Genomic DNA, 72089 nt, shown 5'->3' on the forward strand with positions numbered 1-72089 from the left:
ACTGGGGAGAGACAGCATAATTGCTGGGAAAGTGTTTGGGAAAGCTGGAACACCCAAGGAGCCATCTGCCCTCCCATGTCTAACTAAACCCCTTCATCAGAAGTTTAGAAGCGTTGCACAAAAGTTTGTCTTACACCTTATCCAACAAAGAGCAAAGCACGTTCACAGCAGACATACCCCTACAAAACTGATGGTGCAGTTACATTTCCCCAAATAAAAAATCAGGGCAGAGGAAGTTACCTCAAATGGAAATAGAGGGTAGATCTTCAGAATATGCTAGATGAAATTTTAAATCCCAACCAAATATATACCCATCATTAAATTAATGTTTAGCACATTTACCAGGGCTGTCCCCTAAAGTTCCCACAACTTAGAAACCCCCTTTAAATCCACTATTTTAAAACGACGTTGCCGATGACCCATGGGTACTTTGAGGGTGCAGCATAAAACTGTACACTGACACCCATACCATAAACCTTCACCCATACCATAAACTTTCATACTGCTGTAACGACATGACCTGAACTATTAATGAATACCAGGATGCCTCAGCAAGGGCATCACTGGTCCCTTCAATTACTGTTGTTTTATTTTTTAACCATTTCATTTGTTTTCCTGAGTAGGAGAAATATCTTAGTATTATTTCCATATGCTTTAGGAGATAGAGCATTGCTTTTGCTATTTATTTCTTTATTGAGGGATGTGCTCCCAAGTGGTGATCAGAAGACCCTTAGGGCCCTACCAGCAATGGGATCGTAACCATCTGGTCAGTGATTCAAAGCAAGGGCCTAAGGATGTGATGACGCTTAGGACCCAATAGTGCCAGGAATTTCCAGGGACCACCACAGAGGTGGGGGGTGGGGTGACTCCAGGGCTAAACCTAGCAATGCTTCAGCTACCATTTGGTGCCAGGGATCAAACCCGGGTTCTCTAGAACCAAGGTTATAAGCCAGGGTTATAATCAGGTACCCTGACAGCTGTGCTGTCACCCAGGCAGTGTTTTGCCCTAAAAAAGGCAGGCTAGAAAAACACTCTTTTGGTGCCTTGCAAACATTTTAAATAAATCACACTGCTTGCCTGGTTTATTAACTGAGCAAGGGCTTATTATGGATATAATGATATTCTTTTTTGGAATTGACTAATTAATTAATACCATTTGTTACACCACAGTTGAAAGAAAGGGATTTTGAAATTCATGTTTCCAAATATGTTCAGTGACGGGGAGATACTATATTTAAAACTAAGCACAAACTTTCAAGTGTTTAAGAAATTGGAATGCTTAGTTCTGAATCTAATCAGTCCCTAACTACAATAACATTGTCATTGAAAGTAGAATTTCTTTATACTGCCTTTGTTTTAAATATTATAATACCCAACTTATTTAGTTCTCAATTTTCAAACAAAACAAAATTAAGACTCAAAAAAGACATTTTTTTTAACTTTCTCAGGATTACATTTTTACTAGAACGTGGTCCTGGATTTAACTTCTATAGCTCAGCTCCAGAAGAGTGTTTACTCTCAGCCTCCATGAGTTATGCTACCCCTTCAATGCAGACATCAGGACTATCTCAGTTTATACAGAGACTAATACCCTCTCCTACTTATCAGATTGGAAGAAAAAAACAGATCAATATCATTAATATTTCATTGACTATGCATACAAATATTTCCACATTAAAAAAATGACGCAATCTCACTGCTTAACTCATGAGAATAAAACATCTAGATACAAAATAATTGATGCAAGGCTGGAAAGATAGTACAGCAAGTAGGGCTCTTGCCTTGCATGAGGCCAACCAGGGTTCAATCCGATATGGTTCCCCAAGGACACAAGGAGTGATCCCAGAGTAACCCCTGAGCACTACCTGGTGTGGCCTAAAACTGAAACAAAATGATCAACACACTCCTCTACCACATCAGCTTGTAGTATTTTTTTAATTGTGTAACCACTCTTCTCCTGGTAACTGTTAATAGATATCCAATGGCAAAGAGAAGTGTTATTTTTGTCACATTGCCTGCTATTTAACAGGGTCTGAGATGGTGTTAGGTCTGAGATGATATTAAATCCCTAATTGCTCACTGATTCTGTTCAGACTCTGAGAACATGGCATGTTCTGTGGTCCTTAGAGTTACATGTAAGGTTCTCAGAATTTCCTTTATGCCTATATAAGTTGTTTTTAAACATTACTAGATAATACATTTCATGTCTTTAATTTTAGTTAATATTCCTTACACATTTTTTATAACTCTAATAGCATACATTTTTGTCACAGAAGAGAGAAAAAACTTGTAAGAAACAGGATTGAAAGGCTGGAGCGATAGTACAGCAGGTAGGGTGTTTGCCTTGCACGTGACTGACCCGGGTTCCATTCCCAGTATCCCATATGGTCCCCCGAGCACCGCCAGGAATAATACCTGAGTGCAAATCCAGGAATAACCTCTGTGCATAGCCGGATATGACCCAAAATGTCAAAAAAAAAAACCAGCATTGAAAAGAGTCCCTATCAAAAAAGTCCCTTTTTGATAACATTTAAGGAAGAGATGAAGACCTAAGAAGCAACTAGATCAATCCCATAGGCCTTAATCCTTTATAGACTTGTGTAAAGGGAAAGAATTACAGAATCAAGAAACAAAAAAATAACAATTAAACATTTACCATAGGATAGAGAATTTTGACTGCCTCAGTGGATCACAAAATTTATATTCCCTCATTCTCAAAACAACTATCCTAAATGATTCTATTTTGCATATGAAAAAGCTGATGTTCCAAAAAGTAAAGTCACTTGTAAGTGTACCAGTTATCTGCCAGTTTTTAATTAGTTCCATCTCACCCTGTCCCTGCTCTAGTCTAGGTGACAGAAAATTATGTAACTCAGACACCCTAACTGGTTTCAAGGCAAGAAGAGGCCAGCTGTCTGCAACCATTTTACAACTGCAAACCACCACATGACCTGCATGCTGATCCACAGATCAGTAGTTATACCCAAGACAGACGGCCAGTTATTTTCAACCTATCTACACTGGACCAGCCTTGGACCAAGAACTGATGAATGGTTGAAGAATGCTTGCATAATACAATAGAAAGAACCAGTAAAGAGTGAAAGAAGTTATGGAAAAGTCAGAATTTCTCCCTGAGAGCTAGGTTTGCTTCAGGAAGTTTATTGGATAATAGCTGTTTCTGATTTTTTTTTTTTGCTTTTTGGTTCACATCTGGCGATGTTCAGGGGTTACTCCTGGCTCTGCACTCAGGAATTACTCCTGATGGTGCTCAGGGGACCATATGGGATGTTAGGAATTGAACCCTAGTCGGCCAAGGGCAAGGCAAACGCTCTATCCTCTTACTATCGCTTCAGCCCTGTCTCTGATTATTGAGCTGACTTTCCTTTGTTCAGATTTTCCCGCCACCCCTCCCCATCCCAAGATGGGATGGCAATGTCTAGGCTGCCCCTGCTGTCATGGTTCTTCTCCAACCTTCTGGATACTAGGGGATTTTTTTAAACTCTCATAATAACACCAGTCTAATGAGGCAAGGATACAGCATTGGTGGCATGTGAATATTGCTATTTCTTACCAACATTATAAAACGTATCTTATAATGGTAGGCTGGAGCAATAACACAGCGGGTAGGGTGTTTGCCTTGCAAGAGGCCAACATGGCCGAGCCGGATTCGATTCCTCCACCCTCTCGGAGAGCCCGGCAAGCTACTGAGAGTATCTCGCCCGCACGGCAGAGCCTGGCAAGCTACCCGTGACGCATTCGATGTGCCAAACACAGTAACAAGTGTCACAATGAAGACGTTACTGGGCCCGCTCGAGCTAATCAATGAACAACGGGATGACAGTGGACAGTGACATAGTATAATGGCATGCCAAATCCTGAACTGGCTGGAGTGCTAGCTTGGTGGGAAATTATGACTTTTTATTTTCTGATAATACACAAAAGTATAAAATGCTAATGGGAAAACTTACAAATCTTTAACATTAGTTATTCTCATTCTTTACTAGAGAGTGAACTCTGCAGTAGAAGTTCATTTCTTTTTGCAAACTCAAAAGAAATAGAACTTTGGAAGTTCTCTTTAACTCTTCATTACTGAGTTTTGTTTTTTCATTTCTCTTAATAAGGATATGTAGAGGGCTGGAGAGATAGTACAGTAAGTAGGTCACTTGCCTTGTATGCACTGACCTGGGTTCAATTCCCACCACCACATACTGTTTCTCAAGTTCAACCAGTAGCAAGCCCTGAACACCACTGGATTTTTTTAACCCAAAAATCAGAAAAAAAATTTAATAAGTATACTGAGATTTTATGTCCTTCTAGTAAACAAATTTTTCACAAATAACATGGGTAAGAGATGTTATTAAATTTCAATGAGATAATAATAACTTTAAAAACATAGGTGGATATTTTATTAATAGGTAATGAAAAATAAAGATGATATCAATGTCACAGTTACATGAGTTATTTGTATTAATTTTTCTTATTCTGATATGCCAAGAGAATGAATTTAGTGAGTATATGTGGTAAAGTTCTTTCATGGGATACAGTGATTAATAAGTCACTGTCACTGTCTTCCTGTTGTTCATTGATTTGCTCTATTATAATAAGAGGTTATGGCAGATGGAAGATAAAAGTAAATCCTAATTTTCCCAAGCATTTAACATTATTTTCAAGATTTGCTACATTATAAATACCCAAGTCTATTTGCTGATGTTTATAAATAATTTCACTTGTTATTTATTCACTTTAATTCAACTAAAATACAACTAATTTTTAGATGTGAAAAATAGGAGTTCAGTATTAGAAGTTAGTAAGTCTTTAGAATTTCAAATTCTAAGTAACGCATATTATGTCGATTTCAGTATAAATATATCAAACTCTTCTTATTGAAGGTTTGCTATAGATTGAGATTTTGTATATGTCATGTATATATATGGTAGCTTAGGATACGCCATTTTAATTGCTACTTTAAAAACTAATGATAATGGCAAAAAGTGTTAACCATTTCTCAGATAGCTACTGTAGGCTGTATTTTATTCTGAAAACCAAACATTTGTAATTTTTTAAGACTCTTAGGAGACCAGTAGACAATTCTGATTAAAAAATAATCTGGAGAAAACTGAAGAAAGCTTCCTCTTTTTCTGTCAGATATTCACACATTAGGTATCTATAAGAATATGAATGCAGAGCTTTTAACTTTTTATTCTTTTAAATAACATAATATGCTATTTCAAGTGTAACATTCCCTTCAACTTAGATATTATTTCTGTCTACGAGTAAATTCTTATATCTATATTAATAGAGAGTTATAAGGATTATCTTAGGGTTTAGGCCATCCTTAAGTATCTCAAGTTAAAATGGAAATGACAGAAATATTTGACTGCACTGAGCATCATGCTTCTTATGCCCAAGGCCAATGAAAGCTCCCGTGCAATGCTCCATGACTTCAACCAATCTGTCACTGTCTAGGTGAGATTATAATAATTAAACTTAATAATATGTAAAAACCCTAAAGCAAACCAGGAGGTATTCCCACCTCACTAAAATGTCTTGAAGAGATGAGATCCAGTTAAACAAGGAAATATTTTCATTGGCATTTCTTTCAACTGCATGTACCACTCTCTCGTGAACATTCAAGAATACATAAGATAAAGCCTATGACCTTCTGAGGTTGGAGGAAGGCCAATTCCCCTCCCTGCTGGAAGACCAGCAAAGCAAACCCCTTCCCACACCTGACATTCTCTGGTGCCTGAATGACTCAGCTTCCCAACTGAGCCTCATCAAGCTGCCAAGCCACTAAATCATCAGAGCTCCACAGCTCCGGGAGCTCATGGCTACATACACAACCACACAACACCTCCAAATTTCACAGTTCTGACATCCCAATCAGAGTACAGCAATTTTTTATTTGTTTGTTTTGGGATCACACCCAGTAATATTCAGGGATTACTCATGACTCTGCACTCAGGGATCATTTCTGACGGTGATGGGAAGCCATACAGTACATTACAAATTGAACCCAGGTTGACTGAAAGCAAGGCACGTAACCTACTCAGTGTACTATAGCTCCAGCCCTCGAGCACAGCAAATTTGATGGGAAAGTAGTATAGAAGCCCACCAGGCTCATTTCACAAAAACAATAACACAGAAGGTTCAATGAGCACCAACCAGCTAAACATATCCTCAATGACTTTAGTTACAGACACCATTATATGATATAACAATAAACACAAATTGACTTTTATTGATCATTTTATTTGCCATTTTGTTGTAACAAACAATATGAAGTAAATTTGTTGTGCTTGGGAAGGCGCATGGGGAGGTTGGGGCGAGGGAGTGGGGCGGGGAAGAGGGTAGGAAACTAGGAACACTGGTGGAGGCAAGGTCACACTGGTGGTAGAATAGGTGTTGTAACATTGAATGCTGGAATCAATTGTTTTATGAACAGCTTTGTAAATCACAGTGTTTAACTAATCTTTTTAATTTAAAAAATATCAATAGAGTAAATGGAAAATAAACTGACTAGATTTTTTTAAAAAAGAAAAAGTAAAGCCAATGATATTTGAAAAACTCCTTGACTTGTTACCCTAATTCAGAATCAAGAATCTCCAGTTGAAGGGATTGGTGTTAGAACAATATATGCCTGAAAAATCAGTCATAAATATATTTTTAACTTTGTAATTTACAGGGGCTGGAGCAATAGCACAGCAGTAGTGCGCAGCCAGCCCAGCTGAGCTGGGTTCAATTCCTCAGCCCCTCTTGGAGAGCCTGGCAAGCTACCAAGAGTATTTCGCCCACATGGCAAAGCCTGGCAAGCTACTCGTGATGTATTTGATATGCCAAACACACTAACAACAAGTTTCACGATGCAGACGTTACTGGGCCCACTCGAGCAAACTGGTGAACAACAGGAGGACAGTGACAGTAATTAACAGAGATTCAAAGCAGAAAATTTAAATTAAAAACAGAATCTCTGGTGCCTATCTTTTTGGGATAATATTGTCAATCAATAAATTTACTTACAAAAAGTAAGTAAATCAGGGCCAATTTCTTCTGGGAGCCTCAGCCGCCACACCCACATTCTACCACCACAGTCACCCAAGCTGCCATACGAACCTTGCTTCAAAGAATCATCAACCAAAAGCAAAAATTTCTTATACAGAGCCGAAGAGAAGGACAACATGGAGGGCGGGATCCACAGATCCCGAAGGGAAAAAAAAAAAACAGGTTCCAAAAAGAGCCAAGATCATCGGGAAGCCCCAGATGGGATAGGTACCGCATCCCGCCTCCCCCAGATGGAACCCCGGTGACCAGAAGCCTCTACAACCACAGCTCGAGTATGCGGGAACTAGGACTTTTCCTCAAAACCGCGCGGCCGCTCATGCGGCCGCGCGACATCTCTCTATACACAAAGTGATCCGTGGGAAGTAAACCACCCAACGTTTCTCTCTGAAAATCATAGTTAAGTTTGGAGCACGGCCACAGCCCCAGAAACACAAGGACTTAATGCATAACCCAGCAGCTTGGAGCAGAAAAGTGAACGGGCTATGCGTTAATCCAGGCCATCATGACTGTCCGGAGGGGAAAGGGTGTTGCCCCATTCGCCCTCTCCTCTCTGGAAAGAAAGATGGCGGCCACATGGGAACCTTGTGGACAGCAGGTATGAGCCGGAGGTGTGGGGGCGACTAAAACCTCATGGGAAAGGGGGCGTTCCAGTCCGTCCTTCACACCCTACCAAGGTTACCAGTAGCCCCCCGCGAGCGGCTCTCCAGCACGGCCACGGCCCCAGAAGCACAAGGACTTAATGCAGAACCTGACAGCTTGGAGCCGAAAAGTGAACGGACTATGCGTTAATCCAGTCCATCAGGTCTGTCCGGAGGGGAAAGGGTGTTGCCCCAGTCGCCTTCTCCTCTCTGGAAAGAAAGATGGCGGCCGCATGGGAGCCTTGTGGACAGCAGGTATGAGCCGGGGGACTGGGGGCGACTAAAACCTCATGGGAAGGGGGGCGTTTCGGTCCGCCCTTCACGCCCTACCGAGGTCACCAGTTGCCCCCCACGAGCGGCTCTCCAGCACGGCCACAGCCCCAGAAGCACAAGGACTTAATGCAGAACCCGGCAGCTTGGAGCAGAAAAGTGAACGGACTATGCGTTAATCCAGGCCATCAGGTCTGTCCGGAGGGGAAAGGGTGTTGGTCCCTTCTGCCCTCCTCCCTCTGGAAAGAAAGATGGCGGCCACATGAGAGCCTTGTGGACAGCAGGTATGAGCCAGGGGTGTGGGGGCGACTAAAACCTCATGGGAAGGGGGGCGTTCCGGTCCATCCTTCACGCCCTACCGAGGTTACCAGTTGCCCCCCGCGAGCGGCTCTCCAGCACGGCCACGGCCCCAGAAGCACAAGGACTTAATGCAGAACCCGGCAGCTTGGAGCAGAAAAGTGAACGGACTATGTGTTAATCCAGGCCATCAGGTCTGTCCGGAGGGGAAAGGGTGTTGCCCCAGTCGCCTTCTCCTCTCTGGAAAGAAAGATGGCGGCCGCATGGGAGCCTTGTGGACAGCAGGTATGAGCCGGGGGACTGGGGGCGACTAAAACCTCATGGGAAGGGGGGCGTTTCGGTCCGCCCTTCACGCCCTACCGAGGTCACCAGTTGCCCCCCACGAGCGGCTCTCCAGCACGGCCACAGCCCCAGAAGCACAAGGACTTAATGCAGAACCCGGCAGCTTGGAGCAGAAAAGTGAACGGACTATGCGTTAATCCAGGCCATCAGGTCTGTCCGGAGGGGAAAGGGTGTTGGTCCCTTCTGCCCTCCTCCCTCTGGAAAGAAAGATGGCGGCCACATGAGAGCCTTGTGGACAGCAGGTATGAGCCAGGGGTGTGGGGGCGACTAAAACCTCATGGGAAGGGGGGCGTTCCGGTCCATCCTTCACGCCCTACCGAGGTTACCAGTTGCCCCCCGCGAGCGGCTCTCCAGCACGGCCACGGCCCCAGAAGCACAAGGACTTAATGCAGAACCCGGCAGCTTGGAGCAGAAAAGTGAACGGACTATGTGTTAATCCAGGCCATCAGGTCTGTCCGGAGGGGAAAGGGTGTTGCCCCAGTCGCCTTCTCCTCTCTGGAAAGAAAGATGGCGGCTGCATGGGAGCCTTGTGGACAGCAGATATGAGCCGGGGGACTGGGGGCGACTAAAACCTCATGGGAAGGGGGGCGTTTCGGTCCGCCCTTCACGCCCTACCGAGGCCACCAGTTGCCCCCCACTAGCAGCTCTCCAGCACGGCTACGACTCCAGAGCACAGAAACCAATTTCTTAACTATCTGACTTTCAGTAGAAATACTTCCAGGGTCAATAAGTAAAATAGCAGAAATCCAAAACCAACATATAATTCTTGAACCCAGCTGTAGAAAGCAAATCACTTCACAATGCTTTGTCAGCATGTCTGATTTGGGGGGGGGGGGGGGTAAACTCTAAATAATAGTGGTGAATCTTTTATTGAAACAATGAATCTAATCAAAGCAGATAGAGTGTTAACTAGAATTCATCTGCCCCACAGGGACTGGGAGGGGTGGGGGTGGGGTTTTATTGGGGTTCTTCATGGTAAAAAATAAGTTTTGGTAAAGGGAAATGTGCTTGATATTTGCATGACTGAGACCTAAACCTGAAAGCTTTGTAACCTTTCCCATGGTGATTCAATAAATAAATAAATTAATTAAAAAAAATTTCTTATACACACCAGTTCCTGCCTGAGAACTCTGGGGCATTCTCGGGAGGGGGTAAGTCAAGGCCCCTGTCTCCAAAGCCCTGGCAACCACACTCACATTCTGTCACCATATCTACAGCTTACACTCCATCACTTAACAACTGAGCGCCACAGAAATGCCAAACTACTGAAAATTTCAGGTAAACCAGGGTTTTTTTTTTAATTTCTTTTCTTTCTTTTTCTTTTTTTTTCTTTTGGCTGAAAACTCGGAGCCTTCTCAACCCTCCCCATATTTCTGGAATCCCCAGAAACACACCCAGGTTCCACCATAGCTGCTATAAAAGTTCATTGCCCAGTTAAAGATTCTGGATTTTCTGGCGCAACACCTCCAAATGTCTCTCTGTAATACTAACATTCCAATAGAGGCACAGCAGATTGGATGGGAATATAATGTAGAAGCAACTAAGCTCAATTAACAAAAGCATAGAAGGTTCAATTACCAGAAATTTTCAACTAACAACAGTTTAGTAAACCTTCAGGTAAACGCTTAATGTCCCCAAGGTGAGATATAACAATTTTTACAAATTTTCTTTTACTGACGTATTTTTTTATAATTTCATTAGTCATTTAGTGGTAATAAGCAGTATAAGATAAATTATCTTGAGCCTTCTAAAGAGGTAAGCTTGAGGGGTGGTTGGGAACACAGGGACAATGGTAGAGGGAAGGTGACTGGTGATGGGTTTGGGGTTGGAATATTGAATGCCCGTAACAAATGCATAGTGAACAGTTTTGTAAACCAAGGTGTTTAAATGAAATGAAGGGGGAAAAGGAAAGAATTATAGCCAATTTTTTTAGAAACAATAAACGAGGATAATTCAAATGTTGGTTTGGACAAAGCTATCTATCTCTACAGCGCAACTTCTAGGCGGTTAAAATAACTGCAAAGCATTCCTCCCAGTTTCCTTTTCTTTATTTATTTTTGAATACTTCATTTCCTTTTCTTTATTTCTTTTCACATACTTCAATTTGAGACTCCTCTCTTCCCTTCCACTGCCACAAAGGTCCAAAATTATGTACATGTATTCTTATGCATGATAACCAAGATGGCTAATCATTGGATCAATGGACCACCAAACCTAATATTTTCCCCCACTTACAGGCTTAGATAAAGGGGGAAATGTAGGGCCCTCTCTATAAAATATCTTATTTATCAAATTACTCACTTTGTTCAAAATGTGATGAAAGACAAGTAGTGGACCACAAAAGTTACTCTGCATATGCTTCCTCAACATGAACCTCATGACAAGAGAAATTTGCTAAAATTATATCCTTTCTTACAGTAGAGAGTGATCTTTTGCCAGAGATGGCAAATGTAATCTCGACTGTTTCATTCTCTGGAAGAAAAAAATGCACATAAAACAAAATAGAACCATGGTACAATGCTACTAGAAAAGTAGAGATCTTTAGAAACAGGCAGGCAGACACAAGCCATACCCCACAGGCACCTATCTGGTCACCTATTAAGGCAATGGTAGGGATTGGGTTTATGTGCTATAAACAATCAGGATAAAACGGCCAAAGTTAACCATCAAAATTCTGTTTCTACCTACTTGAGTGATAGCACAGCAAGTAGGACATTTGCCTTCCACAAGGCCAACTCAGGCGACCTGAGTTCGATTTCTCCAGCCCTCTCGGAAAGCCCAGCAAGCTACCAAGAGTATCTCGCCTGCACTGCAAAGCCTAGCAAGCTACTCCTGATGTATTCAATATGCCAAACACAGTAACAACAAGTCTCACAATGGAGACGTTACTGGGCCAGCTCAAGCAAATCGATGAACAACGGGAGGACAGTGACAGTGACCAACTTGAAAGCAATATTCAAGAAAGAATCATTTTAGGACTACTATGCCATGGAAACCAGAATCTTGTTGAAATCATTAACTTTCTTTATTCCAAACTTGTCTCCTTTAGAATTGAGTCTAAACACCTCTAGTATGGTCACCCAAGAAACAAATAAGAATTAACTATACCCTCCAAAAGACTAATGCTGGGGAAGAGCCCTACCATAGATAGTATTCATCTCTAAGATAATGTCCACATCTTTCACTGTAGTCATAGCCCTCAGAGCCACTTAAACACCTTAAGCTCATACATTTCTCTATAATTTACAAAGAAGCTTCATATATAATATCACTTTGGGGAAGAGGAGTGCCACACTCAGCAGTGCTCAGGGTTTACTTCTGGCTCTGAACTCAGGAATCACCCCTGGCAGTAGCTGGGTGACCATATGAGATGCCAGGAATCAAATCCAGGTGAACCACATGCGAAGAAAGTACTATACTATTGCTCTAGCCCACATTATCTTTTTAAGCCTCACAATATATGGGACAGATGTTGTGACTTCTCTTTCCAATTTGTAGAGAAATAAAAACTCACAGAAGTGATTCGCCTACAGGACGAGAAATCCATGTATCACTCTGATATATTTTTAAAGAATGTGTATATTTATAAATTAAAATAAATTTAATTTTTAAATCATAAATATAATGAACTTTCCTTATAGAATTTAGGCATTATAAAATATACACCCATATTCCTGCTGTATTAAATGTCTCATTAGATTCCAACTTTTTCCTATACACAAATTTAATGTGGCTATCATCACTTAGTGGGGCTGGAGAGATAGCACAGCAAGTAAGGCGTTTTCCTTGCATGCAGCCAACATGGCCAACCCGAGTTCGATTCCTCCACCCCTCTCAGAGAGCCCAGCAAGCTACCGAGAGTACCTTGCCCGCATGGCAAAGTCTGGCAAGCTACCCGTGACATATTGGATATGCCCAACACAGTAACAAGTCTCACAATGGAGACATTACTGGGCCCGCTCGAGAAAATCGATGAACAACGGGAGGACAGTGATCATCACTTAGTTACCCACTTTTCAGTAACAAATTATTATAAATATCTTCCACTTCATTATTCTTACAGATTCCACAGCTCCCAAACAATCATACTGGGTCTGGAAAAATAGTTCAAATGGTAGAGCACCTGCTGAGCATGTGCACGGCCTGATAGTGGTCCCTGTACTACATGTCCTCTGAAGTGTGGTCCTGTGGCCATAGCGTCACATTACAGTCCGTTCACCAAACCATCAGGATTGCTCTGCTGGGTGTGGGCTCTGTATACCTCCTATTTAGATTATAAACATATTTCCACAATTAATGATCTTTACAATGCATAACATTACATTTGGGTCTTTCTTAAAAACCAAAGTTACCACTACATAATCAACAGCTGATTATTGAGAATATCACAGAGAACATATCAGATCTAAGAGTAAGTGAGTTGGTGTTTGATTCATCCACTTAAGTCTGAGTCAGCATAGGAAATCTGTGGTGATGCTGTTTTCGGTTTAAAAGTTGGCATTAATAAAAATAGACATCAAAGGCAAAGGGCAAGCTGTAGGTGAGACAGATTTTAAAAAAAAATTCCAACTTGAAAATTAGCCAAGAAACCAAAGGATCATCATGTAGGAATCTTAACAGAACTGTCTGTAGCACTGTCCTTCCATTGTTCATGGATTTGAACAATGGAAGGACAGTGCTACAGACAGGCCCACTCAAGTGGGCCCAGTAACGCCTCCATTGTGCAATTTCTTGTTAGTGTGTTTGGCATATCAACTATGTCATGGGTAGCTTGCCAGGCTTTGCTATCCACTCCAGCCCAGCGGGTAGCAGATTTGCCTTGCAAGCTGCTGACCCGCCCCACTCGGCCAACCCAGGTTGATTCCTCCTCCCCTCTCGAAGAACCCGGCAAGCTACCTTATCAGAACTAAAGAGGAAAAAGTGAAAGTAAAGAACTGATAATGAAGTTTGGTGGGCAGTGTTGTCTAATTGGTAGTCAAATGATACAGTCACCCCTTGAGTGTCCTTGTGCTTGTTTCCTCGTTGGATTAAACAAACAAAAAAAATTTTAATTTATTTATTATCAGGAAAATAGCTAAAAATTTACATATTTTCTTTAATTTCATCATCATGACCACCTTTTGAGGAAGAAAACATAAAATCCCTCCTAATGGATAAGGAACTGAGACTGAGGAGTCAGGTAAATTATTCATTGTCACAGAATTAGTGACAAGCAAAGAAGATTCGAATTAATTCTCTCTGTGCTCTCAACAACACAATACAATACCTTCCTTATAAGCCATCTAGATAATTTAATTCTGTCGCTATTAAGTCTGCTTTATAAAAATCTGCCAATATTGAAGAACCTCCAATAAAAAACCTTTTATGTCACTTAAAAAAAAAAAACAAGGGCTGAAGCAATAGCACAGCGGGTAGCATGTTTGCCTTGCACTGGGCCAACCTGGATTCGATTCCCAGCATCCCATATGGTCCCCTGAGCACCACCAGGGGTAATTCCTGAGTGCAGAGTCAGGAGTAACCCCTGTGCAATGCCTGGTGTGACCCAAAAAGCAAAATAAATAAATAAATAATAAAAACTGTGACACCATCTACTAAATGCAAAAACAACCTATTCTAGTTCAAATAGATCTAGATTAACCTGATCATTCATTGAACACCTGTTTTTTTTTTTTGCAGGGGGAGGGGAGCAGATTCCCCACTTTATTTAAACACCATGGTTTACAAAGTTGATCATAATGATTTGTTATAGGCATTCAAGATTTCAACACCAATCCCACCACCACTGTTATTTTCCCTCCACTATTATCTCCATTTTTCCAACCACCTTTCAAGCCTGCCCCCACAGCAGGCCCATAATAATATATTTTATATTGCTTGTTACCATAAAATAGCTAACAAAATAATCAAAAAAATTTGTATAGAAGATTTTTGAAAATTGTTGTATCTAACCATGAGAACATTAACTCCTTTTCTGAGAGTTTACTAAGTTGTTGTTGCAAGTTGAACCTTCTGTGTTAATGTTTTTGTTATTTGAGATTAGTTGACTTCTGTATTACATTCCCTCCAATCTGATGAGCTGCTACTGGGATGTCTGTGTTATAGGGTTTGAAAATAGATGTTTTACAGCCATGAATATGGCTACACACTACAGAAAATTCATAATATTTAATTGAACAGTCTGAGAAGGCCTGAAATTTTCAGCCACAAAGATCTGTGTACCTGAAGTTTTCAGTGATTAGCTTCTCTGTGAGGCCCATTCCTGAGGTGATGGGACCCAACTGGATGCATGGCAATGACTTTGGGGTGCTGGAGTAGCTACCAGGGCTTAGGAAGGGCAGAAGTTGATCCACTTCAGTCTGAGAGTACCCCAGAGGTCTCAGCTAGAAACAGATGTCCAATAAATTTGGGGGAATAGTTAATCTCTTTTGAAATTTTATTTATGAGTCTCTGGAATAACAACTATTTGTTACCATAAATATTTTATGAAGCAGTAATAAACCCATAGATTCTGATGTGGATAATTTGCTTTCAGAAAAGTAAATTCGGGTCTAATTAATTAATTAATTAATTATTGGATCACCCTGAGATACACAGTTATGAAGTTGCTCATGTTGGGTTTCAGTCATACAATGTTCCAACATGTGTCCCTCCACCAGTGTATATTTCCCACCACCAATGTCCACAGTTTCCCTACCACTACCATTCCCATTCCCTATCCCACATCCCCCACTATTAGGGTTTACTTTAAAGGAAATTTGAAAATGTTGAAGTGAGAGAAATGAGTAGTTTCATATAGAGTAGTGTTAGTGAAGTTCTTGCTAATGAACAGGTAAGATATCTATGACACATACCTATGAAAGATACGCAGATATATAGAAAGGAACCCATTCTAGCCAGAAAGAACAACAAATGCAAATCCTGACTGGCATATCTGTGGAATGACAGTGAGGTCAGGGTGATGGGAACAGAATGAGCAAGAAGGGAGGAACAAGAGTCAGAAAGAGGAGTGGGATGGGGAGGACAGAGCCATAGCGATAATGCAGCAGGTAGGGCATTTGCCTTGCACTCAGCAGACCTGGGTTCCATCCCTGGCATTCCATAGGGTCCCCTGAGCACCACCAGGCATAACTCCTGAGCATTTCTGGGTGTGACCCAAAAACCCAAAAATAAAAAGAAAGAAGGAGGAAGGACTTGACTAAGGACACACTTATAGGTCACACATATAGTAAGTGCAAGGTTTTAAAAAGCTTTAAGCAAAGGTGTGAGAAAGATATATGTATTTATAAAGATCAACTTCTTGACTGTATTGAAAATAGGGACATGAAAATTTAAGGATAAATGGGTCCTTTAGGAAGCTATTGCAATACTCTAAGAAAGCAATTTTAGTGACTAGGCTCAAAACAGTACACTGACAATAGTGAGAAGTACTAGGTCACTAGTGGTATTTTGAAAGTGAAGTCCATGAGATTTAAGAGTAGGAGAAAGAGAAATCAACGATTACTATAAAGAGTGTGGCCTAAGGGAAAAAAGAATGAAATTTCTCTCTCCTGATGTAGGAAGAGCTAGTGAAGATTTCAAAACAGGTCACGATCAGAGAAGAAGAAGAGAGGAGGGTCATTGGCTTTGCAATGATAAGATGACTGGGATGACTGGCTGTGAGACATTAAATAAAATACAAATTGTATCTTAAGAGAAACCAATGGCCATAAACCCTGTGATCTAATTTTAGGGTGAAATATATATCCCTGTAGTCTTTCAGCATTGTAAAAAAAAAGATGAGAGTGTTTTAAAAACAGAAAAACAGGCATTGGAGAGATAGACAGCTGGTAGGGCATTTGCTTTGCAAGTGGTCGGCCTGCATTGGAGTGATTACTGAGTGCAGAGCCACGAGTAATGCCTGAGTATTGCCAGGTGTGAACCAGCAAACAAAATAATAATAAAAAAAATTTAAAGGAGAAAACATACTCTCAGGGGGCCAGATAAATAGTACAGGAGGTAGGGTACTTGCCTAGCACACAATTGACCTGCGTTTGACCTCCAGCTCTCAAAGAATCCCCAAGCCCTGCCAGGAATGATTCCAGAGCACAGAACCAGGAGTAAGCTCTTAGCACTATGGCTATGGCCTCATAAAACAAACAACAACAAAAACTACCATCAAACTAAAATCAATGCTGATGATAAGCTTCATATGCATTAGAATTAAAATCTCAACTATGAAGAGTGTAAGAAATGCACAAATGGGGAATTTGTCCCCATGTGGATAGAAGGATGGGGACAAGGAAGAAAACAAGCTGATCACATAGATGGAAAATGAGTGTTGGCTTAAACAGTTATATGACCCCAGAGATGATGGTATGTCAGGACACTTTCAATATACACGACTATTTAAATATTCCAAAGCAATTTTTCATTTGATGATTCACAATCAAGTTATACCTGGCCAGAAAGATCTGCTTTAGTTCATAGGAATTATGAGAAGTGACTAAATTTCTCTAAGAGGAAATGGCTAGCTTTAATTCCATGGCCTTTTAGACTTCAACTTCTCATCCACTGCATATGTTTTGGCAGAAGGAAACTCTTCCTGCAGCAGAGAGCCTACTGAAGTGACTGCAAGGACCTTCCCAGAGAACAGCAGTGTGTAGCTATTGGGCTAATAGAGCAAATTCTTGGTGTGCAAGATCTGTTTTAGTTAACAATTTCAGTGAACTGAAAACTGGCAGTTAAATTCATTCATTTTGCTTATTTCAAAAACAAGTATCTGTTGAGCAGGAGAAAATTTTATTTTAATGCATTTTTTTATTTAAATGAAAAACTCTATGTTGGTCTTAAGAGAAGACAGATGAGTTTAATAACACTTGGAGCTTGCCTGATTTATAAGCATATTTCCAAGGCAATAGGTGGAAATAAGTTTATAGAACTTATAAAAGCTCATCAAACTGTCCCATATATAAAATATCAATATCCGGCTCCATAATAAATATTATGCTTCAAACCCAAGACTCCTGCAGAGGGGGAAAAGAAAGATAAATTGAAAAGTACGTGTTAAGAAACATTCCCACTGTAATGGAAAAAGACAACTTGGTGGGGCTGGGATTTTGAACCACACCCAGCAATATTCAAAAGTTACTCCTGGCTCTGCACTCAGGAACCAATCCTGCAAGTGCTTGGGAAACCATATGGGATGCCAGGGATTGAACCCAGGTTGGCCTCATGCAAGGCAGGCATCCTACCCACTGTACTGTGTCTTCAACACCATTTTTGGGGAAGGTAGGGGACATACCTGGCGATGCTCAAGAATTACACCTTCCTCTTCACTCAGAAATCACTCCTGATGGCACTCAGGGAACCATATGGCATGCTGAGGTTAGAATCTAAGTCAGTTGCCTGCAGAGCAAGCACCTAAACTATTGTATTATCTGTCCAGCCTCAGAAAAAAAAACTAATTTTGCTCACTTTTACAATCTACTAAAATCTGGCCACCAATAATAACAGAAATTGTAACAATGCTCTTTCTGTGAAGGTAGAGCTATAAAGTATAGGAATAAAACACTGAAGCCTTAGAAACTGCTTTTATCTTAGTTGTAAACAATTACCTCAAGTTTTTAATTCACTTTACCCACTGAATAGCAGAACCTTGTATGCAAGAAATCTTTAATTAAAGTAACTTCTTGATTTGAAATTCTATAATATTATATAATCATGCAGGTTTTTCTTATAATGACAGATTATCATTAGGCAAAAAATTTCACAATACTAACAAAATGTGTATCTCAATCACTATCAGACACACATATCAGACCTCATCTTAAGTATAATGTGACAAAACCTACTCTTTATATTACCCTTGTGCCAAATCCTACTGTTGCATCTTTAGTATTCTCCCATTTCATTCCATAGAAGTTCAATTCTCGTGTATAAAAACATTGGAGTCAGGGCTGGAGTGATAGCACAGCAGGTAGGACGTTTGCTTTGCACATGGCCAACCCAGGTTTGATTCCCAGCAATCCATATGGTCCCTTGAGCACTGCCAGGAGTATTTCCTGAGTGCAGAGCCAGGAAAAACCCCTGTGCATTTGTAACCCAAAAAGCAAAACATATAATTAAATTTAAAAAAAATAAAAACATTGGAGTCATCCTTAACTCCATTTATTCTCTAGCATCCAATTTTCTAGCAAATTGTGTCAGCCCTACCTCAAAATATCTGCAGAATTCTACATCACACCACCAATCCCAGCAAAATCACCTAAGAAACTGCCTTCTTGAGCATTTCTCACCTGCCTAGATCTATACCCTCTTCACTTGCACCCTACAGTTATGAGGAAACAGTAAAATTGATTCTTAAAACACAAGCCACATGGGCAGGAAGATAGCTCAACTGACTGAAGAACACATGCAAGGATGCAAGGACCCAAGTTCAGTCACCAGCATCGCATATTGTCTCGCCAGCACCACCTGGCATATCCCTGGTGGCCCCAACAATACCGGGTCTGAGCTGGACCAGATGCCACACCTGAGCATGAAACCTCTGGCTGCACAATCAGGTTGAGTATCACCAAGAGTTGCCCCCAGGTTTGCCTGAGCTCTGCTTGGAGATAAAAAACAAAATCAAAGCCCACAAAAGCCACATCCTGTCAGTGTTGTGCTAGAAACCCTCTGTGGGGTTTCCCATCTCCTGCTTAGTAAAATCCAAAGTTCCATACAGACCTCCAAGGCTCTCTCAACTAACCACAACTCTGCATTTTGTATACTTTGTTCTAACTACACTCTCCTTGTTTTTCTTTTTTGAGTGGGGGGGGGGGGGGTTGGAAGGAGGGCCACATTTGGTGGTTCTCAGGGCTCACTCCTGGCTCTGTGCTCAGGCACCAGTCCTGGTGAACTTGAGGATCACACGTGGTGCTGGAAATCAAACCTGAACCAGCCACATGCAGGCAAGCACCCTAACAGCTATATTATCACTTTGACCCCTGCCTTGCACTCTTGTTCCAACATGCAGTACATGCTACCTCTCAGGAGCCTCAGACTCTTCGATTCTTCTCTGCCTTTTCCCCTCACTGGTCTCTGCCACCTTAACAGAGAACCCCACTGGGACTGGAGAGATAGCACAGCCGGTAGGGCGTGTACACACTGCTGACCCAGCTTTAATTCCCAGCATCCCATATGGTTCCTCAAGCACTGCCCGGAGTAATTCCTGAGTGCAGAGTCAGGAGTAACCCCTGTGCATCGCCGGGTGTGACCCAAAAAAGAAAAAAAAAAAACAACTAACCAGCTCAAAACCCCATTCCCCCATCGAACTCTACTCCAGTGCCATACTTCATTTTCATTATAACCAACATCACATAGTATAGACTTAAGAGAAATGATCTGCCTTAATACTAACAAGACAGATCTGATATAAAAACGATATCCTGGGGCGGGGCATGGGGGCCAGAGAGATAATATAGCAGGTACAGTGCTTGCCTTGCATGAGGTTGGCCTAGGTTTGATCCCAGCACTGCATACTGTCCCCTGAGCCCCTCCAGGATGCCTGAGCACACAGCCAGAAATAAGCCTTGGGCACCACTGTGTGTGCACATAACAATAATAATAACAACAACAACAATGGTAATGGCATCCCTGAGACCAAATTCCAAGATCTGGCGCATAAGGTACTTGGAAATTATTTGTTGAATAAATGTTATAAACTCCCAGGATGTCTTTCTAACAAGTGTACTCTATAGTGACCTCTAAACTGGCAGCCATTTCCAGAATCAAGTTATTTCAACTCAGGAGATGAGGCCTAACACCCTCTGGGCACTTTGCTTTCATCTTTCCCATGAGCCTCCCCTGCACCAAAGTCACTGATGGCACTGGGCAAGAAAGTTCTCCCTGGGGTAGATTCAGGGTTGGGGGTGGGGGAAGGGAAAAATTTTGTTTGTTTGTTTAATTTCTGGGCCATACCTAGTGGTATTCTAGCTTCCTTCTGGCTCTGAGCCCAGGGATTATACCTGGTAGGATTCAGGGTTCCTATTGGGTGCCTGCAATCTAGCCTAGGCCAGACATACAAGGCAAGAGCCCTTCCTGCTGTACTATCACTCGGACCCCACCAGAGACATTTCTGTAACCTGTTTTCCAACCGGCACCACCTCATGGTTGGGGGAAGAAAAAAAAATATCAGGCAGGTAAGAGTTGGAAGGGTTCCCCCAGCTCCACTTATGTCTGTCTTTCCCTGAAGGAGGCTTAAGTGGAGGAGCTGTGCCCCATGACCCCAACATTGCAAAGGGAGGGGTGAGCTGGCCTTACCTCAACAGGCCTCCTAATGGTGTGTGCCCCCAAGATGCTAAACACACCCCTGTGCCTGATGGTCTAGGTTAGTGGTGGAGTTCTGTGAGTTTTGCACCCACTGTCCCTTCTTCCGTGGAAGGATGGGGCCCTCTTCGTGCCCCCCACTTCTATAGAGAAAACAGATACTCTTCACTGCCACCCCTTTCTGTGACCAGGTGTGGAAGGGAGCCACAAATCTGAACTGGCTGTGTTCTTGATGAGGGTCTCTCAAGCTTAACGTGCTTGGGGACCCCTGGGTCCCCTAGGGAGAATGCAGACTCTGCCTCGGTAGACCCAGGTGGGACCAGAACCGCATTTCTGACAAGCCCGTAAGAGGCACCTGCAGCTGGTCAGCCGCCACTCAACGCTGCAGATGCTGCGGGGCCTGCTGGCTCCTGGGCGCGGCTTTCTCCCTCTCCCGCAGCGTGGTCCTCCTTCCCAAGCACCCGCAGCCGCGCTGACGCCTCCATCTGGGACTCCAGAGCTGTTGGAAGCCCAGGCCGGGCCTCAGCAAACTGGCCCAGGACAGACACTGCCTCTGTCCCGCCGACACCCTGCTTCCGGCAGCCGCCCCGCCTACGCTGAGACTCTTCTCGGCCGGCGGAGAAGGACCCTCAGCGTGCAGAGGTGGGGCAGTAGAGCTGCGGCCCCCAAGCCCGGTCCTGTCACCCCCACCCTGCAAAAAGATCGAGCCAAAGAAGTGGGCTCCCGGGTGAAATACGGTCTCCCACTGGGCTCCGAAGTATTTGACGCCTGGAAACTAGAAGTGTGCGCATGTGGGTGGGGCGGTCTTTGCAGCTAAGCTTTGCAGCGTCAGGGGCGTTGGGCAGTTGGGGGGCACTTCGCGCCCTTCGTGGGGTAATTCCCACTGGCCAGCAGCCTCCAACGCTGCGCCTTTGCCGACCCCTGGGAAGCGCTTTGGATGCTCGGCCGCCACTCTCTGTGCCACTCTCTGCTCGCTGGATGGAAGGAAAGAAAAAAAAACGGGCCGCGGGAAAGGGGCTCCCCGAGAGTCACGTGCGTGGGAGAGCGGCGCAGCTGAAGGGGGCGGACACCTTGGGACCTCAAAGAATATAAATGAATAAATAAATAAACAAACAAATGTAAACGCCCCGCCTGGCCCCGTAAGCGCATTTTGATTTTAGGAAGAGTTTCCTCCGGGTTAGGAGGTTTGTTGTTTCAATTATTTTTTAAAAAGTATTGGAATGACATCTCCCTCCAGTGTCATTGTTAGTGTTGTTTTAGTTTTGGGGGCCACACCCTCAGGTTTTCTCCCAGCTCGGTGCTTAGCAAGGTGTGGGGAGGGGCTTCTCTCCTGGTGGTGAACCCGGGGAGTCCACCCCACTGAGACACACACACACACACACACACACACACACACACACACACCAATTGTGTCATCTTGAAACATCAAATGCTCTCGGTTCTGTCTGGGGACCCTCAGGACCCCAAGGTTGGATGTCATGAGTCCCCGGAAAGGAAGCAAGGGAGACCCTTACTAGCGGGGGTCGATGATGGTGCGGGGTGCGCGTCTTCTGGGAGGGGCCTGGGACCCTCTGCAGCGGGTGACAGCGAGTCCTTTTAGTCCCTTGACTCCAAGTGTCCCGGAATTAGAGCAAAGTGTAACTTCACCGGCTGATGGGCAGTCCACACTGTTTCGGGACTCCTGCTCCGCTAGCAGCCAGCGAGCAGCCTTTCCCGCGGCTCTTCGGAACCTGAAGCTGGGTTAAGGCGTCTCAGTAACTACCCCCCAACCCGGTCCAAACCCCGAAAGCATTCGGAGGGAGACGCGGATATGCAGAGCTGCGCGTCTTGGAAGGGCAGGGGGCTGGGGGAGGGGGAGAGGGCTTTGCTCTGCACCGGGGGCTGTGAGGTGTGGGAATCTGGGTATCTGGACCCGCAGAGGGACTGAGGGAACGAGCCGGGTCTCTGGGGCCTTGATCCTACTCGGGTGTTTCCAAAGCGGGGTCTCTGGGGCGCTGACTCACTCTAGGGCTCATACTCAAGGTTTCCCGCAGAGTCGCTGCTGGGCGGAACAGCTGCAGCGCTCACTGCGGCACCGCTCAGGCCGCTGGGTCCTCTGAGCCGCCACGCCCCAGCCCCCCCTACCGCGGGTGTCCCCAGCATCTTATCTCACCTCCGCATTGCATGTGTCTTTCACACGTCTCACACCCTGATTGTGTGACTTGCGGCTCTCAGCTGAGATTCTCAGACTGTCCCTCACACAGACTCTCCAGGAGGGGAGCAAGAGGAAGCTGGGGCTATGTGTCTGTGTGTGTCTGTGTCTGTGTGTCTCTGTGTGCGTGTGTGTGTGTGTGTGTGTAAGAGAGACAGACTGAAAGACAAACAGACAGAGACAGAGGCAGACACAGACACAGACATAGACTCAGAGCAGAGACAGACAGACACAGAAACAAAGAGACCCCCACAGAGGTGGGGTCACCAGCACATAAAAGATAGAAACAAACAAATCTGTATAAGCATACTATTCCTTCCTCTCAAACTAGAAATAATTTAATAAGACAAGGGAACATCTTTTAACGTAGTGGGTTCTGTCTTTTCCTGGTGCACTAAATAGAACATTAAGGTAAAGGTAAAGGCCCTCCCGTTGATCGTTGATTTGCTCGAGCGGGCCCAGTAACATCTCCATTGGAGACTTTGTTGTTACTGTGTCTGGCATATCCAATACTCTCGGTAGCTAAATAGAACATTACCAAAAAAAAAAAAAAAAAAAAGCTAGGGAGCAAAGAGACCACGATCACACATCTCTTGTGAAGTCCTGGTCCCCATATCCAGCCCATAACCCTGTACAGGCCCCTCTCCTAGGAAAACCTTCCCTACCCCTCCACACACACATAAACACCGGGCCTATTTTTATTGAAAAAGGAGAATATTAAATTTGCTGTATCAAAGCATCCTGCTAGTTGTTGCTCTTTTAATGGTCATTACAGGAAATGCCTTATGTTTATATTAGATGATAAGGATGTGGATGGTTATAGATTGATAGGATTATTTTAGCTAAGAGCAAAAAAAAATCATTAATTCTCAAACAAATATGTCTTTATCGGCTACTAGAAACCTGAGTCCTATCTACAACGTCTCAGCTTATTTTATAAAACCACTTAATGTTAAAATTACTTATAGCAACATAAATTCTGTTTAGTAGAAATCTGTTTAAAACCATAAGTCTGAGGGACCAGAGCATATAGCCAGAACACCAGGGAGGGTGCTTGACTTGCACCTGGAGACTGACCCGGATTCAATCCCTGCCATTCCATATGATCCCCCAAGTACCACCAGAAGTGTTTTCTGAACATAGAGACAGGAGTAAGCCCTGAGCATCGCATCGCTAGATTTGGCCCTAAAACAAATACATTTTTTTTAAAAAAGCACTTGTCCTATATCAGAACCTAAGGTATTCAGGGAAAATATCTAAGGTGTGAACTGAGAGGGATTTAACTAAATAGTAAGCACTTTTATTTTTTTGCCAATATCCATTGAAGTCACATATACTAGTGGCTACATTTTTTGTCCCAAATCACCAGATTAAAATGTTTGAAGTATAACTATAATCTTTTATAGAAAAAAATGGAAATACATACTGTGATTTATTGAAATGTACATAATACCTTTTGACCACATAATCCCTGCAGGGGATTACTAAAGAAATACTTAAACACAGGACAACGCTTTAGACACACACACACACACACACACACACACACACACACTTACTCACATATATGAAGATACTGCTGAGCAATGACTTTCCTGGACGTTTGTTAAACTTAAATAACAAGACCTGATCACAAGAGGCTGAGCACACTGATGAGAACAAGGAAAGTTGTCTGAAGCTGGACTTGTTTCAGAAAGTCTTGAACGGATTATCAAAATTATTATTCTGCTCATGAAAGATTAGATGAACAGTAAAATCACACAGTCAGTGTCCTATGGCTGCTTCTTGTGATCTTTATCTCTGGGCTTTACACCTTGGTGTGATTCCCCACCACTCTGCATTGGACAAGCATGCTGGTTTCTGCCTTATGTACACAGTGGTACCATAGTGGTAATATGTGGCTTTTGAGTCCAGGACAAAAAACACATGGCAACTTCTGCTTTGGTGGCTTGGAAGTGGTACTCTGGGAAGGACAGTATCCATGCAACTCTATGGAAAGGCCCATATGGAGACAATAATGCAGGTTCAGTAGTAAATCACCTTGAAGATGATTCTGCAGGTCTAGTCAAATCTTCAGATAACAGTAACCTCAGCCCACATTTGATTGCAATCTCATTAGAGACCAGAGCCAGAACCTTTTAAGTGAGCTCCAAAATTCTTAATCTGCAGAAACTAAGAAATAATAAGTGATTGAAATTATTTTCAGCCACTAAGCTACTGAGCATTGGCCTGATTTATTATGCACAATAGATAGCTATTCCATACTGCATATTAATATGATGAGTTATGATGTCACTATCAAAAATAAGATACCTTTCCAACTTTCCTTCTCTATGCACAAATCACCTCAGAAATTCCCCATCTCACATTGTATTATAAGTCACCTTACTATCAGCTCTGATCACCCTTTTATTTAGTGTCTCTGCTTTGATTCTTGCATTCTTTAAGACATCTTCTACACAGGAGTCAGTGTGGCATTTTAAAACAGCAATTAAATTGTGTCATCTTCCCCTTTTCGGTCCCTTTGGAAATATCTAATTGCATTATGAATAATATTGAAACTTCTTGATCCACAAGCCCTGCACAATGTATGTCGCCTTGTCTGCCCATCTCTCTGCTTTCAGTCTCGTTCTTAATGCTCAGCAACAAGCATAAGACACTTCCAAACCATCCAAACCAACCAAATTTTTACAGCTGCAGTTCCCTTTACTTAAAACAACCTTCCTCTGGTCATTTCAGGTCACAGGTGAATCAAAAGTCACCCACTTATTGACTTACTTGCAAATTGTTCTCTCTCTCTCTCTCTCTCTCTCTCTCTCTCTCACACACACACACACACACAGACACACACACACCACAAAGAGAGAGAGAGAGAGAGAGAAACACACACCACTGTAGCTCCTAAAGAAAGATTATTTATTGTTTTGGTTTTTTTGTACCTAGAACTATGCCTGCCACATGATTAACATAGACTAACACAGGTAATTTACATCAAAATATAAATAACAATATATTTACTTGGCAGGTAAGATACCATGGTCATGAAAGTGGTTTTCCCATGGCAAGTCTTATCCATTGCACTCCAGATGTGCCGACCTCCACAATTTCTCCCAATGTGGGAAACTTTACTGTATAATTTGTGGTAGTAGGGGACTACGTTCAAGCTTTTCTCTGAAAAAATACATATAAGGCCTAAAGAATAACATGCAATGAACAAGATGGAAGAATATGATTTTTCCCTTTAAATTTTCTTTTTAGGGACTGGAGAGATACCACAGCGGGTAGGGCGTTTGTCTTGCACATGGTCAACCCGGGTTTGATTCCCAGTACCCCATATGGTTCTTTAAGCATCGACAGGAATAACTCCTGAGTGCAGAGCCAGGAGTAGCCCCTGTGCATCACCAGGTGTGACCCAAAAAGCCAAAAATTTTAAAAAAATTTAAAAAAATTTTTCTTTTTAAATTGTTGTGTTTTATGCAGTTCTCCATGTATGAATAGTTATCTGTGTTAACGAGAATTGAACTAATTATTCTATTTTCTGAGGCTACTGAAAGTTTTGTCTTAATTTTTGTCCTATGTTGTTTCATTGTTTCACTTTCCAGGTCTCTTCACTGGGAATTTTATAACATCCTTAAGCTGAAAATGGTCCCACTGCAGAGCTTGTGTAACTCGCTGCAGTATATTCTGTTGCACATTTTCCCAAGAAGAAAACATGCTCAAGTCACGGAGAACCCCTTTCAAGTGTGAATTCAGGTTGGATCAGTTTTCATTCTTTTTTTTTTCTTTTTGGGTCACACCCAGCGATACACAGGGGTCACTCCTGGCTCTGCACTCAAGAATTATCCCTGGGGGCTGGAGTGATAGCACAGCGGGTAGGGCACCACCAGGAGTCATTCCTGAGTGCAGAGCCAGGAGTAACCCCTGAGCATCGCCGGGTGTGACCCCTCCCCCCAGAAAAGAATTATCCCTGACGGTGCTCAGGGGACCATATGGGATGCTGGGAATAGAACCTGGGTCAGCCGCGTGCAAGGCAAGTGCCCTACCCGCTGTGCTATCACTCCAGTTCCCAGTTTTCATTCTTATGTTCCAACGGAGAAAGAGAAATTCTCCATTCCAGTTATGTTTATAAAAGATTCTCACAAACATCAATCCTTTGGTATTGTTATGAAAACATTTATTAAAATGCCCACTCAGCACAGGCATTTAGTTGTGAGTCATGGGGAGGGAAACAACAATCTTATTTATTTAGCTGACCTTTTGAATGATTTAAAATGACAGTAACGAATGGGGCAACTGCGGCCTCATGGGATGGGGGGCAGAACCAACACATCCTTCTTGCCCCGCCAAGACCACAGTTGCCCCCCAAGAGCAGCTCTCCAGCACAGCCAGGGCCCCACAGGCACAGGGACCTAATTCAGAACCCAGAAGCTTTTGGCAGAAATGTGAATGGATTATGCATTAAGCTATGGCACCGTGCCCTCCCCGCCCCCCCCAAAAGGGAAAGGGTGTCTGTCTCTTCTGCCCCCTACCCCCTGCCCAGGCACAGTGGCTGCTGCCTCAGAGCTTATTGGACAGTCAAGTATGAGCTGGCAATGACGGGACAACTACGGCTTCATGGGATGGGGGGTGGAACCGGCTTGTCCTTCTTGCCCCCCCCCAAGACCACAAGTTGCCCCCCTACATGCAGTTCTCCGGCATGGCTAGGTCCCCAGAGTCACACAAACCAATCTCAGAACTATTCAGCTTTTGGCAGAAATTCCTCCAGACTTAATTAGTAAAATATCAGAAATCCAAAATTGCGGCCACATGACATCATATGGTCTTCATAACCAGCAATAGAAAACAAATGATTTCACAATGCCTTTTCAGTAGGTTTGAATGTTGGGGGGAAAATCCAAATAATAATGGTGCATCTTTTGTCGAAATAATGAATGTAATCAAAGTAAAAAGAGATTAAGTGGCAATTATCTGCCTCTCAGATATGGGGAAAGTTGGGATGGGGGGGTATATTGGGGTTCTTGGTGGTCGAAAATATGCACTGGTGAAGGGATGGGTGTTTGATCATTGTATACTGAGACTTAAACCTGAAATCTTTGTAATAGTTATCACAGTGATTCAATACATAAATTAAAATAATAATAATAATAAAATAAAATGATAATAACATGGGGCTGGAGCGATAGCTCAGTGGGTAGGGCATTTGCCTTGCACGTGGTCAACCCAGGTCTGATTCCCAGCATCCCATATGGTCCCCTGAGCACCACCAAGAGTAATTCCTGAGTGCAGAACCAGGAATAACCCCTGAGCATCACCAAGTGTGACAAAAAAGCAAAATAAATAAATAAATAAAGTGATTATAATGTGAAGGTGTGCAAGAAGAATGACTCCGAAGAAGTGGACTATACAGAAGGACTGGACAAGAAAAAGAAGAAACAATTGAAGACGAATTAAACTGAAATACAGATCTGTGGTCAGATAGAAGAGCAACACCTAGTGAATCAACTTCCTGAAAGTTGGTGACCCTTTATCAAATTCAAATTTATCTCTGCTTTATAAGACCTGTTTTCTGTATTTTGTTTTTAATTAAAATCAGGTTGAAGAATTAGGTATGGTGTAAATAATTAAGTAAAGCCTGAACTTTCTAACTACAATGTTATATAATAAATGTGAAAGTGTCCTTTCAATTGACACAGAATGTATATAATAAGAGCTCTGCTAATCTGCCTCAGCATGTGTCTGTGAAAATATCCTTCATTTTATGGGGGCCTCCCTCACTGAGTTGCAGGAGAAGCTATATGGTATATTGGGTAAAATCTTGGACAGAGCTAAACCATGAGGTTTTAGTTCAAATTTTGCCACTAACTAGTTATGTGACCTTGGTCAAGTTACCTAACTTTAATTTCTGACTTGTAAATCAGTGGTGATAATTATATAATTATACTGGGCTCATAATATTGCTATAAACAAAATATGTCAATTAATACGTATAGTGCTCTTAGAATAGTATGTAGGAAACACTAGAATATCCACTTGAAACAAAAATTAAGCAAGTTAATTGCTTACCAATTTAATGCCAATAATAAACTTTCTGCTAATAATAATTATAGGCATGTTTCCCATTCAGCCATTCAATCCATGCTTCTAAAACAGAGTACTGAATCTTTTTCATTTTTTGTGTTAAGAAAATTTGAATCTAAAAGGATTTGAAGTGTCAACTAGTGAACTCTTCTGTAGATAAGATTGAGAGCAGGGTGGGGATGGGAATGTTCAGTGTACCCAAACAAAATCACATGAGAATCCAGAAGAGACTGATTTTTTGGTTCTCTGCTCTCTCCATAGCTTTTGATGACTCTTGTCTTTCTAGTCATCAATTATTCATTCAACCAACATATACTGTACTCTGTCCGCTCTGGTAGAAGCTGCTAGATATTGGAATCAAACAGTGAACAGGAAGTCTGATTTTCATGCTTCTAATAGCTCTTGCGTGAAGGAAATGCAAACTTTACCTTATAACCATGTGATGATGATTTCAGTAGGTGAAAATCTGAAAAATCTGCAAGGTCTTAGGAATACATTTAAAAGAAGTCCTGTCATAGAAGCTTTCCCTAGGAGGAAAAAAGTCTGAATCTAAAGGGTGTGCAGGAACTGACTGACAGAGAAAAGAATAGTACGCCAGACAGAAATGAGCACAACCCTGTGTCAGGTAAGAGAATCAGGGTAACTGGAACACTGGAAGTTGGGGGCAAACAAACACACAGAGGGTGAAGTCACAGATGTAGAACAGGGTCTGACTATGTAGTCCTTAAAAGCACCTCCAAGGACTGGGAGATAGTACAGAGCTAAAGATTCTTGCCTTGCACAGAGCTGACTCCAGTTAAATCCCTAGCACTGTAGATGGTCTCCTGAACACTATCAGGAGTGATCCCTGAGCACAGAGCCGAGGAGTAAGCACTGAGCGCCACTGGGTATGGTCCAAAAACAAACAAATCACCTTGAAGATTTTAGCTCTATACTAAATGTGGAGGGGGGGGTAGGGGGAGTATTAGACCATTTAAACCAAGAGGATATGATCAAAATGTCTTTTTAAAAGATGGGGCTGGAGCAATAGCACAGCAGGTAGTGCGTTTGCCTTGCATGTGGCCAACCATGGTTCGATTCCCAGCATTCCATATGGTCCCCTGAGCACCACCAGGAGTTACCCCTATGCATCGCTGGGTGTGACATAAAAAAAAAAGTTGAAAAAAATAAAAGATTAGTAATGTGCTAATTGATGAAGATTGAGAAAACTTTGGAAGTTTCCTAGAGAAGTCACAGAATACATGGAGATATGTGCGTGGATACAAGATACATCAACAACACCATCAAGTGTACTTGGTGAAGCATTAAACTAGAGAGGTTAAAGACAGGAAATGAGCATTGTGAACACCCAATGTCTGTTTTGCTGAATAGGCTGATGGTGAATGGGTGGTGGAAGAGTGTTATCCAGGGAAAATAAGAGTACACTGAAAAAGAACTAGGGTCTGGGGTGTGAGGAAGGGAGAAAGGTACTGAACTTTCAGAAAGGCCTGCGTTTTGGAATTTTTTTGAAAATAAAACTTCAAATCCATTTAGTGCATTTTTTCAGTATTTTATTATGGCACACAGGAGAGAGTATGGTACAGAGCTCTGACTTCAAGTAATTCTTAAACCAACCAGCTGTTTCCAATTAGTGAAAAGTAACTTTTTAACAAGTTATTTGCTTCTGTCTAAAACGTATCATGGATATTGTCCCATGTTTAATCAACGAAAAATGTGAAAAAGATTTGTTTTTGAGACAATGCATAGTCTATACAGAAGTTAATGTCTTGAGAATCTTCATAGTTTCTCAGTAGCTAAACTCATAGTCCAAATTCACATTGTCATGGTAGATAAAGAAACATTTTACCTATTCTTGTGGTACCATATTTTTTTTAAACCAGAAATAGTATGGAAACTGGTTCTGGATTAAATTCATGACTTTTAGAGGTTGTCTAAAAAACAAATATTGAGTTCAATTTACTGACAGAGTTATAATAACAGAAGCAGAACAGCAGACAATCTACATTCCACATGGAGCGCAAGTACAAGAGCTTTCATAACTTTACAGTGAACAGGAAGGACAGACAGGGTGTGTAGTTGATGCAATGTCCAACCAGTTAGAATTATCAGTGAAATCCAAATATTTTCCATAAAGACATGCAGAGCAATGGCAATGTAACATACAAATAGGTAATCTCCCCCCTGTTAGTGACTGATAACAATTTCATTATCTGTATCTGTAGTTTTTAAAAGGTTTAAAAACAGATGTCATTAACTGCTGTTTATTTGAGGCAATAGAATTAAGCTAACCACACACTCAATCATGAGCTCAGGATTACAGGCAACGTGTTTCCAATGGCAAATAAGCCTATTTCTATTCTTACTATTTCTATCCCAAATTATTCACTGATTTAAAAAAAATGTTCCCTCTGATTATAACATTGCTGGGGTTTCAACCTCTGCTAATGATATTTAGAGAACATTAAAATGTCATTATAATTATGGATGAGTAGATTTCATATTCTTATCCACACTGCATTTACTATTACATATTTGTATTGTGATTACCTATTTACTGTCAAGGATATATCTATTACATAATTCAGAATTGCATCCAACAAACTCTTCCTCCACAATCTAGTATATTTTATGGGGCAAATTATTTTCTAGTTATGAAACAAAAGGTACCTCTAAAAACTCTCCTTCACTCATTTGTTAGTAGGAACATTTGGGATTGGAAAAAGAGTTCATGAATGCTAATGACTTAAATTTAGCCCTGGGAATTACCATGAGAGAAGTGCAGTATAAAAAATTGCTATAAAATTTTTGATTTAAAAAATTCTGAGGTCAATAGTCCACTGATACATGGTTTATATTGGTACCTTCTTAGGACATTTTAAGTAAGTCAACAATCACAGCAAGACGTGTCATTCAGTATAACTTTATTTACTATTATTGCACATAATTCGAGGTCTTTAATCTCTAACCACCAAAGAATCAAAGGACTATTTTATCCATAGTGTTTAACAGGAACATTAGCAAACTCATTTGTTCATGTGATCCTTTTTATTGTAAACATTTGAATTATTCAAATTGCCATAGATCCTGAACTCATAAGCGTGGACCATGCACATACTGGCAGCAAGCCAGGAAGCCACTCTGCAAGCAAACAGGTACTCTGCATAAGGAGAAAAGTCATAGCACAACACTTAATGTCCAATCTAAGTCATCTCAGAAATAAACATATATTGACTTCTTAATTCATATAGTATCTGGAACTCAACTGGTTGGTTGGTGATGGGTTGACTGGATTTGGGGAGAATTATTCTTGGAAGAGTTAAGAAAAGGGGACTCAATCTTTCTTCTTCGTTGCCTGTTCCTCTCCAGCACCTTCTTCTTTCTTTTCTTCTTCCTCAGCTTCTTTGGTTTCTTCTTCTTCACCTTCGCCTCCTTCTTCTTCCTCCTTTGCATCTTCAGATTCTTCCTTGGCAGCTTAAACATGAAAAGAAAGTTTATGAATTCCAAATTTAGGGTAAGTACAGAATCCTTTATACATAAATTCTTTATGCACAGTTTTGTGTGAAAACCCAATGTAGAATACTTCCCCCAAACCACTGAGAGCTCCACTCCCACAAATCAAGCGCAATCATCCATGCTTACCAAGATCCGTTGCCACTAGATACCTACTGAAATGGACTTTGCAGTAATGAGCACTTTGTTTTTCTCCGGGACTTCATTATATTATATACATGGTATTCACTTCTGTCCTTTAGGACACAAAAATATTGCATGAGAGGAATATATTTATTCCTCTTCATAATTATATTAATGATATAGTTAATATTTTCAAATATTACTTTCTTCAAACTACCAATCGAAGCAGAGATATATATCTCTGGGAGAACTGCAAACTTAAGAAATCAGGTGTTTGCCAAATTTTTGTTGAAGATCTAACCTAAGATTCTAAATTCAGGAGTAAGTTTAGAGCTTATACATAGCCAAGGCCTAGTCTGCCCTGGGAGTTGTAGGGATTTGTTTCTTATCCTACCGTCTTCCTCCTCTGCTCCTTCCTCCTCTTCAGCCTCTTCCTTCTCCTTCTCTTCTTCAGCTTCTCCTTCAGAAGGGGGTTCATCTTTGGCTTCCTCAGCTTTCGTGGCTTCGATAGTCTCCTCCACCTCAATCTGTTCCTCCTGAACATGGCTGGTGTAGTAGGATGGGAAGGAGCGGGTGGACATCAGGTAGGAGCTGGTTTGCAAGCCACTAAAGGCAGACCTGCCAAAGACCTGGGAGCTCTGAGAGTAGCCGCTAGTTATGCTTCCCACGCTGGTGAAACTTAGTCGTGTCTCTTCACCTTCCAAGAGTTTCCTTTAAGGGAGGGAGAACAAACATCAACATGAAAGTGTTTTGAGTGACTGGCCCTGAGCCCACCCCTCATCCTCTTCCCCTAAGGCCACCCTGACTCACAAGCAAGAATAAGGTTAGAAAATACTAAAGGGATGGGTATAAAATTAACAAACATTGTGATGTTATGATTGATACTAAGAAAAAAAGAAAAATGAGAGCAAAAGTAGTCCTATTGGATTTTCAATGTAATGGAAGCTAAGAATAGGGCTCTTTATTACAGAATCAGATTCTTAGGCATTTTTTTAAAAGCCTGTGAAGGTTTTTGATTCAATAGAAATGGAATCTGAGTTGCTGGTTTAGGCTGAATGGCTGTGCCTCTGTTCTTACCTGTAAGCTGCAATCTCAATATCCAACGCCATCTTCACATTGAGAAGGTCTTGGTATTCTTTTAGGTACCGGGCCATTTCACTCTTTGTGGTCCTCAATTCATTTTCTAATTTGTTGATTGTGTCCTGTATGGGTGTGGGGAAAAAGAGAGAGAACCAAGCATAAATCCCAGCTGCAACCATTTTGCTACAGCATTGCTGCAAAGGCCTAGGCTTACTAAAAATCAAAGTACACACAGATAAAATCTCCCCTAAAACAGCTGCACCTTCTCTTTTTAAGTATTTCTTTCTCTGCCCAACAAACCCTCCCCCCACACACACATTCAGCTTCATGAGATGAAAACCAAAAATGAACTTAAATTTTTTTTATTTAGTTAATGCAGTCTAATGGTCATCATAGCATGCCTGTAGGTTATTAAACCTGTTTAAAGGGGAAGGGAGAATCCTGTCATTGATTTTATCCAGGTCACATGGTAGATATTATTCCATTTCTTTATAGAATATAATTAGATTTAATTTTTTATTTTACCTAAAATATTTTCTATGTCACTAACAAGTCTCACAATGTTACTGGGCCCGCTCCAGCAAACCGATGAACAACGGGAGGACGGTGACAGTGACAATGACTATATTAATGTTTTTTTTCCTCCTTAGCAGATGGAGATCCTTAAGAGAGATGTTGTACCACCGTACAACAGCATCATTACCTATTGCCTTTTTTTTTTTTACTGTATTCCTAATCCACCTACTAAGGAAAGGAAGTGGCTGGCAAAACTAGTCATAAAGAAGTGATGAGAGTTCTTCGCTTTATTTAACCAGATGGTTAACCGTGCTAAAAAACTTGTACTTAATGCGGGACCGTGGAAAGAGAGGCGAAGGGCAACGCCCAGCTGCCACCCCCTTCCTCCAGGGCACCCGCCCCCTGCAGGGCAGGGCAGCCTTACTGCGGAACTGAGTTACAAGTGAAACAAGGGCGTCTTCCTAGACTGCAGTCGCGCCCCTCGACCCCTGCTACTAACCCCCGCCCCACCCACCCAGATGCAAAGGAGCCAGATTCCACCCCGTAATAGGTGCCAGCAAATGCCAGCTCACTGGTTTCTATTCAGTGGGCGCGCTCTAAATTCCAACCCCCACCCACCCCCACCCCGCACTCCGTGGCCCCTACCCGCCTCCCACTGTTTTGCAGGATGAGGTACCTGCATGGCACTAATGTCAGCATTCTGTTTGTCCTCCAGTTCCTGCAACTGCTTCTCCAGCGCTTCGTTCATGCCCCGGCAGGCTTCGATCTCCAGGGTTTTGGCCTTGAGCAGGCGGCGGCTCTCGGACACCTCGTCCTTGGCGGCGCGCACCGCGTCCGTGTTCTTGGCAGCGCTCTCGGTGAGCACCGTGAAGCGGCTCTTGAACCACTCTTCGGCGTTCTGCATGTTCTTGGCCGCTAGTTTCTCGTACTGGGCGCGGATGTCCTTGAGCGCGGCCGAGAGGTCGGGCTTGGAGGAGACATCCATCTCCACGGAGATCTGCGCGTACTGGATCTGCGCCTGCAGCTCGGCGATCTCCTCTTCGTGCACTTTCTTCAGGAAGGCGATCTCGTCCATCAGGCTGTCGATGCGCTTCTCGAGCTCGGCGCGGGCGAGCGCGGCCTCGTCGGCCCCTTTGCGCGCCTCCATCAGCCGGCCCTCGGCGTCCTCGCGGCTCAGCACCTCCTCTTCGTAGCGCGCCTGCAGGTTCCGCAGGGTCTCCTCCAGCCCCTCGCGCTCGCCCTGCAGCGCCTGCTTCTCGTTGGTGGCGTCTTCGGCCGCCAGGCGCAGGTCGCGGATCTCCTGCTCGTACAGCGCCCGGAAGCGGGACGGTTCCGAGTGCTTCTGGCGCAGCACCAGCAGCTCCGCTTCCAAGACCTTGTTCTGCTGCTCCAGCTCGTGCACGCGCTCGATGAAGCAGGCGAAGCGGTCGTTGAGGTCTTGCAGCTGCGCCTTCTCCTGCGTGCGGATCGACTTCAGGTCGTTGCTGATGGCCGCTACCTGGCTCAGGTCGAGGTTTTCCAGGCTGGGCATCAGAGAGCCGGAGCTGGACGAGTAGCTGCGGCGCACCGACAGGGAGGAGGAGACCGGCGCCGAGTAGCTGGAGTACGCGGAGCGCGCGGTGCTGTAGCCGCTGCGCACGCTGGAGATGTGCACCCGGGGCGACTCCACGTAGCGCCGCTTGTAGGTGGTCGAGTAGTACGGCTCGTAGCTGAAGGAACTCATGGTGGCGATCGGCGTCCCTCTGGCTGCAGGGGCCTGGAGAGAAGGAAGAGCAGGGGAGAGAGGGAGAGGAGGAGGGAGGATGGATGGCTGTGTGCGGCTCGGCGCCGTCCTGCCGCCTCTATTTATACGCGGGGAGCATTCTGACGCAGGCCGCGATCGATCACCGCGCACCGGGCCGGTGGGGGCAGCGCGCTGCTGCAGCCAAAGGGAGGATTCTGCGCAAAAGGCAGAGAGAGGGGGGTGGCGACCCGCAGCGAGAAGGCTGCGGCGCTCGTCCTGGCCACTTTTTCTCTCTGACTCCTCTCTGTTTTTTCCCTCTGACACCCGTCGACCCTCACTCACGGCCTTTTCCTGCTCTTCTCCCACCCTACTTATTCCTTGATCTCGTATCGCTTGGAACCTAACGTGCCCCCGGTTTAAAAAAAAAAAAAGATTTTTTCCTGCCTATTAAAAACTCAGGTTTCCCCTCTCCCGATATTTGTAATACACCCTAACACACACACACACACACACACACACACACACACACACACGTGCGCGCGCACCTGCAGAGCAGATCGCCCCTTCCCCAAAGCAACCCCCTTCATCTCCGCCCACCCCCCATCGCACCCCACCCTACCCCACCCCCCGCCCCCAGTCCCTGCATGGTGTTTGTGTGACTGCGGCGCCACTAGGGCGTCCGGAACACCAGCGAAAGTCGAAGGAGGTGGCAAGGATGCGGCAGGGAGGAAAGTTTCCGAATCTTCGTCGCTTTCCCCGGCTTTTTCTTTTTATTTCATCCCGCGGGATTCTTGAAAGCGCTGCTTCTCGGCACTCGCACACCAGGGAAACTGCGGCACAGCGCGAGTCCAGATCATGGTTTCGAAACTCTCAGCCCTCAATGACCGTGTTTCACTGTCTCTCGACCCGCACTGTTTCTCGGGGAGAAGGAGGCCCCGGGTACTCGCAGCGCATTGCAGCGTGCGGGTGAGAGGCGGGGATGAGCCTGAAACTCGGCCGAGAGGGAGTCTGGTGCCGGTGCGCTCTCCAAACTCAATTCCGGCTTGACACCGCCACCTCCAGCACCTTGAAAGGCCTTTCCCTCTTTGGACACATGTGCTGTCCCAACCTGATGCTTTCCGACCAGCCCTGCAGGTGGCCGATGTTCGAGAGAAGCTGCACCCAGCCCCGAGTGCCCGGTGCCTTCTCCCAAGAGTACCCAAGTCGAGATCTTGAGTTCTGGGGCGCACAGAAAATAGCCTCATCATCCCCCCCCCCCCCCCGCAATCATTCCTGATCTCTAATAAATAAATCACGGAGTCTACCAGGAACCAGCGATTACCTCTCACCCACACGGCGACACCCGAAACCGGGTGAACACCAACGCCGCCCAGCTGCGGCTTGCGGAGGCTTTGCCCGAGTGATGTGAGGGATCCCCAGTTCCGTGAATTTGCATTGGAACCCTCGTTTTTTTTGTTTTTTAAAGCTCTTGATTTTTTCCTTTTTCATATGAATAGCACTCAAGGAGGAATTTATTAATCTTTTATTAAAGACGAAAAGTGTGACGCCTGGTACGGGTTTGCGTATGCGGGTATGCGTTTTCCCGTGTAGAAGCCGGGTCGCACTCCCGGGAACGCGGAAGAACTGCAAACTGGGGGTGAGGTAGGGTGGGGGGTCTCCACAATTGCTGGGGCACTACTGCGCTCCTCTCGGATTGGAAGATGGGGTGAAGCTTAAACTCTCCGAGGTCCTTTCGCCTCTGAAAACACGTATTTCTAATATCCTCTTCTTAGTAGCGAAGTTCCACGGGGCTTTCAGACCAATCAATCATCTCAAATAATGCAACTCTAGAAACATTGGCATGGGGAGTGTGCATCGCTCAAGACGAAGGACAGTATTCGCAGTCCATCTTGCTCAAACGTTCTAGGATTTCAGACAGCAGCTACTGGACTGTTCTGATTTTTGCTGGCCACTTGCAGGCATGAGCTCTTACTCTAATGATTTTCTTGCTCAGACAGTCCTAGTCTTCTTTTATCTGCCATTCGAAGTCAAAAGAAGTCTCTGTGGAGAGGAAGAAAGTAGGACAGGGCACCTAGATAAGCCATATTTGCTTGACTCCCCATGTAAATTAAAAGTATCCAAGTGCATTTCCCCCCCTGCTCTGCCCTCAGAAATTAAAGGTGCTTCACATGTGTAAGTTGCCTTGCATCACCCTCTTAGGTGTTCTTGAACTCATTTCTTTGGTGCCTGTTCCCTTCCATCCAAGTTTCAGATCACTCACAGAGATCTTAGTTCCATCAGCTTTTTCTCCTGGCTCAAGCCTTGGACTGCACTGAAGGCGACCCAGGAAGCAGGAAGGAGGCTGGAGGGGCTGCCTGGCAGTGAGTGACTGCCATCCTTTGGGTTTTAGAAATAAAGGCTAAGAGTGACAGGTAGGGGTCATTGTCTTTGGTGAACCCAGGGACAGGAATGGAGAGAGAGAGATGTATCTGCTGCCTTTATGGCTCTAACCGCTCTCTCTTCTTTAAAAGTAGCTCCTCACATTCACCATTCTGAAGTGCAGCTCCGAAGCCAGCCTGTGTCTGGGTTTTGGTGACCTTGCTCTCAGCTTTCTTCTGCTAGGTGCCAATCTTGTTTATGATGTTCTGTCCAGTCATCCTCCTCTTGAAATCCTCAGCCTGTGTTTTGCTGAATGTCCAAGACTTTGTTTGACAAAACAAAGGTAAACATTAGAAATTCTATTTACAAAAGCAGGCTTGATGTTTCCCTCCCCTTAGCACCAAGGATTGTGCATTAGCATTGTTCACAGAGCTCTCAGTTTATTCAGGAGGTGTTTTATGGCTCTTGCCACACGTTTGTGCATTTATTCCCTTTAACCATATTTCTCCACCAATACAAAATTGTTTGAAGGCTGCCAGCAAAATATATTCCTAGGAGACAAAAATTGTGTGTGTGTTTGTGTGTGTCCACATGCATGTATATTTGTATATAGGCTAGGGAGATACCTCAGTGGGTTAAAGCACATGATTTTGCTGGAGGCCTGGGTTCAATTCCCACCACAGCCATAATAGCCACTGAGCAGAGACAGGTGTAGCCCAAAACTCAAAAATAAATCAGTGGGGAACCAGAGCTATAGTACAGTGGGTAGGACATTTGCCTTGCATGCAGCAGACCCAGGTTCGATTCCCAGCATCCCATAAGGCCCCGGAGCAATACCAGGAGTAATTCCTGAGTACAGAGCTAGGAGTAACCCCTGAGCATTGCCAGGTGTGACCCCAAAAGCAAAAATAAATTAAATAAGTGAAAGCAAATATAGACATTTGGTGGTGATATTGATTAATAGAATATCTACCATCTATTTTTACTACTATCTCTATAATTTTGTGTATATCTGCATATATGTAACTGTGTGAAATAATTTAGTTAAAATGTAACATGCATTCATAGGGTTTATTAAATGTAGCTCTCAGAACACTGAGAAAATTTTGCTTCTTCAATCACAATCATGTCAGAAAACTTGAGATTTCTAGGCCTTGTTGACTTTTACCATAAGTTGACTTGTGTGGTTCTTTTTCTCCAGAAAAGCTCAGTTTGAAGCTTATAAACATACAGGGCAGCCCCATAAAAAGCATCATCCAGGGTCTGGAAAGCAAATTTCTGCTACCAGTGTGCAGTGGGAATAGCCCCAGACCAGAACAACAAATGGGTCTCTCATTGGTTGGGGTCCCCATTGGTGGCAGTGAAATTAATAGTTTATCCGGGCAAGGAGACATGAAGGGATAAACCATGTGTACTATAGTTACCACCTGACAGGCATTTGCTCTCTAATATACCAAATCTCCAGAAGATGGTTACTGTTTTTCTGAGCAAACAGCTAGGTCTCAGGGAGATTAAATAATCTGCCAACTCACACAGCTATTTCTAACCTCGGCTTCCTGTATGAGCAGCTCAACTCAGCACACACACAGCAGCCACTAAGGTACTGATTACCTCTGTCTCTGCAGAATCAGACAATAGCATCATGCTCCTATATCTTGCAGGATCTAGTGAGTATGCCTGAGGTAAATCTATCGAGTTAGTTTGGTGGGTCCCACTATGGAATAATCTATGCTATGAGGAAATTGCTAAAGAGCAAGGCTCATTTGGACAGTTAGTAGTAGGTGTATAATTGTTGTAGGTCTCAAATTCCCTAATGTAAAATAAAATTATGCTATCACTAAATTGTACTATCTAATGGGAGTGTCACTTTAAGATACCAGTTCTCAAAACATCTTTTCCAGAAATATCAAGCTAAAATGAAAGGGAGTTGATATAAAGTTTTTTAAAATGACCTGTTTATGACCTTCACTAGCTTTCTAATTAAAATCCCCTCAATGTCCACCCATTAATAGTTTCTTGATAAACACCCCTCATGGTTGCTATACCCGACAGAAAGGAAAGGTATGGCATGAACATCTTGCTGTAACCATGCTTTCTAGAAGTCTAATTTTCAAAAAGAAGCAAGAGTAAAATCAACAGAAAACGTGTAGCTTGTGGGAATTACAAGTACATTTTTCTCTGTTTCTGTAACTAGCTTATATTTTCATGTATTTTTCTCGCTGTAGCAATCATACGTGAATCTCCCTATCTCCTGGGAAATATATTTGAAAGAAAACTTTCCCCACTGTAATATAAAACTTGCTGGATGTTACAGCACTACATTGTGAAGTAATGCATCATAAAGTGTTGCTCTGCGGCTATATAAATTTCAGATTGCAGTAGGAATGTGACTATCATTTGAATAGATTCAGGATGAAAAGCAGATTTATATTCAGAACACGTACGATATTCGAAACGACAGGAACTTGCTGCTGTCCAAGCAGAAATGATGATGATTGCTTTTAACCCCTAAATACTTGCTGCACAGAACTAGTGAAGGTAATGTCTTTCCTCCCCAGAGGCCTATTCCACAGTGAGTTGCCCTTAATCACATTTACCAGATGCAGAAGGAAGAGGATAGGCAATGGACATTAAGTGGCTTCAGTTGCAGTCATTTCAGGCAGGTCACGGCCATCTGGGGTGGAATCAACAGTGCTAACTCTGTTTGTTCAGTTGTGGCATTCCAGACTGCAACAAAATACATGCTGCTTCTGCAGTTTGGTGACTAACTAGCTGCAGAAATACTCCATGCGGCATCTGGATCTCTTTGCTGACCTTTATGGTGGTTTAATAAATCAATTCAAGGTATGTGAGGTTTCCTGCTTGCAAAGATAGAGGATAAGCATTTCCGTCTGCAAGAGACAAAGCCAGAGGTTGGCTCCTGCCCAGCCAGGGCAGCAGCACACTTCGCTGCTGCAGGAATGCAGCAGGCACTGCTGCAGAATTGCAAGGGGCGGATCCCTGGATTCCTCCAGTAAAGCAGGCAGGCTACTGACACCAGGACATATAACTTTGATCTTGGTAAGTTCAAATATGTAAGAGATCAAGTTAGAGATGAAGTGAAATTTAGTTGTGTAGTTTTGTGAGCTGTTTTCTGTAACAGAAATAGAGGAAACACGACAGCCTATTGACTGGTTAAGTAACCCATGTTCATTCACCATTGACTCACCAAATGTCAGTGGAACACTTGAAATATACACAGGTCTGTGAAAGTACTGGGGGAGGCACAGCACCATGATAGAGCACTGCTCTTGTCTCTGAAGAGCTTAGAAAATACCTAAGCACAATCCAAAGGCCAGCTACTGATACATACAACGTGGATAGTAAATACTGATAGTGAGTGAAAGGTATCTTAAAAAAGACTGACAGTATCCGCATTCTATTGGTGTGGAGAAGACAAATTCATCTATGCTAGGAAGGAAAAAAAGAGAGAACTTTGTTGTTTTAAAAAGTATAAGGTGGAAAATGACTGGAAAGAATCACAGGGGAAACTTTCTAAGATGATGCTATTGTTCTGAATTTTTAGAAATGTGGGTTGAAGCCAGTGCATGCATTTATCAAAACATAAAATGTAACAGAGTTTGTGCATCTCATCGACTGTAAATGTTACATCAAGAGGAAAAACTATAAATCAAATATATATGATATATATACATAATAAATTATAGTCTATATAGTACATAACCATAGTAATATATAGAGAGGTAATTATACATCATATAAGTAATAATATAATGTGTATATGTGTTGTGTACTACATATATTTAAAATGTATGAAGAATTAAAAAATAAGCAGATAAAATACATTCACATGACATTTCAAAGAATAGGAAACAGTTACATAATAAAAGGTAACATGTTAGAATATGTTACAAAGACATATTATGCCAGAGAATACTGGCACAACTTTCTATGATTTTAGAAATAGAAGTAGTCACCGTCAACTAGACTTAGCATTTTTATTATTTACTTTGTCAAATGCTCTGTGCAGGTATCGTATTTAAACCTTACAGCAGCTCTATGAAGTGGATAACCTTGAGATTGTTCTAAAGATGAATGGATAATGTATTTCAAATATTGTATTAAAATAGTTTATCAATCTTAAATTACTTCTTCATATTAACTTTGCATGATATTCAAAATCTTTGAAAGCTATCAATATTAATTTGACTCTGACTTTTAAACCAGAAAACATGACTTTCATATTTTTTCTTTAAGCCTGATTCCTAATCCAAATATTTTATCTGTTGTTCAAATCTGCTACAGTAGTTTAAAAACCCTCCAACCTTATGCTATATTTGATAATGAATGGATGCTCTGATTATTTTAAAACAAGCACATTTGTTTCATATGCTATGCTTTATAGACTCTTGGGACTAGAAAGCTATTTAACTGTTTTCCAGATAAGTCCTCCACCAGTTTCTTAAACTTTGCATTGTTTATCCCATTTTTGGATTATTCCTTCTAATTCTTCCTCCACAGTGTAACTCATTAGATGATACTTTTAAGAGAGCAGAGAGGCTGGCGATATGGCTCATGGTAGAGTAACTGTCTTGCATGTGTGAGGATTCTCTCCCTGGCACAACAAAAACAAATTAAAAAATCAAAATTCCTAGGAAGGAAGAGGCGCTAGCACCAAGAAATGAGCTTTTTACTTTCTATTTCTCATGACACTTAAGTTTCTTTTCCATATGATTCCTATGTCATCCTCACAGAGATGATATTTAGTGATACCTGGAGAGTTGAAACATGTTGCCATCCTGCTTTCTAGGTTAGGATGCTGAGAGGTCTGAGAGGTAAAGGGGTTACGTCAAGCCAGGTGTCCCATAACAGGTGGTCCAGGATCCTAATTCAGCGCTCTCTTATTCACTGGAAATATTTTCTTTATACCAGGGTTTTCTTCAGATGATTCTGTCTCTTATGAGGGAATGGTATGGTCCAGGGAAGTGCTAGCAGCCTCAGGTGTAATTATTTCTTATGGGGTAGGAGGTGGGGTACCTGTGGAGGCACCTGGTGGGGCTTGGGCTTTCTATTTGCTCACTTAAAGAAGGTCACTTGCTAGAGGGTGCTATGTTTTTTCTAAAGGGGGATGGTAGGCAAAATAAGTTTGGGAACTACTGTTCTATGCTTTATTTCCATGCATTCCAGGTCTTTTTTAAAAGCCCTTCATAGTCACCCTTCCAAGAATGACAGGGAAGCCTGTTGTGTCTCTCTTCAGATTGGACCCAAATCCATAACCACTCGGAGAGAGTTTCATCTCCCCAGTCTTTATCACTGTTGAAGTGTCGGTATGAATGGGTTAAATAAAGCTCATCTCTTCTTCCATAATCTAATATTGGCTATCAAGTTGCTGAGAGAAGGTGGAAGAGGGAAGAGAAGGGAGGGAAGGAGCAACCTTCAGTATTGAGCATGCAGTAGGCAGGGAATAAACAATAAATATCAGTGGGATAAGGTGAATGCTCAGAGAGTAAGCTTGAGAGGTGGCAGAGTTGAAAGCAAAATATTCCCAGTAGACTTCAAGTTCGCCATGTTTAAAGCAAATACATTTACTTCACTGGCGTGATTTGACAGGGAATGAAATACATATTATTTACGGCAGTTAATCTTGCGATGACTAGGATTTATTTAAATCAGGGAAGCCTTAAAACATTGTGTCAAGGTGTCAACTTGGCCTAAATTTTGCCAGCAAACATTCTGTACATTTAAAAGCATTATTCAGAACTTTTCATGCTACAGGAGGGGGCTAATCAATTGGGAGAGGTCAAATGCGATAGGAAATCGAAAGAGAAGCAAATGGCAGAAAACCCCATCTACCAGGTGACCAAACCTGAGGAGAATTGAAGATTAATGAAATCATAATCCTGTGATTGAAGAGAATACTTATTAAACATAATTATGTGCAATAATATTAACAATAGTTCTGTACCAGGCACTATGCAAAGTCATTTACCTGAATATCTTAATTTTTGAATCACAGAATCCCACTGAGTTAAATATTAAAGCCATTCTCATTTTATTTGATTTGTTTTGGAGCCACACCCAGTGATTCTCAGGGGTGACTCCTGGTTCTGTACTCAAGGATCACTCCTGGTGGTGCTGAGGGGACCGTGTGGGATGCCAAGGATGGAACCTGGGTTGGCTGTTTGCAAGACAAATCCCCTTCTTGCTTTACTATTACTCCAGGTCTAGTCATTCTCAATTTAAGAAAACTTTGACTAGACTGCCTATAGAATTCAAGTATAACATGGCACTTAATTCCCATAAAACTCTAGTGAGTTGAGTATTGTTTTCACTCTGTGTGAAGGGAAATGGCATTTGGGGACTTTATAAATAATGGTCAAGGTCACACAGTAGAGTCAGAAGTCTCATACTTTGTGCTGTGCGAAGATATTGTTGAAAGGTGCTATGGAAGTATGCTTTCACACTCTTTTTATTCTTATAAAAATTTACCTTTGTTTACTGATGCAAGAAAATAATGCAATAATCAGCAGTTAGGATGCTCAAATCATCTACAAATAAAATCCCTATATTAGCAGTGCACCACAGACACAAACCTAATAAAACAACACTCAGCCTTATTAGCAAGCTCCACAAATAGACATCCAACACTGCAGTAATTTATAAGTGCCAAATTGCATTAGAGAACCCCTCTCCAGATACAGACTTTAATTTGCCTCCTTCCAAACTAGAAATTCCTTTTATTATATTATCTAGAAGGGGGGGGGGGGAGCACAGTAAAGATGCCCTGCACCTTTTAGTATCACTTTATTTTACAAATTTAATAAACTGCACTTCCAAATCATATAAGAATGACAGATATGCTTTTGAAAGACCTAAGATATTTCAATTGGCAAAGTGTTCTTTTTTCCTTATGCCAAAAAGTTTTTGCCCATTACACTGATTAATACTCACTTTCAAAGTTAACCAAATGAAATTTTGCTTCCAATTTTGCTCCCAAATTTAGAAAGATGACTTAAGTAAGGTGCATGGCCCTGTTCTAATGCTTTAATGTACAGATAGGTAAAAGTTTCTACTTCATGTACAATTCAGAGTTCTCTGAAGGTGGAAGAAACTGCTTCAGGCACAAAGCAATGGCCTGAAAATCTCACAAGAGATTTTCCCCTTCTCTTGAGCTGACACTGCCCCTGAATGGCTTCTTGGCTCTCTGCTAACCTAAGGTTCTTTCAAAAGTATTGAAAAGATGACACCGGAACAATAGGACAGTGGATTGGGTACTTGCCTTGTATGTGGTTGAGCCAGGTTCAACCCCCAATACCCCATGTGGTCGCCTGTGCACCTCCAGAAGAGATCTCTAACCACTGGATATAGTTCCCAGCACCCAAACTGTGTATTGAATTTCGCAAAATCAAACTATTGAAAAAAAATTGTTTAATTATAAATTACTGAAAAAAGTATTTAAGAGGTGAAAACATTGTTGTACCAATTACAAACATAGTTTATCCAATGATGAATTAGGTTCCAATGCTAATGATTTTTTTTTTTTGCTACAGAGCATTCAAATGCATAACATTGCTCCAGACACTAAAACATGCTAATATTTTAGTTCTGGTTGGAAACAAAGACAGAAATGAACAAAAGCTAGTTGGGTGGGGAAATGGGACTTACATGCAAATGTCTGAGCTTACTTCCTTTGAAATTGGCTTTCTTGAAGAATAGAAATAGTTATAAATAGCTGAACACATATCAATATTTTAACAGTTTCATTGGTTCCTATTCACACATGAAGATTAATTTTTTTCTTTTAGTTATTTCTTTTTTGGGGGTGGACCTCAGGGCTTACTCCTGGCTCTGTGCTCAAAGATCACTCCTGAAGGAGCGTGTGGAGTGGTGGGCATATGTGGTGACAGGGATTCAAATCCATTCAACCGTGTGCAAGACAAGAGCTCTCTGAACTTCATCCCATTTCTTTTTGTGAATTTATAATAACAGAGGGGGAAAGTAGATACTTTGTTGTTCTCATTTCAAAATTGGGGTTGAAACAAAGTAGACATTAAGTTTCTTTTTCTCCCTGAATACAAACTGCAGCATCCCAGCTTGAAGAATTTAGTTTCTATCTCTTCTCTCTCTTTTTCCTCTTCTCCCCCTTTCTCCGGCTCTTTTTCCAGCTCTCTCTCTCACACACTCTCTTTTTCTCTTTCCTCTCTTCCTAATTTGTGTTGTAATAACTTCTCTTAAAATAATTGGGCTGGGGACTAGAGCGATAACACAGTGGGTAGGGCGTTTGTGTTGCATGTGGCCGACCCAGATTTAATTCCCAGCATCCCATATGGTCCCCTGAGCATCGCCAGGAATAATTCCTGAGTGCAGAGCCAGGAGTAACCCCTGTGCATCGCCGGGTATGACCCAAAAAGCAAATAATTAATAATAATAATAATAAAATAACCTAGCTGAAGAATTTGAACTCAATGCCCATGAAACTGTGGAATCTGGGATTAGCGACAATACATGCAAACAATCTTTAGGCTAATCCTAACCCTAACTCTAATCAGGGATCTCTAACAGAGTAAGCATCCTAAATGATGAGTAGAATCTGCCTTTCATTCAAAAAGAGGTGAAAGAGAAAGTTCATCTAAGTCAGCTAAATATAGCAAATATCATCTTGTCTAAACAAATTTTCTGGGTGTCATGATACCAGTAGATAGTATTAAAAGTCCATGTATGTTTTGGAAAATAACTAAAAGAGTAGGAAAAGCTATGTATTTGTGGATAATCTCCACTATCTCAGCACACCTGTTTCAAACTGGGTAGCATGTTCTTCTGACAGGATGGAGGAGCCTCTGTGGAGTGCACGTGCAGAATGCTAAAGTAACTCTTCCACTTCCCAGGGTTTTTTGTAAAATCTGTTTGCTTGCAAATTTGGCCACTTTCATTCTTCCCCCCTTCTCCAAAATTTGAACAAATTAAATCTCTAGCAACAAGGTTTTGACACTAAACAGATGTAAGTAACATTTGGGAGATAAGAGAGATAAGCTAATTCTATTTTTAATACTGCATTGATTAAAATGTATTGAAATTGAAAGTATACCATTCCATTAGTCTCCTCATATAACAAGTTAAATAATGTGCTTCTGAGTGAAAAATAATGACTTAAGTTCACTGTCCTCCCGTTGTTCATCGATTTGCTCAAGCGGGCCCAGTAACATCTCCATTGGAGACTTTGTTGTTACTGTGTTTGGCATATCGAATACATCACGGGTAGCTTGCCAGGCTCTCTGAGAGGGGTGGAGGAATCGAACTCAGGTTGGCCATATTGGCTGCGTGCAAGGCAAACGCCCTACCGCTGTGCTATCGCTCTAGCCCCAAGACTTAAGTTAGAAGCACCTAATTTAATGAGAAGGAAGCATAACTTAAAAGCACCTTGTTTTCACCGGTATCACTGTTCTCCCGTTGTTCATCGATTTGCTTGAGCAGGCCCAGTAACATTGTGAGACTTGTTACTGTGTTTGGCATATCGAATACGTCAAGAGTAGCTTGCCAGGCTTTGCTGTGTGGGCGGGATTCTCTTGGTAGCTTGCCGGGCTCTCCTAGAGGGGCAGAGGAATTGAACTCGGGTGGGCCATGTTGGCAAACACCCTACCCACTGTGCTATCGCTCCAGCCCAAAAGCACCTTATTTAACGCATTTTATAAACTGCTTCAAAGTGGACAATAAATGGGTTAAACTAATAGCCATTTGATCAGACTTGATGAAGCCTCTCTTGGCCTACTTCCCACAAATGGAGAGAGTAATTAATCATGTAAAGATAAATCTTTACCAGTTAGATGTCTTCCAATTCTTTGCTTTTAACAAAATTAAAGGCATACTTAATTGATTAATTAGCAGATAGATCATTAAAACATTTTTATAATAGGTCAATATGTGTCTTTTGGCTCAAGATTTGTAAAGGTTTCAAATATCTAAAAACTTTGCTAAAGCAGCATATCTATATTCTTATTTGCATACTTATACACATACTTGTATACGTATTTCGGGAAGCCATATTTTTTAGAAATTGTATATATAATATATGTACGTGCATATGTATATTTTTAATTTTTATTAGTAAAACACCATGAGGTACAGTTGTAGACTTACAAATTTCTGTGCTTGGGTTTCAATTATACAATGATCAAATACCCATCCCTCCACCAGTGCCCATTTTTCATCACCATGGATCCCAGTATCCCTCCCTGTGCATATATTTTTTTGAGAAAATTAACACAATTATTCATTTTTGCAATTCATTAATTAATGCATGAATTATTTAAAAGATCTATTGCAAATAAAATTCATTACTGTAATGATTCATTACTGTAATGATTCCTTATTAAGATTTATAATGTAGTTTTATTTTGAGCAATGTACACTAATGGTATTACTAGTGCTTATAATCATGATCAAATCCAGAAAACCTTGAAATATGCTTAGATGTTTATGGTTTAATGAAATGAAGTATCTACATTTTATACCAATCTTAATGTGGAAAGGTATGGATTATAATAACTAACTTTTACAACAATAAAATATCACAAAAATCACAAATTATCCTGTTAGTCGTCGATTGCCTCAAGCAGGCCCCAGTAACGTCTCCTTCATCCTAGCCCTGAGATTATATTCAAGGCTCTTTAGGAGAATGAGACCCATCATTGTTACTGGTATTTGGCATATTGGGTACGCCACAGGGAGTTTGCCAGACTCTGCCATGTGGGCAGGCTACATTTGGTAGCCTGCTAGTTTGTCCAAAGTAGGAATGAGATAATAAGATGTCATAATAAAATGTCATAATAAAATGTTCAGAGATCTGGTTTTTATAGTCTCTGAGTCTTGGCCGCTGATGGGATTACACGGCACCAGGGGGCCAGTTGGTGGGTGTGACCCCCGCCTACTGGAATTTGGAGGATCTGGGTGGAGGATGCTCGGCCCAAATCCGGGTAGGCTTGGAGATCTTGGCCCCGGAACCCGCGTGACTTTGTCCCTCTGCCAGTACCTTCATGTGTGCGGAGAGTGGTCTCAGCATGGTGGTGGCTGGTCCTGGAGGTCTTTGGCTGCCGGAGCCCTGGTCGGGGCAGGGAGGAAAGCTCAACCCGCTCCCCTCCCAGGGGTCCCGGCAAGCGAGGACAGTCAGGCGCGGGGGCAGAAGACTGCACTCTTCTTTTACAAAAATAAAATATATTGTATCATTAAAATAACGTACAATGGGGGAATAAAAGTAAAGTAAAATACTATAGGAAAGAGTGACTGAGGTAGGAGTAAAAGGACAAAAAGCTACCATTAAATTGGTGAGATATCAGAACCGAAAGATAGAACAGTGAGGAAGAAGCTTGCCTTCCCAGGTTCCCCCAGATTTGATTCTGAACATCAGCAGAAGAGATCCCTGAACACAGAGTGAGCAGTAAACCCTGAACCCTGAGTACAGCTGGGGTGGCTCTGAAGACCTGTCCCAAAGTACTGGTGGAGGATAGAAGAGAGTTTTTTTTATCATATTTTCAAATGAGTGATGATGAATATCATATTAGTATTGGGGTGGATAGGGAAAAAATATTGAAGAACACTGAGTTGGGCAAAAGATGTAAGTAGATGTTTCTCCCAAAGAATATATATGAGAGGCTGATGAGGACACCAAAAGATGTTCAACATCACTTTTCATTAACAAAAGACAAATCAAAATAACAATGGGATCTCACTGCATACCCAATAAAATTAATATAGTTTAAAAAGTAAAGACAACAAATATTGGCAAGGATGTGGAGAAATCAGAATCTTGGGAAACAGTTTGGCAGTTTTTCATAACATTAAACAAGAATACACATATGATCCAAACATTTTACTCCTAGAAGTTCACCTAAAGAAATACAAACATGTTCACACAAAGATATATACATGAATATTCACAACAACTGTACATAACAAAATCAGAAGAAAAACAACAAACATCCATGATCTAGAAATGGAGAAATAAAGTATAATTTTACAAAGGCATATAAAATACATTAAAAATTAGTAAAGAATTGGTGCATATTATGGTTTGGGTAACCATCGTGTTAACTGAAAGAAATCAGTCACAAGTAAGCCATATGATGCCTGTTTATGAAATGTCCAGATAGACAAGTCTATAGAGACAAAAAGTGGATCAGTATCTGCCCAGCACTTCATAGAGGTAGAAGGCATGAAGAATAGCTATTAATGAACATAAAGATGTACATTAATAAATATAACAACTATAAAGATAGTTTTCCAAGGAGTGAGATGAACCAAAATTTGATTATGGAGATGGTTGCTTAACATACATTTTGATATTTATGTATCAATATCATTGGAGATAGGGCTGGAGCAATAGCACAGCGGGTAGGGCGTTCGCCTTACAAGCGGCCAACATGGCCGACCCGAGTTCGATTCCTCCGCCCCTCTCGGAGAGCCCGGCAAGCTACCGAGAGCATTAGATATGCCAGACACAGTAACAACAAAGTCTCCAATGGAGACGTTACTGGGCCCGCTCGAGCAAATCGACGATCAACGGGAGGGCCTTTACCTTTACCTTTACCTTATCATTGGAGATAAATATTCAAAATTTCTGTCTATATATAAATATAGATATTGGGAAAATATACATATAGGGCACTTTAAATGTATGTTTTTAATTTCATATAAATTATATCTCAATAAAGCTGTTAATTATACATCTGTAGCATACTTAAACATATACATGGTCACTGTCACTGTCACTGTCCTCCTGCTGTTCATCGATTTGCTCGAGCTGGCCCAGTAACATCTCCATTATGAGACTTGCTGTCACTGTGTTTAGCATATCAAATATGTCACGGGTAGCTTGCCAGGCTTTGCTGTACTGGCAAGATACTCTCCGTAGCTTGCCGGGCTCTCTGAGGGGGTGGAGGAATCAAACCCAGGTTGGCCACGTGCAAGGCAAATGTCCTACTGCTGTGCTATCATGGTAAAAGGAATAAATGGGTGTTCCCTTGTTATGAATATTACCCTGACAGAGAGACAAAAGGAAAAGATTGAACTCCAAGAGATCTTTGAGAACGAGGCTTTCTTCCAACCACTGGCCCTGGTAAAGCAGCCAGGATAAACTCACTGAGCATGGAGTTTAGCCCAGGACTTTGTGGTGCCTTCTGCGTTATTATTTTTGTTTGTTGAGTTTAGGTGGCTTCTATGTTACTTTTGCATCTAATGTGGTATGCTTCTACTGTACTTTCAGTATTGAGGAACTAGGAGGTGTTGTGCAGTCCAGAAACTTCAGGATTATGGTCTGGGCCAAAGAGTTGACATGGTGACAGTTGTGAGAGGTGGGCGTCTCTCATATAATTCACAGTTTGGAATCTCTGCAGAGAATATTAGGAGAGCTGTGGAGTTGATCCCTTGGCATAGCTGCAGTGGTGGGGTATGGGTAGAGCTGCTGGGGCTTTGGCAGAGTGCGTACTTAGCCCACCCATCTCCCAAGGATGCACCAGAGTTTTCAGCCATGGGGACTCACGTTCCCATGAATTTTAACTGCTTGGCATGTATCTCCTTAAAGATTCAGTTGTGAATCGGTAGAGCATCAGATCAGGGCCAGTGGGTGAATCAACACAGCGGCTGATGTGGGAGGTGGTCCCAGTTTTTGTGACTTTTGGCCATTTCCAAAAAACAGAAAGAAAACTGTACCATCAATTATAATACTCAAAATAAAAGAATTTATTACATTCTAAATATACTTCAAAAAATTTCTCCCAATACTCAGAATGTTTTTTCTCCCTGGAAAAGTTTGCTACTTTCCATCTGTAGATCATATATACTTATTTGTAGGATCATACTCAGATATCCTCATTGGCTTACTTCTGGTTCTGTGTCTTGGGATCACTCCTGCCTGTGCTCAGAGGACTATATGCAATGCCAGGAACTAAACTGTAGTCGACTACATGCAAGTCAGTTGCCTACATCAGATACTTTTGCTTTCATTCCTTCATTTGCCAGTTTGGGACTACTTTGTAATTCGGATTCATGTCTTTACTGCCACCATCCTTACCTCTTGACTAGAACTTATAAAAAAATTATTCAGTTGGCTATATTTGTAAATCTGAATCTAAACTTCTGTGGATATATAGACTATAGACAACCAAGTGTTTCACTTTTTAAATTGAAAATATTAACATCAATGTCCTCTCTCTGCACTTTGTTTCTCATTCTTTTAGACAACCTCCTTCCATCTTTGCTATCTGTAGCTCTACTATATATTGTTAAGATTGCTGACTTTTGAGGATACGTGTAAAACTATGCACACTGAAGGTTGTGTGTTTACGGGCTCTCTGCATGGCTCTTTCTCACCGCCTGCGTTCGGTGCTCTTGAGCCCTGTGTGTGGCCTGGATCAGGATGGCTGTTCTTTCTCTCAAGCTTGAGCCCCTCTCGCTCTGACTCTGGATTCCCCTCCAAGCTTACAGTCTTAGTTTATATAGCAATCATGTAAGGCAATGACACAAAGGTGGGTTGAATATTGACAAATCAACAATGAGAGGTAAGACCAGGAGATTAACTCAAGGATAAAATCTCATCTAAAGAGATTACTCCAGATTACTAGAAGATCCACTCAAGGGTGGGATCCTAACAACGGTGTGTTATTTCCTCATCTAGTAATCTACTTAAATAGTTGTAGTAAATCTACTTCTAATATTTCTAGCAATGTCATTCTGTGTGAGCACAGTAAGAGATATAAACATCTCATTATACATTCTACAGTCCTCAGGCCAGGTTAGTCTTCCTAGCCCCAGCAGGGTCCTAGTCTCCTTGTTACTTACTTTTGGATCATTACAGCGTTTGTCCATGATCATGCCCTCAACTTATAGTTGAGTATTGTGGCGCTTTGGCCTGGCCCATTTCAATGCCAGGATAGCTCACGGCTTGCCCTGGGTCCAATCAGTTCCTCGTCAGGACCCTGCTTTTGAGGTGCTAGGAACTAAGGGCAACTGAGTCAAGAAAGCAGATGCCCAGGAGTAAATATTATTCGGAGTCAATCAACTCCCAAGTTACAAAGCATAATATTAACTGTCTTCCTGTGTTTATACAGAAAGGACATTGCTTACAACATGAGTTCAGTGTCCTTAGATGGGTGTGACCCGATACCTGAGGAAGGATAAAACTGTGTTATCCTACAGATACAGATGCTTGTTGGGGGGAACATACCCCCTACAAGTGTTTGGGAGTACTCTCTCTGCTCTGTGTTCTGGGGTCACTCTCAGCAGTACTGAGGGGACCATGAAGTACCAGGAATCAAATCTGGGTCTCTGCAAGCAAAGCGTGTGCTCACCTGGTGGAGCTATTTCTCTAGTCTGATTGCTCACTTTTTCATATTGCATTCTATATTAAGAAAAAAAAATAAGTCTTTGCCAAAGAACTTGCATGGAATCAACCCAGTTTCATTAACCAGTGACACATATGATTTCCAAGGCACCACCAGGAGTAATCCCTGAGATTACATAGAATTATGCCCTGAACACCACTGGATATGGATTCCACCCACTTACTCAAGTAATCCTCTATGCTTTGTCTGCTTTGATTCTAAAAGTCAAAAATGAATTTATGATACCTATGCTTTTATAAATACATATCATTCATCACAAAAAAGCTATTTCCGTTGATATTTCTTAATTTTTTCCCAGGACCAGAGAGATAGCACAGTATATATGGCACTTGCCTTGCACACTGCCAACCCAGATTAAATCCCGGCAACCTGTATGGCTTTCTGATTCCTTCCAGGAGTGATCCCTAAGTGCAAAGCCAGGAGTAAATCCTTAGCACGGCCAGGTATGGCCTAAAAACCAAAACTCAAAATTCAGGTTTTTCCCCTTTGATATTTATAATTTATTTCTTTTAGTCAAAGTCTCAGAAAAATAATTTTCTTTAGTTTTACACGTAGTAATGCAGTTAAAAGGTAATTGGTTTATGTCTACTAAATTGTCACCTCCAGTGTAGGTTTCATTTTATTTGATTGGTTTACTTTTATTTATCATGGGGTTTCTTCAAAAGTCTGCTGATGCATAATCATTTTTTCACATTTTAAAATTAATAAAATGGCATGACTACAGTATTTACTGAATGTCTTGTTCATGAGAGCATGAAATTTGGCCTTTATTTTATTTTAATCATGTAACATTAGTTTAAAACATACACAGTGTAAATGTGTATGTTTTAGGCATATAGTGTTGCCATATGCCAATCCTTTCTCTACCACAGTCTATAAGTCACCTCATATAGACCAATACCACCAAGTGGTAAAATTCAGAAGACTTTGACTTGTTCTGAGTAATAATTAAGTAATAATAAGAAGAATTGCTCAGAATAAGTCTACACTCATACTTCTAAAATATTGTCTCAGGACAGCTTGGTTCATTTCTACAAGAAAAAACCCAAACTTGCTTTATTTTCCCCAGTACTTAAGCCATAAGGTGAGACTGAAGCAAAGATATCTATCCCAACGCCTAAATGCCCACAGTCCTGAGTCAAGTATTTAAAAGAGATTACAGGAATCCAGTGTTCTGGACATTTAGAAAAGATAATGCAAGAATCCAATATTCTGAGCATTTACAAGAGAATACAGGAATTAGGTGTTCTGGGCATTTAGGGTAAGAGCATACAGGAATTCAATGTTCCATAGAATATCCATCAATCCTGGCTTTACTGCATTGCCTATTCCTGCTCCTCTCTTCTCTGCAGTCTCTGAAATATCCCCTGATATCCAAGAAGCTGTTGGGAGATCTTAGATTTTTATAAATTTCTTGCCATCTAAAACTGCCTCTGCAGAGAGGACAAATGCGTTTAGTTCAGCATTTTGAATCAGATAACTCTATTATCTCACAACACAAAAGAGATTTTATAAGGCTTTTATATCATCTCTACCCACATTTTCAGTCCAATGACTTTATCAGATGAGTTAATAATCAAAAATAGTGAATATTAAAAGCTTTAATATACAATCATTTTCTCTGTACATTTTGAAGTCACACTTATTCAGTCTTTTCCCTTTCAGAATCACACACAACAGTAATGTTTCTTTCAAAAGAAAAATAACACTATATTTTGGAAAACTAAGCAAGCATGACCAGCTCCTGAAAAGTACTTTTATTATAGCTTTCAGAAGAGTATAAATAAATTACAAAAAATATCATATTTTTTGGTAAAACTGTCACACCTTAACAGCTTGTCAGATTTCCTTAGGACTTAAATCAAGATTATGGTGACAATTAAAGACACAGCTTTTATTGCACAGCTTTTTTCAGTTTCTTCCCCGTATTTGTTCCCCCAGAAACAACCAGCAAACTGAGTTTAGTAGTACTTATTCCCTTGCATGATTTCAATTATATCTACACACAGTATGGATTTATATTAGTCACTAGTAAATTCAATCAATGTTTTTTTCCTTTGGGTAAAGATGATCAATTACACTACCAGGTTTCTAATATTAATTAATCTTTATATTCCTGTGCTATGACAGAAAAATGATAAGATAGATAAATAGAAGCTGATATATAAACTCATTTTTAGATTCAGTTTGCCAATAATTTAGTATTGACTTAGTTTTACAATTTTGGGCAATAACTTGAGTATTTAATTGAAATTTACAGAAAAATCATCTTTTGGTATTTTGCCCTTTTTTTTGCCATCTGTGAGAAGGGGAGGTTGAGCCATGCTTGGCAATGCTCAGAGTTTACTCCTGGCTCTGTGCTCAGGAATCAGTCTTTGTGGTGCTTAGAACCATATGTGGTGTTGGGGATTCAAATCAAGGTTGATCATATGCAAGGCAAGTGCCCGATCCACTGTCCTATCTCTCCAGCCCCTTTGGTGTTTTATTTTATAGAAATTTGACTATTGAAAAAATTGTCTTTATAGTTATAGGATCATTGTTTTTCTCCTCTTGAATAAATATTAGTATATATATTTTGTGGACAATTATACATTGTAAGTTTTCAGTTCTGTGACTATATGATTACAGATGCTGGCAATGTTTATTTTCATGACTCCATTTAATCTATAGTTATGGTTTTCTATTGCTCATTATTTATTTTATCTTTTTAAAAATTTTTAAAATTTAATTGTATTAGAACACATAATTGAGGATATAGGTTAGTGGAAAGAAATCCCCCTAGCAAATGTGAGGACCTGGCTCTAATCCCTGGAAATGTAAAAACAAACAAACAATAACATAAATTTGCCATCTTGGGACCCAAGAGATAGTATGCTTTCCTTGAATGTGGCCTACCCCAAATTAATCACTGGCCCCATATATGGTACCCTGAGCACTGCCAAGAGTGATTGATCCCTGAGCACAGAGGTAGGAGCAAGCCCTGCGCATTTCCAACATGGCCCCTGCCTCACCTCACCCCCCCTCCAAAATTACCATTTTGATCATTTTTAAGTGTACTATGTACTGGTGCTATTATACAATATTCAGATTACTGTATAATAGATACAACAGATCGCTGGAACTGGTTTTCTTTTAATTCTGGAAGACTTGTTTTGTTTCGTTTTAGGCAGCATGCTTTACAATATTGATAATGGGACAGTTTCTTGCAGTAAAAGTTCCATCAACACACCCTCCACCACAGTGTCAACTTACCCTCACCATTGTTCTAGATCCAGATCTCTAGAAATTTTCACTTGGAAAACCTGAGTCTCCATAGCTATTATAACATTTCTCCCTTTCCTTTCTCCTTAGAAGCTACTGTTCTACTTTGATTCTAAAGGCCTGAAAACTTTAGATGCCTCATATATGTGGAATTATAAAGCATTTGTCTTCATGCGTGTTGTGTGAACTTAGCATAATGTTCACCAGGTTCATCGTATTTGATGACAGGATTTGTGCTGTCATAATGGAACAACATTCCATAGTATATTGTGTGAATATACTGTGTTTTGTTTATTAATTCACATATTGATGGACACATGGCTTGCTTTTACCCTCTTGGTTGTGAGTAATGTTGTAATAAGTATGGGTGTGCAAATGTCTTGTCAACTTCCTACTTTCACTTTTTACAGCTATTTATCCACAAGTGGAATTGTTGCTTCCTGTGGCAATTTTCAAAGGTGTATTTAAGTTTTCTCTTATAGCAGCTGCACCATTTAACATTTCCACCTTTCCACCAATAGTGTGCAGAGGTTCTAACTTCTTCACATTCTTGTCCACACCAATTTATTTTTATTTTGAAAGTGACCATATTACTTAGTGTGAAATGATCTTATTGTGGTTTTGATCTGAATTTCTCTAAAGATTAGTGACACCGAGAGATTTTTCACATGATTGCTGACCCGCGTGTCTTTTCTCCCCTAGATTTAATCCTATTAAAGATTTCTCTCTAATGATTATTTTCCACAGGCTAATAAACCTTCACTTTGTGATCTTTTCTATTTTTCCTTGTGGGCCCTTAATTTCACTAATCTCTCTGTTATTTGCATCATGCCCTTTATCTTGGGAAACTTTACTTTTTGTCCACATTCTTGATATAAATTCTATCTTGTTTATTTCCACCTATTATCTTTTCTAAAATAGGAAGCCATAAATAAAATTTCTTTTCAATTCCCTTCTTATTGCATTATTGCTGGAAATATTTGTGGAATTTTTATTATCATTTAGTTCAAATGCATATTAAGTACCAATATGAGTCAAAGATTAGTTAGATGTATATTTAAAATGGTTGAACACATAGATTTTTTTTTTCATTTGCCTTTTGGTCATTGGTATCTAACTTACTATATTGTTGTCATAGAACACAGTCTATTGTTCTTTTGTTTTGGGCTGAATCTTTTGTTTAGAATTAATTGCTTTATAACATGGTATTTGGCCAATGTTATAAGTTATATGGATCCTTGGGAAGATTAGATATCCTCTAGTGAGTATACCATTGTATATTCTAATCTTTCATTAGATTAAGGTCAGTAATTGGATTACCAAATTCAATCAATAATAAGAGATAGGTTTAAAGATAAGAATTGTGGTTGTGGGGGCTGGAGCTGTAGCACAGCGGATAGGACGTTTGCCTTGCACGTGGCCGACCCAGTTTTGATTCCCAGCATCACATATGGTCTCCTGAGCACCACCAGGAGTAATTCCTGAGTGCAGAGGAGAGTAATTCCTGTGTCTCACTGGGTGTGTCCCAAAAAGAAAAATAATTATAATTTTTTTATCAGTTTTCAAGTTTTGGTTATATATATTACATATTAACACATAATTTATATATACATATTAATCCCCAGTATTGTCCACCGATGCCCTCATTTTGTCCACCCAGCTAAGTTGGTTTGTACTCTTCAATGAAAATCCCATACAGTTAGTGATGGTGTGGGGCAAGGATCATGGATTTCAAGTCAAAAGTCTTGTATTCATATCCCAACTCTACCACTTCTAATTTGGGGTGGAGAAGGCAGGAGGTTTTAATCAAATAATTTTGCTAAGTTAATTTCAATACCTGTAAATAAAGTCAGGTATGACTCTAGATATGTGTGATACATGTGTGGATTGAATACAATAATGTGTGCCATCTTGCTAATATAGTATTGCTTAATAATAGGGAGAAAAACTGATAGTAATTTCTGTTTTATTTTCAAAGTCATGTGTGTGTGTGTGTGTGTGTGTATGTGTGTACATATTTGTAGTACCAGGAATCTAATTCAGGATCTCACACATACAAAGCAAATGCTCTACCACTGGACCACAAGCCCAGACCAATCTTCAAAGTCTTGATCTTGAGTCCCTCTCAAAAGAGTCATTAAGGGGCTGGAGTGATAGCACAGCGGGTAGGGTGTTTGCCTTGCATGTAGCCAACATGGCTGATCCAAGTTCGATTCCCAGCATCCCATATGGTCCCCAAGCACCGCCAGGAGAAATTCCTGAGTGCATGAGTCAGGAGTAACCCCTGAGCATCGCTGGGTGTGACCCAAAAAGAAAAAAAAAGTCATTAAGCACAAATGACTTTGTTTTGATTCCTTTATAGGTAAATGGCATATTGCTATTTGTTTTGTGTACTGTCATTTTATTTTGGTTATAATCAGCATTGTATCAGCCTCTCCAGTTGGCTGAGTAGCTCTAGGAGTGACCCTCAGGAACTCGAGCCCTTCTTTGGAGTCCAACAGCAAAAATTTTCCCCAGCTTTCCCTCAGCTAAGTTTTCTTCAGCTTTTTAGATGTAATTGGTTAGTCATTACTTAGTCAGGTCAAGAAATAATTAAGAGGCAAAGAATTAGGTCTATTTTATGTTTCACTTATTTCTTTTTGGTTCCCTGGTTGCAGGCTCATTAAATAAGAGAGAACAATTTACTTCAGATCATTTATGTTCCACTTCACTTATTATAACCCCCTGCCAGGAAGTCAGAAAACCTTAGCTTCTGGACAAACTTGCAAGATTCAATATGATTTGGGAATTAGAAATCAGATTTGGTTAAACCCATAACTGGGATATAGGATTGTAAAATTAGGAACTAAGTGGAGTATTGTATCCTAGTTAGAGCCAAGTACCTAACCTGTCTAGTTCTCTGGCATAACATAAACTCCCAAACACCTCTCAGGCATTGAACCACTGGCCCACCTGACTGTGTTTAAGGTTTCCTTGAGCAAAGCAAGTGCCTTAACCCCAGTACTCTCTCCCTCTCCCATAAATGAATTCTTTTAAGCAGAAATTTCTGGTTTTATTTTGTTAGGTTTCAGCCCATAACTAGTTGTGTTCAGTGGTTATACTCTTGACTCTGCTCAGGAATCACTTCTGGTGTGTTCAAGGGACCAAATGGGAAGCTTGGAATTAAATCTTGGTTATTTGTGTGTAAGACAATACCTTACCCACTATACTAAATCTCCCACCCCCAGATTTCTATATTTTAAAGAAAAATCTTTTGACATTCATTTTGAAGGGCAAAATAGCTTTCAAACTTATCAAAACAAGACCAACATCTAGTGGTGAAATGGGATTACTGCAAGATGAATTAAAGTGAAACTGTGGCTAGCAACTGGTGAAGGGGTGGTCTTGGAACATTATATGACTGAAACCCAATCATGAACAACTTTGTAACTGTGTATCTCGTGGTGATTTAAAAAAAACACTAGGGGCCTGAGGGACACCTCAGTGGGTAGGGTGTTTGCTGACCAGGGTTCGATCCCTGGCATCCCATATGGTCCCCCAAGCAGCGCCAGGAGTAATTCCGGAGTTCAGAGTTAGGAATAACCCCTGAATATCGCTGGGTGTGACCAAAAAAAGAAAAAAACCCAAAAAACTATGGTTAGCAACATATCCAGCTCAGCAGTTAGAAGGCCCACCAGAGTTCATCCTCAGCACCCTATATGACCCCCCACCCCCGATCCCCTCCACGAATGATCTCTGAGCAAAGGGCCAGGAGTAAGCCCTGAGCATCCCCAGGTATGCCACCCACCCCCCCCAAAAAACTTGGATTCCTGGGTGCAGAGAAATAGGACAGTGGTTAAGCTGTTTGCTTTGCACAAGACCAACCGAGATTCAATCCCTGGCACCCCATTCTTCTCCCCAAGCCCTGCTCAAAGTGATCCCTGAGCATAAAGTCAGAAGTAAGCACTGAGCACAGCTAGGTGTGGCCCTCAAAACAAGGCATAAAATAGGATTCCTAAAGAGTTACCCCCCCAAAATAAACTGTTGGTAGTAGAATTCTGAGCATTTTACTATTCAGTCAGGGATGTGCAAGGGTGGTCTTTTAGTGTTGCTTAATTTACAAGATTCAAACAAATAACTAGGCAGCTTCTTTGTAAGAGCTCTTCAGGGTGAGAGTTGTTATGCCAAATTTTTAATGAATTTCATCTTCTATCAGGTACAATTTTAGTACAAAATTTATTTATTATTTTTTTTTTTTTTGCTTTTTGGAAGTCACACCTGGTGGTGCTCAGGGGTTATTCCTGGTTCTGCACTCAGGAATTACTCCTGGTGGTGCTCGGGGGACCCTATGGAATGCTGGGGATTGAACCCAGGTTGGCCATGTGCAACGTAAATGCTGTACTATAGCTCCAGCCCCCAAATTTATTATTTTTAATTTTTCTGGGGCTCCTAGCATGCAACAGAATTGTCTATATTTTAAATAAATTTCCAAAGCACAAATTGGATTTTAATTGGGCAGTTAATTGCTTTACATATTACTTTTACCACTAAAGTTCCTTCTAGTAAACAAATATTTTTACTGATTCCATAAAACTCATTAGGAACACTCATGCAGTGTTCACTTTATAATGCACATCTCAGGACCAGTATTATTAATCTGATGCATGAAGTTATCCCAAGGAAAAAGATTAAGCATATGACCATCTGAGGAATTCTGTTGATGCCAACATACTCCAATCATCCGTACATACCTCCTTACGCCTCTTCCACCCTGAACTTCTGGGATTTTTCTCTTTGAAACCCAAGACCCCATTCTCTCTTGGCCACAAAAACAAACAAAAACTTTCAGAGCTGGATTATCCAATGATCTCAAATAATTTTAAGTGGCAGTGAAATGTTACAGCAACCACTGGCTTACAAAACGTAAATGCAAATATCCTCCTCCAATTGGTCAGTTCTGGCTGGTTTCTTATGAAGAAAGCAACTTTTTTTAAACATATTTTTTTAATTTAATTTTTTATTTTTTACTTGAATCACCATGAGATACATGGTTAGAAAGCTGTTCATGATCGTATTTTAATCAAACAATGATTAAAACATCCAGAGAAAGAAAGTGCCTGCCACAGAGCCATAGAGGCAGGCTGGGGGTCAGGGGGCAGGTGGCAGGAGGGAAACTGGGATCATTGGTGGTAGGAAATGTTCCTTCCCTCTCTGTCTCTGTCTATCTCTCTGTCTTTCTGTCTCTCTGTCTCTCTGTCTCCGTCTCTTTCTCTCCTTTTGGGCATTGTGGTTTGCAATATTGACACTGAAATGTTATCAAGAATATCCTTTATCTATTTTAACACTCAGATAATTCCTAGTGTGTGCATTCCCAGCTACTATCATACTGGTCTCTTCTTTATCTTACCTACCCTCTGCCCCACACACACTTGTGGTTGATTCCAACCATTGACTAGTCCTAGTCCCTGTTTTCCCTGGACATGTATATTGGTCTTCTACTCCCTCTCTCTATGTATATATGTATATATATATATATATATATATATATATATATATGGCTGGAGGGATAGCACAGCAGGTAGGGTGTTCGCCTTGCACATGGCTGACTCGGCCAACCTGGGTTAGATTCCTCCGCCCCGCTTGGAGAGCCCGGCAAGTTACTGAGAGTATCTTGCCCATACGGCAAAGCCTGGCAAGCTACCCATGACGTATTCGATGTGCCAAACACAGTAACTAGTGTCACAATGGAGATGTTACTGGGCCTGCTCGAGCAAATCAATGAACAACAGGGGAGAACAGTGCAGGACAGTGCAAGACAATGCAAGAAAATGCAGGAAAATGCATATATATATATATATATATATATATATATATATATATGGGCTGGAGCGATAGCACAGCGGTAGGGCATTTGCCTTGCACGCAGCCAACATGGCCAATCCGAGTTTGATTCCTCCGCCCCTTTCGGAGAGCCCGGCAAGCTACCGAGAGTATTCACCTGCACGGCAGAGCCTGGCAAGCTACCCGTGGTGTATTCGACATGCCAAACACAGTAACAACAAAATCTCCAATGGAGACATTACTGGGCCCGCTCAAGCAAATCGATGAACAACGGGAGGACAGTGTGACAGTGTGTATACATATATATAATATTTATATATAATATGCCACAAATGAATGCAGTCATTGTTTATCTGTCCCTCCCTTTCTGACTCATTTCATTCAGTATGGTACTCTCCATGTCCATCCATTTATAGGCAAATTTCATCACTTCATTTTTCCTAACAGCTGCATAGTAGTCCAATGTGTAGATGTGCCATAGATTCTTTATCCACTCATCTGTTCTTGGGCACTCATGTTGTTTCCAGGTTCTGGCTATGGTGAACAGTACTTCAATGAACAAGGAGTGCAGATGGTGTTTCTGCTGTGTGTTTTGGGGTCCCTTGGGTATATTTCCCAGAAATGGAAGGGAACTTGGGGACACTTGTGCTCGAAATATACACTGGTGGAGGAATGGGTATTGGAATATTGTTTGACTGAAAGCTAATCATGAACAGCTTTGTAAGGGTCTTTCTCACAGTGACTCAACAAAAAAAAATTTTTTAATGGACACTGGTAAAGAAAACAACTCTTAAACCACATGGATATCCAGTACATCTGTAGGATAACATTGTTTTGTCCTTCCAGCATAGATAGCCTCAGGTAGTTTAGGTTTATTGGGTTGCTCCCATTACAAGGCTCCCATTCCCCTGTGTTTATTTGTAACTTCTCTCTTCCTGCTCTGTTGACTTGTAAATATTGTTTTTCTCTTCTCCCTAAGTCCTTTGCATAGTTTATTCAGAGCATTTCCTTTTTTGTATGGACACAAGAAGACAGTATGTGCTATTCTTTTGTAACATGACTCTCAGTGATATTTTCCTCTTGAGCATCTGTTTATCTGTTTTCTCAGCCTAAACCTCAGCTGCCCTTACTTCCTAGCGCCCCCAAAAGGCAAGATCCTGATGAGGGACCGGATGAAACCAGGATAAGGGATAAGCTACCCTGGCATTGAAATGGGCCTGGCCAAGGTGCCATAATGCTTAACTATAAGTTAAGAGCTTGGTCATGGACAAATGCTGTCATGATCCAAAAAGTAATAACTAGATTAGGACCCTGCTAGGGTTAGGAATGATTAATCTGGCCTGAGTTCTGTAGTCTGAGTCTGTGGCAAAATGTTCCCAGGAGAGCTGCCCTACAAGCCTCAGTGTATCTCTTACTGTGTCCATACAAAAATAACTAGTATTAAGATGTTGATAGAGTTAATTGGACTGAGGAAAGGAGAAAAACACCTTAAAAGGTATTTTGCCCTTGGGCAGTCAGGAAGGGCTTTGGAATACCTCTTAGGTGGTGTTTTCTTTGAACCTGGTGGGCTCTCAAGAAGAGCTTTTTTTTAATTTAATTTTTTATTTTTATTAGTGAGACATCATGAGGTACAGTTGCAGACTTACAAATTTTTGTGCTTGGGTTTCAATTATACAATGACCAAATACCCATTCTTCCACCAGTGCCCATTTCCCACCACCACGGATCCCAGTATCCCTCCCACCCCCCATCCTCCCATCCCACCCTGCCTCTGTGGCAGGGCATTCCCTTTTGTTCCCTCTCTCTTATTGGGTGTTGTGGTTTGCAAAAGAAGCAATGGGTGACAATCATGTTTGGTCTATAGTCTACTTTCAGCATGCTTCTCCCATCCTGGGAGGATCCTCCCAACACCTTTATTTGGTGTTCCCTTCTCTATCTGAGCTCCCTTTTCAGGAAGGGCTTTCTTATGTTGATTTTGCTACCAGACTGGGTGCAGTATGCTGGGGAGTTGGAGAGATAAGAGAGCTGTAGAGATGAGAGAGAGAGAGCAGGGAGGCAAGATGAAGTGCAGAGAGACTAGCAAGGGGAACAGACGAAGAAGAATAAAGGAGCAGGCACATGGAGAGAGAGAGAGAGAGAGAGAGAGAGAGAGAGAGAGAGAGAGAGAGAGAGAGCGCGCCCAGACTGTGAGATGGAGCACAGAGGGATGAGCGTTTAACGGGAGAGACAGGAAGAGACAGGAATGAGGGACAGTGTGAGACTAGAATGGGAGACTCAGAGAGAAGAGGCTAGGCGCGTGGGGAGAATGGAATAAACGGCAACTGATCAATCAATCTGCTTGGCCCTCGTTTCCTCATCCGCCTGCCGCGTGACCTGGGCTGCCCCAGCTAGGGGAGCGGCCTGAGCCCACCCGAACCCGCGTGGCCAGGGGAAGAGCCACCGGGACCTCCCCTGGCCCTGCTCAGAGATTTTATTCATTCATCCATCCCAAGAAGAGACTAAGAGTGTATGCTAAGCAGATTCAGTGGGGATCTGGGCTGCAGTCCTGATGTTTCCGGTGACCTGAGCAAGTTGTGGAGGCTGGCTATTCTCCATCGCCCATCTCAAATAGCCTCTCTCAATGTCAGAGGATGAGAATGTGATACCTTAGCAACCGGGGCTGGGAAATGTTTAGGGATTGTGGTTCAGCAAGGCATATTCAGCTTTAAACATGTGTCCTCTGTTCATCTGTAGATTGAAAAAGAAATGGGCACTTTAAACAGATGGCTCGTTTTTAACAGGTTATGTTATTTGCTGGCTTGTTATCTCCTGCTTCAGCTGTTCAAGGGCAAGAGAGCTGAATTTAGCCATTATATGACTTTCTACCACTTCTCGAATATAATTTTCTATATTTGTATTTTGGTGCTAAAATTAGTGCCAGAATTCAGGACAATCCAAGAGAAGAAACAATGGGTGAAATTTTCCGTCTAATTTCATACCTGAGTACAAAACACTTGGTTAAAAATGGGCACCAGGTTCCTCCAATTCTTTAAGCCAAACACTCATCCAAAAGCCTCTGTAGGGGATTAGGAGGACTGGTCAATGGTTGGAACTAACCCTCAAGTGTGTGTGGGACTTAGGGTAGGTAAGATAGAGGAGAGGCCACTATGACAATAATAGCTGGGAATGACCATGCCAGGCAAGGTCTGAGTGTTAAAGGTAAGTAAGGGATATTTTGGATAACCTTTCAGTATCAATATTGAAAACCACAATGCCCAAAAGAAGAGAGAAAGAGAAGAAAAGCACCTGCCATAGAGACAGGCAGGGGGTGGGGGGTGGAGGGTGATGGGAGGGAACCTGGGGATACTGCCGCTAGGAAATGTACACTGGTGGAGGGATGGGTGTTGGAATACTGTCTTACTGAAATCCAATCATGAACAGTTTTGTGATGGTCTATCTCACAGTGATTCAATAAAAAATGTTTTTTTTAAATGTCTGTGTGGTCAGTCTTCCCCCACTCACTGTTGCCAAGGAACTCTGCCTGAAACCAAGATGTGACAGTGTCGCCAGTCCTTACTCTGCACTGTCCTGGGTGCTTCTGTCTGCTTGGACCTCTTTCATGAGCTCTTGAGCATTCCTTTTTCCTGCCCAGCTTCCTCTGCTGAAAGCCAACACCAACACTACCTTTTCTCTGCACTGCCTTTTCCCATCTATCGGGACTCGATTCAGTGTCTCCTCCTTTCTGTCCTCTGAAATGCAGCCACTCAGCCCCCCTTCAGATTTCTATTGTCTTGGAATTATTCCCTTCCTTAACTTACTGCCATTTGCTTGTGAGTGGTGTGGTTGATCTTGTTCACTTCTACCTTCCCCACCAAACCTGGTACTTAAATAGGTGTTGAGCAAATGTTGAAGATTAAGCCCCCCCCCACCCTCAAACTGCAGATACTCAGTCAAAGGGTTTCAACTTTTGGAGTCTCTTACAAGACATATGTCCACTTTAAATTCTTTTCAAAAATGTGAAAGCAAAGCAGAGTTCTTCATCCTCTTTATTGGAGGCTGCCTAATGTTGCATTCATTCATATTTCTGGAAAACAGTTTCACTCTCCACCCTCTCTCTAAATTTGAATGTAGTACTAAAAACGGAAGAGGTCAGAGAGATAACACAATCTCTCTCCAGCCTCCTAGGTTTGCATCCGACCTGGGTTTGATCCCTGGCATCCAATATAGTCCCTGAGCACTGCCAGGAGTGATACCTAAGCACAGCAGGTATGCTCAATAAATAAATAAACAATTTTTTTAAAAAATTAAAGAAAAAAACACCTCTAAAGTGAACTGTATTTGAGAAACTGCCTGTAACTGTAACTAATAATGATAATGATCTGACAATGATCAACTAATGTGCAGTGAAATAACCGCAGTGCAGTCAGACACTCCCTTTGCAGCAACGACCTCAGCACCAGATGATGAGAACCAGAAGGGCGACAGAGATTAGTAGATACTGTCTTTTATTCTCTCTCCCACCTGATCAAGCAAATATCTTCTGATGTAGATTTGAGGGACAGGACCAAGTCTTCTACTCACTCTTGTCTGGGTTTACTAAAGTGACTATTTGATTTTTAGCATGTCCTATGAGATTTGACATGTATATTGTAGTGAAGGGCTGTAATTTTATTCTTAACATCTCCTTGTTCACAGCATGTATAATTCCTCTCACCATGACTCTGGTATGGGGCTGACAATGAGATACTGGTCACCCATTCTGTTAATGTGTGTGCTCCCCAGTCTCTCCTGAAGTACCTGACATTACTTGCACTTAGCACAAATTCTGTATTAATGTCTTGTTGACCTTAAATAAACATTATTTTATTGTTTTCTGCTGTTCCCATCTTCTGGAAAGCTCAACATATGAACATATGGTAAATAAACAAACTGTCAGAGTTTATTCGTTTATTTATTAAATGCCACCATATATCAGGTACTTGGCCGCCTTTAAAACCCACAGTTCTCAGGGCTGGAGCAAGAGCATAGTGGGTAGGGCATTTGCCTTGCATGTGGCCAACCCCAGTTCGATTCTCAGCATCCCATATGGTCCCCTGAGCACCGCCGGGGGTAATTCCTGAGTGCAGAGCCAGGAGTAACCCCTGTGCGCCAGGTGTGACCAAAAAAAGAAAAAAAAAAAAAAGAAAAAAAACAACCCACAGTCCCATGCTTGAAGACTGTATATTTTTAAGGAGATACAGTTTTCTGGGATTCAGAAGTGGAAGGCTAGAGAGTTGATCACAATGGCAGATAAATTAATGAAGGCTATTCAGTAGAAATTCATGAGTATTTATCAATACTTGGAAATTGATACTGGATGAAATGCTGAAGACTAGGATGTCTGTCTCTAGAATAATTTTTCTCCCCACTTAAAGGTATCTAATTAGAAAGATAATGTAAAAATACAATGTTGCAACATTTTAATAAAATATGCACATTTTATTAAGTAAATTATAACCAGAAATTCTAAAAATAATAATAATGATAATAATGGTGATAATACCATCAGATATTACAATGACCAACTAAATTATAAAGAGAGGGGTTCAGTTTTCATCCATACAAAATATAACCTTACACATCCTAAAACATATAGATATCTGAAAATAATGAGTTTTTGGCATTGTTATAGTCAAAATGACTAAATTCTTTAATTTAAAATAATTATTTATCCAGTAGGGGCATCTCTATACAGACAAAATTGTAATAATTCTGAGTTTAGAAGTTTTTTGATCTCTTCAGGCCTACACTATTTTCTCTATGCACAAAAATTGAGACTGAGTCAGATTTTTTTTTTCAGTTGAGTTTATTATTATTTTTATTTTTTTTATTAGTGAAACACCATGAGGTACAGTTGTAGGCTTACAAGTTGTTGTGCTTGGGTTTCAGTTTTACAATGATCGAGTACCCATCCCACCACCAGTGCCCATTCTCGACCCCCACCAATCCTAGTATCCCTCCCACCCCCCATCCCCCATCCTACCCTGCCTCTATGACAGGGCACTCCCTTTTGTTCTGTCTCTCCTTTTGGGTGCTGTGGTCTGCGGAAGAGACATTGGGTGGCAATCATGTTCAGTCCATGGACGACTTTCAGCAGGCATCTCCCATCCTGGGCAGATCTTCCCAGCACCCTTTATTTGGTGCTCCCTTCTCTATCTGAGCTGCCTTTACCCCTAGAGTGTGCAGCTGGCCTCTAAGCCATGGAATGAACAACCTGGTATTTATCACAGCTGTTCTTGGGTGTTAGTCTCTTATTTTGTTACTTTATGTTACCCAGATGAATGCAATCTTTCTATGTCTGTCCCTCTCTTTCTGACTCATTTCGCTTAGCATAATATTTTCCATGTAGTACCACTTGTATGTAAATTTCATGACTTCATTTTTTCTAACTGCTACATAGTACTCCATTGTGTAGATGTACCAAAGTTTCTACAACCAGTCATCTGTTCTTGGGCACTCAGCCTTTTTCCAGATTCTAGCTATTGTAAACAGTGCTGCAATGAACAAACAAGTGCAGATGTCACTTCGCCGAGTCAGATTTTTAAAGAATTATCTCCAAAGTGATTTTTTGAAGACGTTGGACCCACTTCAACAAAAAAAAGATTGAGTTTCTTCTGCAAACACATAAAATTCAATGTCTTAGGTTTATTTGGCTAATCAAGAAGTTCATCTGGTTAAGCAAGAATTAGAAAGAATTAGAGCATACATGGACAGAGTCAAGGAGATAAGAAGATAAGAAGGCTTACTATCTGGATAAAAGTGGAGCTTCAAGATTTATAAAAAATATCCTCTAGGATCTACAATGCAAAGATTCACCAAAAGTTGTCAATAATAAAAGAAGTAAGAATTAACCTTTAGAAAAGAGAAAGAGAGACAGAAACTATAACCAAGGCAACATGTGTCATATAAAAAATATGTTATTTTGTTTTTAATTACAAATGCTGGTACTGTTGGAGTTCATGGGCACCATGTTTTCTCATGAAGTAGCATTTCCCTACCATCATACCATCATTTTGTGCTATTTAGAAGAGAGAAAGAATGCAGGCTGTATGTTTCTGCTCAGTGTATGACCAAAAGCAATATGTTCGCTCATATGAAGATGTTTAACATAATGCATATTTTATATCACTTAAGGTATACTGTAGCAACTTGTTTGTTTGATATGTCTGGTAAATTTTTAGAATTATTTTTACAATTTGCAACCAAAGTACTGTATTTTATATAATTGATTATTAGTACCTTCTCTGGGAAACTATTAAGAAGACAAACTGGAGGCATATATCACATTAATCTGTATTATCAGTTTCTTAAAGACACTGCAGTGTGAGTTAGAAATGTCCTGAACAGTTTTCTGATGTGACATCTCTCAGCACTGATAACAACAAAATCTCATCTTGATCACCACAGAGTAACTGGGACAAAGCAAAAAATTCACTGAAATGGATAGGAGGACTGAAAGCCACTTAGGCAAGTCCCTTCTGAAATAAAATGTTGCTTTTTGATTAGTTTCTCCTAATGTATTTTAAAAAAAAAAGAAGAATGTTAACTTAAGAAAAATTCTCCTGTTTCAAATAAAAAGTAACAATTTAAGAAAAAAAAAAGAATTAACCTTTAGATTTTGATGTACAAAAAAAAGCCCTCTTTTTTGTTACCTACAAAATAGATAATTATGTGTCTTGGTTTTGGGGTTTTTTTTTACATTCATTTTTTTCTAAAATTTTATTTTGGTATAATTTTTATTTTATAAAGTAGTTCACAGTACTTCATTATATTTAATATTCAAACACCTTCCTACCACCATATTCTGGGTGTTTCCATTAAATATGAGCAAGAACTACAAAAGGGGAGAGTTGAATCAGTTAATGCTTATTAATATCAAAAACAGCAGAAAGCATCCCTGAAAATGTTCTAAATAGACAAAGCCAGTTCAGTTATACAAAGTTGAATTGTCCTTACTTTGTAAGACTAAAGGTACCTGGGTTCTTATTTGTTTATGCTTCTGGAACCATAATAAAACTTTTTTTCTTTTCGAAAGTAGACTATGGACTGAACATGTTTGCCACTCAATGCCTCTTTTGCAGACCACAACACCCAAAAGGAGAGAGAGAACACAGGGGATTGCCCTGCCACAGAGGCAGGGGGGGATAGGGGGATGGGGGTGGGGGGGATATTATCCATGGTGGTGGAAAATGGGCACTGGTGGAGGGATGGGTATCTGATCATTGTATAATCAAACCCAAGCACAAAAAATTGTAAATCTACAACTGTACCTCATGGTGTTTCACTAATAAAAAAAAAATTTAAAAAAAAACTTTCTTTCTTTCTTTCTTTCTTTCTTTCTTTCTTTCCTTCCGTCTTTCCTTCTTTCTTTCTTTCTTTCTTTCTTTCTTTTTTACTTTATGAGTCATACCCTGCAATGATCAGGGGTTAATTCTGCCTCTGCACTCAGGAATTACCCCTGACAATGCTTGGGAGACCATCTAGAATGACAGGGATTGAACCCAGATCAGCTGCATGCAAGACAAATGTTTTACTCACTGTCCTACCACTCTGGCCCAAGAAAAACATGTTCAGGTTGATATGAAGCAGCATCCATGATTTAAGAAAATTTGAATATAATGAATCACCACAAAGAGTAAACTGTAATTGCTATCTCATTATATAAATTGCCCTTAACATCTAAGCCTCGGTCCTTTCTGGCTGAGTACTCCTGATTTATACTGCCCTGGAAGTGTGAACAGTAGGACATCTTCATCAGTTACTAAGTGGGAGTTTCTTGGTTTCACGTTTGTTAGTTGTGAGCTCTTGATAAGTCAAAGTGACAATCATGGCTCAAGGATGGAGTGAGATTTTTAATAAATGTTTCTTGGTCACAAGATACATCTCAGAAAGTTATGGGAAACCAGTCTTTTAGCCCTTATTGGTCCTTATGTTTTAATTTTTGAGAGCACCTGCATGAGATTTTCCATTTCATGTCTTTTGCTTCCATTTCAGATTTTACTATCCTATTGTGTATCTGCTAGCTCAGTATAGCAGTATTTGTATTTCTCTTTTTATTATTCTAAGTAATTTCACTTTCTTAGTACTGCACAGTGAAAACTTGTATTTTTTACTTCAATCTTCAT

General features: G+C 41.3%; 1 protein-coding gene and 1 non-coding gene across 2 annotated transcripts; one reads left to right on the forward strand and one right to left on the reverse strand.

The window, feature by feature from the left end:
• Positions 1–26095: 26095 nt before the first annotated feature.
• LOC130028466 (U1 spliceosomal RNA) lies at positions 26096–26259 on the forward strand. Its single transcript, XR_008793197.1, has one exon. It is a non-coding gene; the product is annotated as a U1 spliceosomal RNA (small nuclear RNA).
• Positions 26260–31193: 4934 nt separating this feature from the next.
• NEFL (neurofilament light chain) lies at positions 31194–36295 on the reverse strand. Its single transcript, XM_056119207.1, has 4 exons — positions 35069–36295; positions 33874–33998; positions 33191–33507; positions 31194–32634 (listed from the first exon to the last, which is right to left on the reverse strand). Exons 1-4 carry the CDS (start codon positions 36113–36115, stop codon positions 32495–32497), a joined length of 1629 nt encoding a protein of 542 aa, XP_055975182.1. The 5' UTR covers positions 36116–36295; the 3' UTR covers positions 31194–32494.
• Positions 36296–72089: the final 35794 nt, after the last annotated feature.

Source organism: Sorex fumeus, unplaced genomic scaffold, assembly GCF_029834395.1.
Source record: "Sorex fumeus unplaced genomic scaffold, SorFum_2.1 ptg000039l, whole genome shotgun sequence".
NCBI classification, from domain to species: domain Eukaryota; kingdom Metazoa; phylum Chordata; class Mammalia; order Eulipotyphla; family Soricidae; genus Sorex; species Sorex fumeus.

Coding starts and splice junctions, on each gene's coding strand:
- NEFL (XM_056119207.1), bottom strand. CDS start 36,115: ATGAGTTCCTTCAGCTACGAGCCGTACTACTCGACCACCTACAAGCGG. Junction 33,999..35,068: donor CTGACATTAGTGCCATGCAG/GTACCTCATCCT, acceptor ACACCCATACAG/GACACAATCAACAAATTAGA. Junction 32,635..33,190: donor AGGAGCAGAGGAGGAAGACG/GTAGGATAAGAA, acceptor TTCATGTTTAAG/CTGCCAAGGAAGAATCTGAA.